We start from the raw sequence: 69340 nt of genomic DNA, 5'->3' as shown, positions 1-69340 counted from the left end.
GAATTTTTTGCACTAACTTGACCTGGCTCATAATAATATATATGTTCTATACGCAACAATGTGCATTGTTCTTTTCTGAGTGTTCCAAAATAAGGACTCATACATACTGATTAACTTTCTGGATGTAGGCATTGGACCTTGACCCTGAAGATGCAACCTTGTTCTCGAATAGGAGCCTTTACTGGCTTCACATGGGCAAGCCTTTGCTCAGTTTACTGGATGCTATTGAATGTAGAAAAAAGCGACCTGATTGGCCAAAGGCCTGCTATAGGCAAGGCATAGCTCTAATGTCACTGAAGGTTGGATTGAAACTCAGATTACTTGCCTTCTGATTTGCTCTGCCAATTATTTCTGATCATTACCTTGTCTTGTACTTGTATTATCAGGACTACAAGGGCGCATGTGAGTCGCTTTTAGACGCACTCAAGTTGGACCCAGGGAGTTCTGAACTAAAGGATGCGTTGCGGTATCTTCTCTCATCCTTAATTCCTTAGTTCCATTCTATGAAATATCGCACTTCCATTGCATATAATTTAATTATACCTAGAAAACCTCCGAATTAGGCAGGATGTGTTCCTCATCATGAAAAAATAGTTAGTACATGAATTATTTAACTCGTGCCTCTTTTGAGTTTTTCTTTCCTCCCCTGCCGTGCCATTTGATCCTATGGTACCCTTGAATGGGGACTTAGTTGTTGAAAAATAGGCATGTCAATTTGCATTAATGGATGTGTGGCCCGCACTGGCACCTAACAGACGCTTTCAGAAACCACTTGGTAACTCCATTAGTTGTTGAAATGCGCAGGAAAGCTATGGAATCCTTGAAGCTGACTTGAAGCGCCAAGGCTAGGTGAACCTTATGGGTGTCACGGAAGATAGCTCAAAACACGTTCACGTTTTTGTGGGAAAAAGCTACATGGGTTCGATACACTCCGTTTTGTAAGTTAAACCAGTGGGTGCTGTAGGATTTTTAAGCTCCTTGCGTCCATGCAGTGGAGCTGCTACTCAGCTAGTAGTCCGTGGGTGGGAACGGCTGAAGTTAATTAGTTGTCAGGCTTTCTTTCGGAGGGGCAGCTGGCAAGCGTGCGTGTAGCCTCCGCTTTCTTTTCGAATTATTATTACCAGTCATGTCACAAGTTGAAACCGCGCTTGTACGGGCCACGTTTATGTTTGCACTTTTGTCACAGGAGCACTATATATATATATATATATATATATATATATATATATATATATATTCTAATTTCTCAAACTAGCTTATGTGTTTGGTGGTGCTAAATAACAGCTAGCAGCGCTGTATGTCATCAGTATGTGCGACAATGCGTAATTAGCTAGCTCCACAAGTCACTTTCCCCTCTCATCTCTAATTCTCTAGAGCAGTGCGCCGACGAGGGCGTCTGCTGCCAGATGATGTCGGCGCCTCGCCCGGCTCCGCTGCCGGGAGATCTCACTGTCTTGGTATCCCTCATCTTGGGGGTTGGTGGACTGGGCACGCGCGTCTTGCTCGGTGGCCGCGCTGGGCTCGCCTTCGCCATCAGGATTCAGGATGCCCTTGGGCACCGACCACCGCGGGCGACATGGAGGACATGGTCACCGGGACTGCCGTTGTACAGCGGCACAGGCGGCCAAGCGCCCAACGGCCCAGCGCATCCAAGAGGACTTTTGCTTAAGCGCCGCGAGTGGAGAGGGACGGCGCGAGTCCGGAGGGGGCGCACCGCGAACGACGAGATGGAATAGGAAAACAACTGATCCACTCTGTTTGCCACCAAGACACGCTGCCGCCCTACCTGAGGAATTCACCCTTGCCGATCCTTAGGTGGGCACTGTGCTGCTTGTGGAAAATTTCCATCGTTTAACATGCAAGAACATCAAGCAATCTCAAAGTAGCTCCAAGTCGGTGGAAGCAGTAGGCTGCCTCCGGCAGTGTTGACGAAGTTGTCAGCTGATCTGGAAGTGCGACACAATAAAGAAAAAAAACGATTTCCTGACCTCCTCAATTTGCCTGCTCAGTGCGGTCTCATTCAGGCTATTCACACTCATGATCCTCTAAATTTATTCTCTAAAAAAAATATTTATGTTTTGTTTATCCATATTCTCTCCTCTATACTCAATTTTTTTTCCACTCATCCACCATTTAAATCTCCCCCCTATACCAACTACTCGCTGCGGGACTCACGCGTCAGTTTTTCTCTCTTTTAATTTTACCCGACGCCCTCCCCTCCCTGGCTCCTATCCCGCTCGCTCTGCCTGCCTCCCTCCCTCCCCGCGTCAGCCTCTCTCTCTCTCTCACGGTGGGCCTCCATGGCGGCGGAGGAGCAGGCGGGCCTTCACGGCCGGCCTCCATGGCGGCCTCCCTCCCTCCGCCGCCTCGCCCCCATCTCTCCATCCGCGCACGCGGCGAGATCCGCACCTCGCCCGACGGCGCGAGCCAGGGGAGGTCAGGCCGCCAGCGCCGCCGCAACCAGGACAGGAAGGCCGCGGGATGGTTCGTCGGTTGCGGATGGAGGACGGGAGGAGGATACGGGATTGCTGGAAATTCAGAGGAACGGAGGTGATGCTGAATGACAGAGTATGCTTTAGAGAACCCCGATGCAGCTGATTTTACTCTATCTCCATACTTCAGTATCCTTTAGAGTGTGTCAGTGCGAACAGCCTCATCGCTTCGGAAAGCGTACCAGGAGCTAGCGACGAGTTCCTAGCTGAGAGATTTCTGGTGCTTCTCTCTCCGCCAGCTCTGACAAAGCCGACGAGTCTCTCCGGCCATTGGACGATGGTTTACAATTTACTGTGGTAGATGACAAATAAATAAATTAAGGCTACACTGCACATGACCCTGCTATGGTGATTGTACAAGGGTAGATCAACCTTTGGTTGCTCCATTTGCGTGCGTGTTTTTGCACATTTATGAATAATGTGAGGTACGTATATAAGGCATAAAATTCTTTTAGTTTATTAAAAAAACTCGAGTTGGGAAAAGATAGTCACATCATTTCTATGCATACATCTTTGCTATAAATATAAAATTAGTGTTACTTTTTTCATAAACATAAAAACAAAAACCTGTTCACAATATTTTTGAAAAGTAGTAAAAGAGTGAAAAAAAATTGGGGACCAACGGTTTGAAAAGTTGTGGTGTCGCATTTCACATCTGATATCTCATCTCAACCTAAATTCAGGAAGTATGCATAAGAAATGCGCACAGGTCGACGCTAGGTAATTCACGGATAAAACATGAACGAACCAATATTATTTTTGTAACTCAACGTAAACAACAAAGTAACCACGTGCAGCTATTGGGGTTTTTTCCCCAAACAAATAAAAGATGAGATAGAGTGAGGAGAGAGCAAAACAAGAGAGCAGGAGGCCAAAAAGTCCCCACTTCCATCTCATATGGGGTGCTATTTATAGAAAGAAGGAGGTGGTTGTTTACATTTATTTATTATATTGGTGGGGTCAAATATTACAAGAGAATATCTAGAATTTACAAATAAGTCACTGAATGCTGCAACTAAGTATCTCGACCTCACAAACAAACCCTTATATCACTATTTCAGACCTTTTTTTACACAAAGATGTGCTTATCCCCTGCAAACTTAACGCGCTTCCTCCCGAGTCCCAGGCTCCCAGCTCAGTTCGGCCATGGTTTCGTGCTATTTGGGGGTCTTTTAACTGGTCGGGTCCGCAGGTGTGGCGACGATGCTGGCCGGCGAGCGGGGCAACGTCATGGAGGCCGTGGAGGCCGTGGTGGATTGCACCGCGGGGGCACTGCACCTCGCCGCGGGCCAAGGGCAATTGGCGGTGTGCAGGTACCTGGTTGAGGACCTTAGGGTGGACATCAACGCCATCCACGATGGAGGTAAACCCGTACACGATGCAAAACCCTGTTAATTTTTGTATCCCGGTCGTTAGTGGTGGCTGTGCTTGTAGATTGGGGGCTTGTCGAATTGCGCGAGAGGATAGCTTGATTTTGTGGTGCTGGTGGGTTGTTGTGGACTTGTTGACTCAATTTGCCTGTAGGGATGCATGCCTATAATTTTGTATCGATTTTTATTTTTTAAAGGTACTTCATAGGCTGCTTTTGTGTGAGACTCTGAGTATCTGGCCGCCTAATTGTATCAGGAATGGCATTCAGTAGCAATGAATGAATGCCTCAAAGTTTTAATGTATTACTGGACACAGTGCGTTACACATTCTTTGCAGTTTGTTTGCCCTCGTTAGTACATTATTGTTAGGATGTAGGGCAGCTTCACTCCTTTCTTTCTTGGTTACATGAATTCATTACTTAGCAATAGTTAAAACAACCATTTCTTTGGACTGATTTTCTGTCGATACTATGTGTTACTAATTTTACAAACTATACTTGATTGAATACCACTTATTTCATTGCAACTCTACTGGAGATCGTTTCTGCCTTTGCTTGGAATAGCTACACCAGATTAATGGACTCAGCTCAAACACTAACTTTTGATTTGTTGGGGTTTTCTGGCCAAGCAATGTTCCGATGTTTCATTTTTTTATTATTCAGTTGTTTTTTATTATGAATTGTTGAGTATTGTCTAATGGTTCACTATACAGTCAATGTTCTTAAGGCGTCGCCTAGGCGACGCCAAGGCGTCAAGGCGCTTAGGGAGGCCAAGGCGTCGCCGACGCCCAGCTAGAAGAGAGGAAGAGCAAGGGGAAGGAGCGACCGGGAGATGAAAGGAGGAGCAAGAAGGTTACCAGAACTAGCAGGCGACGACCTCCGCCTTCCTCATCCTCGACGGCACCGGCGCCGGCGAGATCTGGCCCCCAAGAAACTGGGGAGGTGCGAGGACTTGAAGGGGGAGCGGCTGCGGTGCTCCATTTGAGCAGCTGGAGGGGACGCGGGGGTTCATTGCTGCATGGGTCTGCTACGGCTGCAGTCGATGTGCAGGGGAGCGCCGGCAGAAGGAGAGGCATGCGGGGCGGAAGGGAGGAGCGGCGGCACTGCTGCGAGGGAGGAAGAGAGGAGCGGCGCTGCTGCGAGGGAGAAGCGGCGGCAGTTTTGGACGTAGGGTTACGGGGAGGATGGGGTAAACACAGATAAGGTGGTCATGGGCTTGTTAGTGGGCCGGGCCTTACCTTCTCCTTGCCCTTTTCTCCCTTTTCTTTTTCTTTTCTCATTTGTTTTCCATGACTATGGTGTCGCCTAGGCGTTGTGGCGGGGGTAGAGCGCCACAGCTCGCCTCAACGCCTTAAGAACATTGTATACAGTTTAAAACAGTTGCACCACACTCTGTTATGTCATAATTTTGCATCCAACCATTGCATTAATAGTAGCTGTGTGCAATGCCTTGTTATGGTTTCTGAAGACTGTTATGGTTTTTATTGAGATAGTTTGGTCATGTTCAGAGCTTATAGAATATACATTTGAAATTGTACCAATTGTGTCGTCAATTACTGTAGCTGTCATATGCGAAATGAGAAAACTAACTGGCCTAAATGTACCACAATCCAAAGGTCAATGTGTGTGTCTGTATGTTCTCTGATACAGCATTTTATCTTTTGAGATATGGTATACAGTGGGGATTAAATGATGCCCACACTATATTCAATTTGTACAACTCATATGTGTTTCTCTTTCTCATACAAACAAGTACATTTTCAAGGCAATACCCAACACCCTTTATCTTTGCAAACTTTTATCATGCAGTTCTTGTGCAAATCTGTTTGTACTTCATTCCTCATTATATTAGGCTATTAGATAGTTTTTGAAGTCTGCCACATGCTCAGTATTTCTTTGCGTATGCACCTTTTGTACCATAGGAACTTGATTGGCCGTTGTACAGCTAACCTTCCTCATAATTAATAGATTCAATTGATTTTTCATATTGTGAGGCTGGTCCAAGTGAAAACCAAAGACATGCCAGTTATATCATTGTCTGATATCAGTGTGTTTGTATTGAGGGAAGTGATGAATTCCATGGTTGGCATTCCTAAGCAGAGTGCCATTGATTATTCCTGTTGTATGTTTCAGGATTATGCACGTCCATAACTTATACATTTGGTGGCTGTAAAAATACTTTACTTCCTTTGATAAGAATGTTTGTTTGTGATTCTTCTTATAGGTGAATCGCCTCTGGCTTATGCAATCAATGGTGTACATATTGCTACTGTGAGATATCTTCTGGACCATGGTGCTGATCCAAACAAAGCTGATGATAAAGGATTTACCTCTCTCCCTATTGCAGCTGAAGATGGTCTCATTTTCTGACAATAACTATATCTCTTTTTTTTTTGTGTATCGCATTGAAATTGCATCTATGTGCATTGGAGACACAAACATAATGGTAGCAATAACAAAAGTGCTATAAAACGGCAATCCTATAAATAGTTAACGACCAATTGGAATTTTTTTTTCATCCAGGATATTGCAAAATAGTGGAGATCTTACTTTCTAAAGGGGCTTCTGTTGATGCATTATCTAATCGTGGTACACCACTGCACCTTGCTGCTACCAATGGGCACCATAAAACTGTGAAGATTTTGTCGGACCACAACGCTGATGTATGTGATTTTATGCCTTTCAATTCCTCGAACATTATGGCCCTGTTTAGTTGGTGAAAAGTTGTTGGTTTTGGTATTGTAGCACATTTCGTTGTTACTTGACAAATAATGTCCAATCATGGACTAATTAGGCTTAAAAGATTCATCTCGTGCTAATCAGTTAGACTGTGTAATTCGTTATTTTTTTCAACTGCATTTAATGCTCCATGCATGTGTCCGAACATTCGATGTGATGGGTACTGTAGAAATTTTTTTGGGAACTAAATAGGGCCTATGTGATTGGAGGAAACTAATGGATTTAGGATGTTCCTTTGCTTATTATCTTGCTCATGTTCTTTTTAATTTGTTATTGCTGGGCCTTTTGCAGTTTTGCTTCCTTTGTGTTATATTCTTTACCTTTTAGATTCATATAGAAGTTGAAAAATTTGAGCATTCTAGTTCGTATGCATAACATCCTATTTTATTCTCTGAACTGTCAAAGTCTATTTATATATATACTTACATAATATTATAATTAACTTTTGTCATCCCCTAATTATTGTCATATATGATCATAGCTACTCATTTGTTTATGTTTCTTTTCAGTGCAATAAGATCGACATGGTATCTACACTCCTCTCCTTGTTTCTATATATGCTCCATCACTAAAATGTGTGAAGATACTGATTAAGGTATTTTGGGCTCTTAGCTTTGTCAGGGTTCAGAATCACTTTTAGTATGTGGGTATTGTTGTTAATAGTTCTTTCATGTTTTGGGTTATGTCTGTGTCACTTTGCTCAAGTTAACTGTTACTCATAAGTTCTGAAAATCCAGTGTAGTATAATTCTTTCTGCATGCATCGTTGTTGTTGGTTCCGTATTAAATAAAGCTAATTGATGCTGTGCTGCCACAATCCATTCTGCCAACAACCATCAGTAGCAAAGAAATGATCTAGAAAAATGCAATCTGCTGGAGCCTGCTAACTTTCCTCCTGGCAATAATTACATTTTACTTGGTCAATTGCCCTGAGTCCATGCTTCAGCCTCAGCTATGAAACTTTTCAATTGCCATCCTTCAGTACTTAAACACACAGCTAATAATGCTTTTATTAAAGACCATTCTGTATGTTCCACTGGTGTTCTTTTTGTTGAATATTCTGATGTGGCTATGGATATCTAGTTATCTAGCAATAGTTTTATAAATTGCCTCTCACATCCTAATCATTAAAATTTTGTGATCCGTAGACTTAGTGATATGAGCCCAAGAAAAATGTATCTATCAGTTCATAAAAAGAGAAACTACTGTAGGTCGTTTGAGTTTTTTGACATCAAGCTTGACCTCTCATCTTATTCAAAAAAAATGTGCAAATATAGTCAAATTTAAATCATTCTTGAATAACTTGTATTGATAAAGTAAGCCACAACAAAATAAGTGATACAACAACACAACAACAACATAGCCTTTTTTCCCAAGCAAGTTGGGGTAGGCTAGAGATGAAACCCGAAAGAAATAAGTTCAGGGTTCAGGCACATTGATAGCTAGTCTCCAAGTGCTCCTATCCAAAGCTATCTCTTTAGAAATATTCCAATCCTTAAGGTCTCTCTTAACCGACTCATCCCACGTCAGTTTAGGTCTACCTCTACCCCTCTTTACATTATCGACCCGCTCAAGAACCCCATTACGCAAGCGTCTCAGGAGGCCTTCGTTGGACATGTCCAAACCATCTCAGCCGATGCTGGGTAAGTTTCTCCTCAATTGGTGCCACCCCGACTCTATCCCGAATAACTTCGTTCCGGACTCTATCCCTCCTTGTGTGCCCGCAAAACCACTGCAACATCCGCATCTCTGCTACACTCAGTTGCTGGACATGTCGCTTTTTTAGGCCAACATTCAGCACCGTATAACATCGCCGGACGAATTGCTGTCCTATAGAATTTGCCTTTTAGCTTTTGTGGCACCCTTTTGTCACAAAGGATGTCAGAAGCTTGCCGCCATTTCAACCAGCCAGCTGAAATTCTATGCCTAACATCTTCATCAATGTCGCCATCCTTTTGTAGCACCGATCCTAAATACCGAAAAGTATCCTTCTGGCACAAATTAGTGATATTTTGCACAAATTTTTTAATAAGACGAATGGTCAAATTTGGTGTCAAAAATGTCAAACGATCTATAATTTGGAATAGAGGGAGTAGATGTTTATAAATTATTGCATGTTTACCACATTGTTCTTTCAATGTAGGCTGGTGCTGATGTGAATGGTGTGGGTAATATAACCCCCTTAATAGCTGCTGTAAGTGGTGGTTTAACTGAGTGCATGAAGTGCTTATTGAAGGCTGGTGCTGACCCAAATGTTCCCGATGAAGTATGATTTTATACAATGTACATTATTCCTCCATTTCCACTGTTTTCTTCAGCACCTTGCTTTTATCTCAATTACTTGAACAAGAGCTTTTTTTACTCGGTCATGTATTCAGTATTCGTAAAAATTCCTCCAACATTTAAATGCATTGATGTGTAAGATGCAGAATTGCTTTATTACCTGGTTAATATCTTAGCGTACAGTGGTGGATAATAATTCCTTACATTCGGATTGTTATGAAGCACATTCTTTTCTAAGCTCATCTTTTCTTCATCATGAGCAGTTTGGAAGAATGCCAATAGAATTTGCTGCTATATGTGGTCCACGGCAAGATGTTGAGATACTATTTCCTTTAACGACTCGTATTCTGTTTGTCAAAGATTGGAGTGTCAATGGAATAATGCTTCATGCTTGCTTATTGCCAGGACAAGAGCTATGATTGTTGCATCATTGCCAGACTTGACTTTAGAGTAATAAGTTAACTTATGATTTAATTTCAAAGTCTCCTATTCAGTATTTTGTTCAAGTTAACTTATGGTTTGATTTCAGAAGTCTCCTGTTCTAGATTGTCATTCGTTCATCCTTTAAATGCACGTTGCAAATAAAGTATGTTCACATGTTTTTTCAGAAAGGAAGTTTTGAAATGGGGGTTGAGAGATAATTGTGTGCCGTTGAAATGAATGTTTCTGCAACCATATAAATCATGTGCAGTTGTATTTAGATGCATAATTAGTTTTATTTCTTACTATTTTTAGTTCTTACTATTTAACTCCATCTTAGACATTTTCTTTGTGATTATCTTTTTCCATGAATCTTTTGTTCATTATCTGTCTTGATTGTTCAGTTCTACGAGAGTGGTCTTGAACAGGAAACAGCTAGGTTGAAATTGCAAGGAAAAAAGGCACTTGAGGATAAGGATTACCATTCTGCAATTAAACTATACACTAAGGTGTGTTATTAAATATTTTTTTCCATAGTAGTTATTTTCCTTGCATTTTGTTCCAAAAAAACCTATCTCATGATCTCATCAATTTTACTGAGACCCACATTGATCTGGCATGTTCCCAGCTGGTAGCTTACATAGTTTAGCTAGGTGGTTCTGAACTAAGAGCCTGTGTTGGGTGTTTAATGAATGGTGTGTATGTACTTTGACCCATTGGTCCATTGCAATGTCCAATTCGTGAGCATGGTACTATGGTATCATGAGCACTGGTTAGGAGTTAAGTTTTCCTCTTCTCTCCTACCAACCCCCCTTCGCCTATCACCACTCCATAGACATACTGTCCATATTACCAGTGACTAGGTAAATTTCAGCTTATACCTGGCTTGAAATTCAAAAATTCAGTTGGTACACAATCAGATGTTGCCTGGTTCTTAATAACGGCCAAGGTCTGGTATATTGTTCATTTCTTTATTTCAATCCTTGCTCATTGGTAATGTTGAAATTGGCTTTCACATTTAGGAGTGTTAATTACTATTTTAATTTTGTTGAGTGTAGGCAATGGGCCTTGAAATTGATGATGCAACCCTGTACTCAAATAGGAGTCTCTGTTTTCTCCAAATTGGTGATGGAGACAAAGCTTTTGCGGATGCTTATACTTGTAGAATGAAGCGTCCAGATTGGCCAAAGGCCTGGTATCGGCTAGGGGCAGCTCAAATGTTTCTGAAGGTGAGATCACTGTAATTGTTTCGTTGTCACTTTCATAAACAAATCATATTTATGCATTATCTGATTTTTTTTTTGTTCAAGAGTATGAAAAGGCATGTGATGCATTCCTTGGTGGTTTCAAAATAGATCCGGGAAGTGCTGAGATTGAGAATGCTTTACGGTATGTTACATATATCCATGGCTACAATTTCTCTACACATAATCTTTACTTGCGACATGAAACCACATTTATTTTCCTTTTAAACATCCTGTAAATTTTCAACCTATAACACCATTCAATTAGCAAGTATTGTTCAACACAAACAACAAAAGAAAAGCTCCAAATGCATACTTTTTTGACAATTTTATATTTTTGTCTCCAGTACCAAACAATGATTATAGTAATGGGTCGTAATCTAGGGTCTGCAGGGCCCGACCCTGTTTGCCACTAGTTTCAACAAATTTTAGCGGTACCATGTTCACAACCAAGGATGCCATACATAGCTTCACATCGTAGCCAACTGATTGTTCTTCCATGTGCAGGGAGGCTTTGAATGCCTTGAGGATATCCCGTGGTGCCAAGAAGACTTGATTGAAGTGCCCGTAGGAGCCTATGTGCAGCTGCAGGATTTTCCGAGTATTGTCAATGAGTTTTTTTTTCCTTGCTGCGTACCATATCGAATGGTCAAATCATTCGATATTTGGGAGACAGCGTGTGTAAACTTCGGAGAACTATAGACGTATATTCAAACTTGTTTGAGGAAACTGCATTTTTTTTCGACACTGCTGTCACGAAACGACACATACTTTGTTGATAAGCGCTTCTCTTTTGAGTCGGGAATGCCATGACCACAGCTTTACATAGCTAGGATGATAATACCTCATGACTCAGTACCCTCGAGACTGGCGTCCTGCTAGGATGATAATACCTCATGACTTAGTACCCTCGAGACTGGCGTCCATCGACGTACTGCCATCGATGGTGACGGTGGCACCATCGGCTGTTACTACCGCCTCCTGCGCCTGATTCCTGAGGAGATCCTTGTGCATCCGATGAGGCCCCGTGACCGTGAGGCGTGCACCATGCGGGCGACTATGCGTGCGGCGGTTATGGGGATGATTAGTTGGCTGGTTTTACCGTAGCCAGGCTCCCGAGATGCAACATCATCGTGTTTGGTTAGCTGAAGCAGCACCAGAGCCTGGTCCCCGCCATGCAAAGTGCGCCTCCGAGCCAGGCTCCGTGGATACGGCAAAAATGCGTTTCTAGCGGGCCTGGCTTGCCGCATGCCAAGACTCTTTCGTTGCTGCACTAAAATAGAGACGAGCGGTGCAGCCAGGAGGCCAACCAATCAATTTCCCTGCATATCCTACCAACATGCAAACGAGCAACCAATCACGATGAGGTTGCATGCACTGAGCCTGGCTCCGTGGAACCAGGCTCTTGAGTGCGAGACAGGCTCCGCTCAGACGAGAACCAATCAGGCCCTATGTGTTCATCATCGATGCGTGCATAGCGAGCGTGGCGGCCAAGCCGACGGGCAGCGCACGACGTCGGCGACCCTGCGTGCGGCGGCGATGTCGGCCTTGTGTGGGTTTCGTCGTCTCGGTGCTGGGCGTCGGTTGGAGGAGCGCGTAGGGGCGGCGGCCATGGCTAGGGCGAGGATACCTGGCCGCGGCGGCGAGGACGGATGGCAGGATCGGTGGAGGTGCGGCTCCGGGTCCGTGCGGCGGGGTCGCGGCGCGCGCAGCGGCGGCGGCGGCGCCGTGGATCGGGACGGCGGCGGTGATTTGGGGTAGAGGCGAGCCGAGTTTGGGGGAGCGACGGGGTTGGGCTCCGGGTCCTCCCGGCGACGGCGCGACTGGGATTCGGGAGGGCGGCGGTGTTTTGGGGCGGGAGCGAGTGGGGATTTTGGGGCGGGGGCGAGGCGGGATCGGGGGAGCGACGCGGATGGGCGACGCGGGCGCCGAATCGAGGGGGCGGTACGAAGGGGTGGGATGACGAGAAAAAAAAAAGTGACTTTAGCCTCTTTTTAGTAGTATAGAGATATAGAGATTATTACTGTGCTTGGGAGCAAACTGAGGTTCCTTCCACCGTAACTTATCGCCAGCCGTTTAAATAGAGGGTTTTTGTTAAATAAAGGTAGTGTAGTAATTAAATCTCAGTCAGTTAATTTACTCTTCTCCGTCCAGTTTAGCTAAGAGATCGAACAAATCCCTCCGTGTGGCATGCAAAGGAGCCCTAGCCTGGGGCTAGACATATGCATGGCCTCCCCAAGGCAGCCTAGTGCAAGCCTTTGTGGTTGTGATTGGTTGAGTGCATTGCTACTTTTGGCCTGGTTAAGATTGTGATTGGATGTCTGCGTTAGAACCTGTCCCGCACTATGCAATACAAGATGGGCTTGATTGGTTGCTAGCATCGGGTCTGATGAGAGCACCGCGTGCCTCTCCTTGGCAGGGTTAACAATTTCGGCGAAATTTCGGAAAATTTTCCGTTTCCGCTAGTTACCGGGATTCGAAATTTCGGTATTTTTCGGAAAATTTCGTTTTCAAATTCAAAATTCAACAAATTTCGACCGAAATTCACCGAGATTCGCCGAAATTTACCGAAATTTCGGAACGAAATTTCGTTTCCGGTAAACACCGGGATTTGACCGGAAAACGAAATGGTTAACCCTGCTCCTTGGTGTCGTTACCCCTTCGACCCATAAGGGCTACCGTTCCGCTGTTGGTTCCCCTCCTCCCAAACCCTACCGTTCACCTCCCGTCGCCGCCTCCTTCTTCTCCCCATAACCCAGCCTCGAGCTCTCCCCCCTCCCCGCCCCGTTGCCTTCTCCGCCGGAGCGCCATGAGTGGTGGGGGGCCTGCATCCAAGAGCGGTGCCGCGAAGCTTACCCCGGCGGCGGCCTCTGCTCCCTCCAAGTCGCCGGAGGTGACCTCCCCGGTGGCGGTTCTCATCGACTACTCCCCGTTTGTCTGTCAAGCGGGGAGGGTGTGCCAAGGGTGCCGAGACTACCACGAGGCCAAGCGCAAGGCAGAGCCGGGTGCTGCTGCTGATGCGACGGCCAAGAAGAAGGCTCGCAGCGGTGCGGAGTCTGGCTGCAGGGAGTCCTTGCAGTCGGAATCGTCAGCGGAGGAAGATGGGAGGAGGACGATTCAAAGGACAACAGTTTAGATTCGTCGCCGTTAACCCTGGTTTGAGACCTCGATACACCCACTTTGTAGAGTAATCTAGCAATTCCTAGATCCATCCCTAGTTATGATGTTCGTTAGGGTTTAGTACTGTGCAGTTCGATTTGCTTGACTAAATGTAGGATTGATTCGGTATTGGGTGAACACGATACTTTGTTTCAATTTCGTCCGATTTGGGATGAATGCAGTCCGATTCAGTTAGCGTGATCCCGAAGGCATGTAGGTGGACAAATGGGGTGGAATTGACAGTGTGACTCAGTACAAATGCCGCAATGGGAAGTGCCCTAGGCGTATGCTTTGCTGGGATGGCCCCAACACTGGACGTCGCTACCCTAGGTTGCCCACTGCTGGTATGTAATGGTTGTTCAATCTGGTAGCATGAGATTGTGATGAGTTAGTATCAGTAATTGCATTGCAGCACTGATAGACCTGATTTTGCCTATGCTTGTTATGCAGGGAAGATCAACGATGTTCCGCTTTGTGAAGTGGATTGATGATGAATGGCCAGGTAATTAAGTTCCAAGAAGTTGCATGCACTCTCTGGGATGTCGTAGCCCAGTTCAAGAGAGCAAATGATGCCCAAGCTGACCTCCTCGGAGCAATTCAACTTAGGAATGAGATGTTCAAGGAGAAGGAAGCTCTGCTGAATGAGAAGGAATATTGGGCCAGAGAGCGAGCTGTTCTCATTAGAGAGGAGGAATTCCAGAGAGTCCAGCATGAGGGCAAGGTTTGCCCAAATTGCCTGCAGCACTCTGCAGGCTAGGATTGCTAGCGAGGTTCATGATAAGAAGATGTTGTTTGCTGTGATCTTGGCCCTGTTTGGTGTGATGGTAGCACTGCTGTTTGGGTCATCTTGAAGCAGAAGTGAATAGCAGTAGATGGCGGTCTAGCTTGACTGGGCATGCAACCTTTTGTGATTGTTATAGCCGTGTGTTGGACTTGGTGGTTTGTAGGAATTGACACTAGTGGATGTTGTGCCCTTTGTGGATGCTGGCACTAGTTGATGCCTGATGTCTTAGGTTGATGGCCTGAGTTGTGCTTTTGTAACTGGTTGATGGCACTCGTTGATGCCAAAACATGCTCAGCCTGTGTAGTACTTTTGTAACTGGATCAGATCAGGTTATGTGTTGAACTTTGCTGCTATGTCTGTAATGCAATGATGACTAATGCTTTGCTACAATGGATTGATCCTTGAGCTTAATGTACTATTACATTTTATTTATTTCATTGTTTGGTAGACAATGGCGACGGCAGCGACGGAGATAACACAGAGGAAGTGGTTCCTAACCCACAAATCAAAGTACCAATTTGCTGAAACATTAAATTAAAGTACCAAAATACCCTTCATATTATTTTAGAAGTGGTTCCTTACTCACAAATTTGTAGGTTTCGGTCCACATTTATATTCTTTGTAATATAGGTTCCTTTTGACTTTTAACCATTGGATCTGGATTCTTCAACGGCTCTTAAAATTCACAAGCTTACTTTTATGATGAAAAACGCTCGGCTAAATTTGTTTCCCATCCCAATTTCATTTCCAGGTATACTAAACCGGCCGTGGGGCACGTACACGTAACCAAGCGTAGATAAGATAATCCTTCATCAGCTCGGCGATGAAACCATAAACAACAAAATCATTCTCTACGTTTGACTATGTTATTCTTGTGACTTGTCAGGCTGTTGAATATCCAACTCAGGCGTTGTCATAAAAGAGTAGCACAAACATTGGCACAAGATGGCAGCGCGCTACTTGCAGAATAAGCAGTCTCTTACTGAAACACTTTATGCTATTTATGTAACTCGAGGCCTCGCACCGAGATCAGGTGCAGTTGATACTGCAGCTGCAAGTTTGCAACTGCACACGATCCCACCATCCAGTTTTCCAAACCAGTTTGTTACAGTGATGAGAAATGCTGAACAGTGCCTACTGTGCTCCAGAATCAGAATGACGAGTACTCGCTCGTAGATCCAAAATTCAAGACAAGTCTGTTGTTCCATCTCACATCACCAAAAATCAGAATGATGTTCCAGAATAAGTCGATGTACACCCACAAGCAACATGCATTTTAACAAAGCTGGTTCCATTCCATCTCACATCACCAAACCCAAACGAAGATAACTCACCGATCGAGCACACAATCCATAACAAACCAACGAAGACCAACACAAGGTCTAGAACATCATGAGTTCATGACATAGCAATCTCGGATTACTTAGGACGATAGAAGACAACTAACACCACCACTAGTACTAATTAGCTAAAGGCCTGACGATTGGGGGAGATAACCAACTAGTCTGTTGTACGCGCGCAGCAGGCCATGGCCACCGGCGTGCCGGCCGGCCGTTCACGCCCTCCAGCGGCGCGGGCGGTGGTTGGCCTGGCTGACGGTGACGCTGCGGCCGCCGACCTGCTGGCCGTTCATGCCCTGGATGGCGTTGTCCATCGACTTCTGGTCCTCGAACTGCACCCACCCGAAGCCGCGGGACCTCCCCGTCTCAGGATCCACCGCGATCTGCAAGCAAAAGTGAAGGGGTTATTATATAGTCGCAGATAGTCGCAGATCTACAACCCACCGGGGTCCAGAAAATGAAAATAACTGCAGATCGACATGGCATAGAAAGAGAAAATGTGCAGCACACTAGATACATCTCATAAACTACAGATCTAGAAGTTCAGACACAAGATCAAATGAAAAAAAGGTATAGATGAATTTGTAGGGGGAAAAAAGACACGATCTGCAATAAAAGTTAGTGCCGGGGACAAGGAAACACGGATCTAATTAATTAAAGACCGGATCTGCAGTCAAAGTTAGTGTTGGGGATAAGGGAACACGCATCTAATAAAAGCGCACGACAGATCAGGCGCGTTAGGAATTGCACGGGAGGACCGGATCGACCGAGGGCACACGAGCGGAGCCACCATGGAGACCAGATCAGACCAGCTCACCTCGGAGTAGAGGGGGGCGTAACTGGAGAAAGCGTCCTTGAGGGAGCTCTCGCTGGTGCCGTAGGGGAGGTTGCCCACGAAGCAGCGGTACTCCGGGCCGGAGCGGTCCTTCCAGTCGGAGTCCCACCACGGCGCCGACATCGCCGAGGCCGCCGGTCCAACCCTAGCCACGAGCAACCAAACTGGAATCCGGGGATGCAAGGAGCGAGGAAGGCAGAGGCTTGGTGGAGGCGGAATGGAACGAGGCGGCGCCGGCACCCGGATATATAGGGAGAGGCATCGGCCACACCGCACCCGCCATTCTCGTGTTGGGCCCACCACGCAGTGGCCGAAGCCAGTCAGCTTTCCTCATTATTTTTTGTGACTTCGGGATGATTAGTGATCGGCAAAAGTTGAGGGGCAAAATGGAAAGCTGCCCGCCCCTACTCTCTCTCGCGCACCGCCGCCGCCGCCGCCCCACTCCTGCGGTGGCCGGTGAGCCACCTTCAAACCCTACCCCGTCAACGGCCTACTGGCGGGCTACCCCGTACCTGCTAATCCCTGGCCCTCTCCTCTACCTGCAGGTCCCAGCGCGCGCTCGAGGTACGTGCGCGCGCGCGGCGCTCTTCGCCCGCAATCCCCCCACTGCACTCCCTTATCGCATCTCGGTGATCGCGATCGCGTGCTTTTTTTTGGGGGGGGCGGGGGGGGGGGGGGGTGGCGCTTGTGTTGATCCGTGTTGCCCGCCGCGCGCAGACATTCGCGCGCTACACACCGGAAAAGAGCCGTCTCATGGGATGCGGTGGAGGCCGTGAAGAGCAGCGGCGCCGGGCGCTGCAGATCGCCGCGGGAGGCGGGAGGATGGCGGTATGCGCGTACCTGGTCAAGGAGCTGTGCTTGGACGTGAACGCATCCGACAGGTCAGGTGGTTTCTTGCTCTCGTCTCCCTCCCTTCCTCACGCAGAAGCAAAATCTTAACCTTTTTTAGGGATCTTGCCACATTGGTACCGTTGTTGTTCTGCGATGTGATTCTTGCTTCTGAGGTACAGGGGCACCACAGGTTCATCTGTAGGCTGTAGCTGTTTTCTTCTTTCTCTATTTGTCCATTGTGATTTCACGGTTCGGATGTTTGGTCGTCTGCTTCCTTGATGCCAATGAATATGATTGTTAACTTGCATGCATGAGCTTGAGACTGGGCTAACTCATTTATTTGAGTTTCGCATTGTTGTATGATATGGGCGATCATGTTCGACTATGCATCTATCGATGTGATTTCCAATGTTCCATATTCCTAATTTTGTCACACTATGCAGCTGTCATACAAAATTGTTTGCAGAAGGCTGTTTAAAGCTTTATGTAAGATTATATGCCCCTTTTAAGTTTTATATATAACATGCAAGTTTGCTATCCTCTAGTTACTTGGCATTTGTGTGGACGTGGCTAAGAGAACTTGAATTACTAATTCATGCAAAATGACATACACACTTGGTCCCGGATTAAGCTTACTATTTTGTGAGAAATCTGAGGCCACATTTGGCAATTGGCCCTTTTGAATTAATTTAATGAGGACCTGGATATGTATAAAAAGGACCTGTGATTTTTTGCAAGCAATATTTCTTCGATATTTCTTTGGTATAGTGGTATATAGATATAAGTGGGAATTTGTAAAGAGATGAGAACTTCCCTATTATTGTTTACTTGTTTACTGAATGGCTTGATAGTTCATCTTAAAAGTCATAAGCTGGCTTACTGGATTTGTAGACTAACATCTCCAGTCAACTTCTGACATACGGCAAAAAAACAAATGATCCCGTAAAGGAATAGTGGTGTTCTAGAATGTTTGTAATTGATAATCACAAAAATAATTAACAAATAAGGTCTAATCAATAAATTGCAATAAAACTGGTGTTCAAAAACATTACCACTTTTATATGGGTGATGTATATTCTTGTGAACTTCAGATAATATACATCATGATATGTTCGCTTATTCTTAAGATACTTCCATTATGCATTTCATCTTTTGGTCTGAAATTTTGTCAGAGAACCTCTTGTTATTAATTTGAGAGCAAAGTTATGCTTCCTATAATAATTCTTTAGTTGGACTCACGAAAGAATATGACTTTAAACTTTAGTGACTGTATAACTAGTACCATGAAAGTCCACGAATCCACGAGGTTCATTGGACTGATAAGTGATTTCTTATTCAATTTGTTTTTCCATTCTTTCCTAGTTGAGCTAAATTCGTATATCACATACCTTCTGTTCATATTTGCACCTGTCTGTCTGTAATTACCTTATTACCATCCAGTAAGTCTTAACCATTTGTTTTATTCCTTACAGTTTGGTGACCTAACAAAAAATTTACGTTTGTTTTATCCTTAACAAATTTGGTCACCTTCCAATATAAATTGTTGCATATATCAATAAATGAAAAGATGTTGAGATCCTACTCCCAGTAACTTGACATATTCCATTTGTGCGTGATTGGAGCGATGATGGGATAATCAGTTATGTGAAATCAATGCTATGGGTGGATGTATAACATGAGGAGTCACTGTCCATTTAAGTTCCCTTTTATTTCTGTGTTAACTTTGGCTATATATGGCAATACATAACTTCCTATCTATAGGTTCTTCAATGCATCCCCTTAAGCTTAAAGCGGGCACTAATAATTATGTACATCCATCCATTCTCCTGAAATGAATTGAAGAAGCATCATTAAGTTTAGTTTGTAAACTAAGTAATCAATTACGAAATCATGCTGATGATTGAAGTGAATCAATAGGATTTTTAGATTGGAGATTTTTTTTTTTAAAATGTTTTTGTGTCCTCAAGTAGCTCATGCAAGGGTAGAACTCATATCTCTTTTGTTTTCATGTTCTCATTCCTTGTGCCAAATGTTTCATTTTTATGTTTCAGGATAACTCAGTGAAACCTGCTGAAAGTTACAAGGATGCAGGGCATACAAGAGAAAAGATTATCTTATTGCACAATGGTATATTATTGCACCATCTCTCTTAGTCTACTTAATTTGCTGCTTTTGATATCAAAATGACAATTGGCATGGTTTGTATATTGTTTTCAGGTAGTTACTAGAAGCTGGGTTGTGCTTTTGTGAGCCATTCTATCAGGATATTTGATTATTCTGGGTCAAATGTCAGGGCATAGTTTTTTAACTTAATTGAATAGTATTGGACAAGGGAGGGAAGCAATTCAGGGACAGGGTTGTGCTTTCTTCTTAAACATTTGGCAAACAAATCAACTTTTCTATCAAGAAAATGACCCTGTCATCTGTGTCACAGCCTCACAGGAAAGTGGGAGTATGGTTCCGCAGTTTCGCTTCCGCTGTAAAAAATACAGTAGAAAAACGGTGTTAAGTTACAATTGGATGTGTAGTGGGGAAAATGAAGCCAGAGGAATATAGTTTACCATTTGTGTGAAGAAAAGATAATGGTTCCATCAAAAGCATTTCGAAAACAAAGAAGGATCTGAGATTTGTTTTTACTGAAATTCCTTTCGAGTAGATGATTTTTGTACAATGTGAATTAGACCCATTGAAATAGCATTGGTCCAGCAGCTACTTAACCACAAAATTGTCCTATCACAGAATTAGACTTCTGAAGAATATATGCTCCAAGGTGGAATAGGTGGTTTGTCAAGACTAACCGAACCACAAAAGGTAATGATCAAATTAGCCCTAAGTTTTCATGATTCTGTCAATTCCTAAAGATATGATTATGACTATGATTATTTCAAAGCCAATTAAAAACTAATGATTGGCGAGTGCCACATCATCTCCAATGTTGCAATTTGCCCAATAGTCATCTAATGAACAAGAATACAATCGCCGGCTATGCTAGAGTTTTATACTCCTGCAACAGCACAATTTTATGTGGCTTTTCTGCAGAACAATAGAGGCATAGAACAAACAAGTTTTCAGTTTGGAATCAATAGATATTTGTAGTATTACTGCTTGCGGTCACTTCCATACATGACAGCTCTTGTTTTTGGCAAAAATTGCATAAATAGCATATCAATAATTTGATCTCGGGTAATCAATGTCCAGTTTGATCTCAATAATTTGCATGCCAATTTCTTTTGCATGCATGTGCTTATCCCAGTGAAACACAATAGTAGATGTACGTGGTAGTAGTAAACAAGTTTAATTCGTTTCTTTATATAGGCATCAAAGTACTACTACGATGATACATCTTTGTACTCCAGTATGAAACTTTGCTCCCTTAAGATGGGTCAAGAAGAACAGGCTTTGATGGATGCTCAACATTGCAGGATGCAGCACGATGGTTGGGCAAAGGCCTGCTATCTGGAAGGAGCTGCCCAGATGTTACTCAAGGTGAGATAATGCATCATTTTCATGTTGTGTAAATCTGTTTTTAGTGATGCAGTGAGCCTTCTGTTTTCAGGCCTATGAAAAGCCATGCATGTGATGTGTTTCTTGATGCTCTTAAACTGGATCCAGCAGATGTTGGGATCAAGAAAGCATTATGGTAGTGAACTCATCCTTTTCTTTTCTGAAGACACAGTTCTCCAAATCTAACATTTTACTTGTATATCCATATTCTATTCGTAAATCTCATATATTTCATCATATTAAAACATACACATGGTGACTTATCTAGTGAATTAGATAATTGTGTCCTACTGTCCTATTTGAGTCAAGAGCATCTTCTACGTGTCCCATGTGCTTCTTCATTTAAAATGCTTTAGTAATTGCTGTTAGTGCTTGCAGGGATGCCGCATGAAGACATCGATCTCACGGCAACAGGAGTGTTATGACTTTTGCTAGTTCTCATCAGTGCGCAACAGGTCTGCTGGACTTGTAGGTTTTAAGTCATAACACATGACCTTAACTTAGTTTTGACGTGCGCGGAGTCTTAATGCTACCGAATATCGATAAATCAATTCGAATATCGATAAATCAATCAGTTTCTAGTAGTGGGATGTTGTATTGCAACTTGGGTACTCGTTGTGTTCATATGTGCAGTGTGGTTGATAACGGGGTGTTTGAGGCTCACCGGGGTGCTCCTCCTGTATGTGTCTGGATGGATGCCATCTTGGCAGGAAGCGTGCATGGTGGCGCGGTGCCGGTACTGCTGCGTTTGGGCTCGAGCTAGAGTTAAAAGCAGAGCAATGTGATATCAAGATCTCATCGTACTATACCCTTCTGCGTCTATCATCTGTATTGGACTAATGATGGTACATTGTCAGCTTTTTTGAGGACAAGGTTTTTTAATGACACGCAGATGAAACTCACTTGTGTAGCGCGTAAGTCTTGACCTACTACATAAACAAGAAAAAAAACATGCTACATAAGTTGCTATATGCTACATCCAGAGTGTCATCACGAGGTCGTGATCCAAGTATCAATTTTCTTGGATCGAACAACTTCTAGTGACAGTGCAGAAATTCAGTCTCAAACAGCTTGAATAATTTTTAAATATATATATTTATGGTAAACTTGTGAAATAGTTCCACCTTGTAAAAATGCTGCATCTTATCGCAAACTTTGGGTTGTTCGATTGTATTATGCCAACCTTCTCTCACTTGCCATTTAGTAGCGCGTCACTGCTTTCTGCTTAGCTAAGTAGTGGTCACCCGAAAAAAGGAATATATATATATATATATATATATATATATATATATATATATATATATATATATATATATATATATATATATTGCAAAATGTTGGCTTAGCTAAGTAGTGCTTTCTCCTTTACTTGTAAAATACAAGATCTCTTGAAATGTTGACTCGACAAATATATTGCAAAATTTGAGTCAATAATATACTAAAAAAACTATTGAGTTAATGAGAAAATATTGGTTCAACTTCTCTTATAAAAATAGTTGAATCAATATATTCACATGAAAATGTTAAGTCGATAATTTTCTAAAAAAAATTGAGTCAACAAAAACGATAGATATGGAAAGAAGCATCCTAAAATGGAAAAAAAGTTATATACTTTGTAAGCATAAGGTCAGATGACCACCCTAACTTTATAGCTATAGCAATAGAGGGCTGAGATTGAGTCACATCATATCAACCCTTATGTAACATGCATGGCTTAATCTCAATCCTCTGGTGTGATCATATATCTGTGATTGCGCCATATACACCATAGGGTGGGCAGTTGATCCCATAATCACAAAATCTAATTCCAATGAAAAGATATGAAAGGCATTAGGAAATTAACCACTGCCTATTTAAGTATTCATGCACCACCAAAATGCAAACTCTGCTTTGCCTGTCTCAACTATTGATTACCCAACCGTGTCCAAATGTTCTACTACCTCTTTTTTGGTGAATAATTGATATTTCCGACCACACATTTGTAATGGAAACACACTATTTTTTTGGAAACATCATCCAGATAAAATGGATAGAGTATGTCAACATGCTGCAAAAGGGTTACGCCAATATCAATGGGAGTGTCATAAGAGTGTCATGTACAATACATTTGCTAACATATACTAATAGTATGAGGAGAGAGAAGAGAACAGTGTCATGGAATGTGAGAGGAGTGTCATCATGATGACATTCCACTAGCACAGTTCTTAAGATTCTAGTTTAGATAACAATATCAATGACACTTCCAATGAGACTAGTCTTATAAAACTAAATAAACAAAGCGGAGACTTCCTTTCCTTACCCGAAAGAAAACCAAAACGGAGACTTCCCCGTGCTGTGGGAGTTCTTGGTGTCGTGTACGCTTACCATTTCCTCCCACCCCCGGTTTACGCGGCGCCGTCGCCGACCCGCTTCTTCTCTAGCTCCCAACCTGCACTGCACGTCCCCCCTGCTTCCCGTCATCGCTCCAAAACTCCGCTCCAAAACTCCACCAAGTACCAATCGCCGCCGATCACCGCCAGCCATGGCGCCGCCCCCTACCTTTGGTAAGAGGTCCTCAAACCCTAGCCCCCTCACCCGCCTAACGGGCCGCGGGCTACCCGTAACCCTAGTCCATCGCCTCCACCTGCCTGCAGGTCCCGGCTCGCCGCAGCGGCGGCTCTTCCAGGCGGCGGCCGACGGCGACCTCCATCTCTTCAAGAGTACGTGCACACGGCGCGCCCCGCATCTGGATTCCCGCCCTTCGCTGAGTTTTAGGGTCAGGCGCTGATTTTGGGGGATTTTGGCCCGCGCCGGACGCAGGGACCGCGAGCGCTCTGGACGCCGGGAGGGGCCGCCTGAGGGAGGCGGTCGAGGCCGTGAGGAGCCGCGGTGCCGGGGCGCTGCACGTCGCCGCGGGCCACGGGAGGATGCCGGTGTGCGTGTACCTCGTCGAGGAGCTCCTCGTGGACGTCAACGCGTCCGACGATTCAGGTCGTCTCTTCGTCTCGTCTCACTTCCCATCCTCGCGCAAAAGCAGAATCGTAGCTTCTTGTGGCAATATGATCTCGTTTCTAGACCGGAGATTGTTGGCTCTGTTGGCTTGTGATGTGAAGTTTGCTGAGGTGCTATTGCAAAGGCACCATATATATTGTCACTAGAAGTTGGTTTCATTCATCGTATATGTAATGTGATATTGTGATTTGACGTGATGAATCAGGTCTTTGGTCGTTTGCTTCCTTAATGCCAAGAAATGTGATTGTACACTTTTATGACCTTGAGACTGGCTATCAGAATTGGTTGAGTAGTTGAGTTTTGCCTGGTCTACTTGATGCAAGTTCAAGCGAAATTATGCTTCTACCGGTGTGGTGTCCATACGTTTAGTTTTTGGCACTCATAGGCCTAGACCTAAGGAACGAGCTTTATGTAAATTTATATTATCTGCCCCTTTTAACCCATAAATTTGGTATCTTCTGGTGCCTTTGCATTTGGTGTCAAAGTCGGGGAAGTAATATCAATTCATTCCAAAAATAGTATGCATGTTTACTTCTAAATTTAGCTTATTCGTTTGGATAGATTTAAGGCTTGATTTTGGCATTTGCCCACTCTCTGAAATATATATCAAATTACCATGTTTAAGTTAACTTTATGAAGTTCGTTTGTTCCTTATGCAGCATATATACCATTCTGATAGAATTGCATCAGTAAAAGAGTGCCGATGCACACAACTTCTGTCGACTTTGAACCTTGAAATTTGAAAATTCTGTCAACTTGGTTTTCAGTGAATCAGTTTTAGGCTTTTAGCTTCTATTCTTTTATATACTACCCATATAAATAGCTATCCTCTCTTCAGTTTGGTAGGAATCTGGATTTCTTTCATCATCACTGAACTCATCCACTCTACTAATTTTTGTAAACGTACGTTGGATTTGAACAAGCAGTAGTATCAGATTTTTTTTTGTATTCTAAGAGAAGCATCTTGCATTATGGTACTTCACATAAACATACACATACTGAGGTTGAGTCATGTATTCTTAGGAAAGCATCTCACATTATAGTACTTGACACAAACAAACACATATTGAAGCTAAATCATACAACACTTGTCTGATTATCTAATCAGATTAGTTTTCTTATTTCTCATTAATATTTTGTATTGATCTTTTGGTACTGTCTAGCTGAAACTGACAGTTCATTCGGTTCTCCTGAATCCTGAGGCTCAATAAAACGGAAAATGTTAGTGCCACGTGCCAACACGTGTTCATGAATGATACTTTCAAAGGCAACCTAAATGCTATCCTCTTTAGCTTTGAATGTGCCATGGATTTTCATTTGTTACGTGTATGAATTTCTATTTCAAATCATAGTAATTTTTGTTATTCTTGTATTTTTATCTTATTTAATATGCTACTACTTTTGATCTTTCCTGTAGGAGATACACCTCTGGCCTATGCAGTTCGTAGTGGCACTTTGGACACTGTGCAATATCTTCTTCATCATGATGCTAATCCAGATAAGCCTAATGGAAAAGGGTCTACCCCTCTCCATTTAGCTGCTGCAGGAGGTCTCTCGCAATGCAACTTATCTTTTTCCTCCACGTGCAGGGCATAGTCTTAAAATTCTTTGTTTATGTGTACATCATGTCATACATTATAGAAACCAAGAAAATGGCCAACATCTTTGTGTCATGCTTGTGGATGTTATTAGTTATTATATTGCTTCATTTATCAAAACTAGGCAGGTTGACGCGCGATGCGCGTCTATTCGAAAGATATTAACTTGAAAAAAATGATGAAACATAAATTTATATTTTGTTGTACTCAATCCAATATTAAATTTAGATATTTTATGCTATCATAATGGTCATCTAAGCACAGTATAACTTTTTTTCTTAGAAATCCGTTGACTTTTAGGTGTGAGTAAAAATAGCTGACAGACTAACGTATAAAATTAGTGATGAAAGAATAATTCGATCCTATTTTTTGAATTTATGTATGGGAAACAAACTATAAAAAAGTATTAGAGCTATCATAGATGAACGTGGTGTACAAAGTTATTATTTTCATATATAAGAAAAGATAAATTTATTTTATATTTTCTATACGAAATCACCATCAATGATTTTTTTCAAATGATAGAGGCACCTAATAGTACCGTGGGTCCATTAAGTGGGCCACACTAAATGTGCATGGGTCCCAAATGGTGTGGGCCCCCACTAAGTGGGCCCCCAAAGTGTGGGTCCCACTAAATGTGTGTGGGTCCCACTTAACATTGCGTGGGTCCCACGTGAATAGCACACGGGTCCCATATGGGGCCCACCTAAACAGCACATGGGTCCCACGTGGGGCCTCAATTCATGAGGGAGCTCCAATTCTTGGAGCTTTTAGATATAGTATAGATGTGAGCCACACTGTGTTGGATCAGATATTGTAAAATTCAGTTATTAACTTCTTTGTCCTGTTAGTGCAGAAGAGCTATGTTTTTAAAGCGGTAAGACGAGGCGAGGCGATCCACCACCGCCTTATCGCCTAGGCGACGCCTAGGCGGGCTAAGGCGGACTAAGGCGAGACCTTAAGCAAGGCGAGCCGCCACCGCCTTGTCGCCCAGGCGACACCTTGAAAACAGAGCAGAAGAGTTATTTCTTTAGTTCGTTCCTAGGGTATCTGGATACATTTCTAAATCTGATGTTGAGCTTGAAAAAAACTATATGTATATATCCTTTTTCATGTATAACTGTGGGGAGCAGTACATGAAAACATATCAACGCGAACCTCTTAACCTTGGGGTTAGACTCACCCAGTTTAAATGTTTAGATGTAGACAAGAAGCATGAGCCACCAGTTCTCAGGACGACTTGAGGCGATGCGATTTGTTAATTATTTAAATACAAATTTTGCTGTAGATTCTCTCTCTAGTCTCTACCCATTCTACTTATTGCAATAGTACGATCCATGTAAGTAACTAATGAAATGTTATATTATATTTTTTGTGATTTAGGAAATTGTGAAATGTTAAAAGCCTTACTCTCAAAAGGGGCCAATGTTGATTCATTTTGTAATACTGGGACACCATTGCATGTGGCTGCTTACCTTAAGCAGGATGGTGCTATGAAGATTTTGTTGGACCACAATGCAGATGTACGTAATATGCCTCTCTACCTTCTTAGATTAACAAGATCCACTTTACTTATTATAATTTTACAAGAATTTTTCTCTGTCCTACTTTTCTCTCTGTCTCTTATTTATTGCAGTTAATGACATTTGGTAATGCTCTGCACTAACTGATTTTCCAACGAAAATGATTCCTATTGAAGATCATATATTTATGTCAAATTATCATGTAAGGGCACTGATTTTCTCAATCTTTCTTATCAGTGTAACAAGGTAGTTAACACAGTCTGCACTCCTCTTTTCATGGCACTCTCTGCTGGCTCACTTAAATGTGTGAAGCTTCTGATTAAGGTATGGTCCATTAATCTCATGTCAAATTGAAATCTTTTGGACGCTTGATACGACTACTGAGATGAATTTTCATTTCAAAACTTGGCATTGCCTCATTTCTTTCTTGATATTTGAGCACTTTGCATGTGAATTAATGAAAATCATAGAATAAACTCATGCCCTTAAGTTCTCTCTTGCTACCTTGGTGATTTTTTTTGTCTTCTAAACCATTGATCTTTAATATTAATGACGAGTGAGCGAAGATGTATAGTGATGACTCTTCTGTTCCCTATTACCTCAAATAATCATAAGAAACGTTCACTCCTTAAATATACCTCATAGAAAAAAAAAGGAGTACAAACATATATACATATGCTTATTGCCACCTTATCTGTGTTAGGCTGGTGCTGATGTGAAGGGCGTTGGCACTGTAACTCCCTTAATAATTGCTGCCAACGAGGGCTTAACTGACTTCTACAATTGCTTACTGGAGGCTGGTGCAGATCCTGATGTTCGTGATGATGTAAGTTTTTTGCTTTTCACTTTTCCACCACATGTTTTTCCCACCATGAAGTGACTTTTCACACATGGGAAATTATATAAACCGACCTCTGAAGCTAGGATTTTGGTAATGCTAAGAAGTAAAACTTTGTAATATAGCCCCCCCCGGTCGAAGCCAATTCATGAAATCCTTGAATGGTTCCAAATTGTTCATGTTTCTATGACTAAGATTTTTCTGATGTGTGTGAAGTCTAGAAATTCTTGCATTTGAATAATCACATATATGACTGTCAGCAGCTTTACGATTATCTTTTATGGCATATTTGTAAGGTTTGACGAATAAAATGCAGCAAATTTGGTGTTTTTTTGTTACAGTACATTGCTGGTGTCCACAAACCACAAAAAATGGTACATTTTATCTGGGGTGAGGCATGTTGCTGTTGTTTAGTATAGATAATTTACATTTTCGTATTTGGCTTATTCTGGAGAACCTTTATGTTATGTATTTAATCCTTGTGGCCTGAACTTTTACCAGATAACCATTGCTTTTCAATCTGAGAGCAAGGTTTTGTTCTAGCATTATGATTGACTTAGCTGTGCTTCCCATCATAACATAGAATTCATTGGCTGTGGTCTATTGATAGAAGACAACTAACACCACCACTAGTACTAATTAGCTAAAGGCCTAACGATTGGGGGAGATAACCAACTAGTCTGTTGTCCGCGCGCAGCAGGCCATGGCCACCGGCGTGCCGGCCGGCCGTTCACGCCCTCCAGCGGCGCGGGCGGTGGTTGGCCTGGCTGACGGTGACGCTGCGGCCGCCGACCTGCTGGCCGTTCATGCCCTGGATGGCGTTGTCCATCGACTTCTGGTCCTCGAACTGCACCCACCCGAAGCCGCGGGACCTCCCCGTCTCAGGATCCACCGCGATCTGCAAGCAGAAGTGAAGGGGTTATATAGTCTCGCGTGTATCCAATCAAATGAAGGCGCTTGCTAGGAACAGTTGCAGATCTACAAACCACCAGGGTCTAGAAATCGTTTGAGCCCGAACTGATCGATCAAAACAACTTCAGATCGGCATAGAACATATAGAAAGGGAAAATGTGCATCTCATAAACTGCAGATCTAGAAGTTCAGACACCAGTACCAAATGGAAGAAAAAAAAGCATAGATGGATCAGAAGAAATCTGTCCGAGTGCCACTGCCATCTACTGGAACATCTATTGAACTAAATCCTACTAGAAAACACACGATAAAAAGATCGGATCTGCAATTAAAGTTAGTGCCGGGGACCAGGAAACACGGATCTAATTAAATAAAGACCGGATCTGCAGTTAAAGTTAGTGTTGGGGATAAGGGAACACGGATCAAATAAAAGCGCACGACAGATCAGACGCATTAGGAATTGCACGGGGACCAGATCGACCGAGCGGAGCCACCATGGAGACGAGACCAGACCAGCTCACCTCGGAGTAGAGGGGGGCGTAGTTGGAGAAAGCGTCCTTGAGGGAGCTCTCGCTGGTGCCGTACGGAAGGTTGCCCACGAAGCAGCGGTACTCCGGGCCGGAGCGGTCCTTCCAGTCGGAGTCCCACCACGGCGCCGACATCGCCGAGGCCGCCGGTCCAACCCTAGCCACGAGCAACCAAACTGGAATCCGGGGATGCAAGGAGCGAGGAAGGCAGAGGCTTGGTGGAGGCGGAAGGGAACGAGGCGGCGCCGGCACCCGGATATATAGGGAGAGGCATCGGCCGCACCGCCATTCTCGTGTTGGGCCCACCACGCAGTGGCCGAAGCCAGTCAGCTTTCCTCATTATTTTTTGTGACTTCGGGATGATTAGTGATCAGCAAAAGTTGAGGGGCAAAATGGAAAGCTGCCCGCCCCTACTCTCTCGCGCGCCGCCGCCGCCGCCGCCCCACTCCTGCGGTGGCCGGTGAGCCACCTTCAAACCCTACCCCGTCAACGGCCTAATGGCGGGCTACCCCGTACCTGCTAATCCCTGGCCCTCTCCTCTACCTGCAGGTCCCAGCGCGCGCTGGAGGTGCGGCTGCTCCAGGCAGAGGCGCGGCCGACGACGGCCTCCATCTCTTCAATCGTACGTGCGCGCGCGCGGCGCTCTTCGCCCGCAACCCCCCCACTGCACTCCCTTATCGCATCTCGGTGATCGCGATCGCGTGCTTTTTTTTTTGGGGGGGGGGGGCGGGGTGGCTCTTGTGTTGATCCGTGTTGCCCGCCGCGCGCAGACATTCGCGCGCTACACACCGGAAAAGAGCCGTCTCATGGGATGCGGTGGAGGCCGTGAAGAGCAGCGGCGCCGGGCGCTGCAGATCGCCGCGGGAAGCGGGAGGATGGCGGTATGCGCGTACCTGGTCAAGGAGCTGTGCTTGGACGTGAACGCATCCGACAGGTCAGGTGGTTTCTTGCTCTCGTCTCCCTCCCTTCCTCACGCAGAAGCAAAATCTTATCCTTTTTTAGGGATCTTGCCACATTGGTACCGTTGTTGTTCTGCGATGTGATTCTTGCTTCTGAGGTACAGGGGCACCACAGGTTCATCTGTAGGCTGTAGCTGTTTTCTTCTTTCTCTATTTGTCCATTGTGATTTCACGGTTCGGATGTTTGGTCGTCTGCTTCCTTGATGCCAATGAATATGGTTGTTAACTTGCATGCATGAGCTTGAGACTGGGCTAACTCATTTATTTGAGTTTCACATTTTTGTATGATATGCGCGATCATGTTCGACTATGCATCTATCGATGTGATTTCCAATGTTCCATATTCCTAATTTTGTCACACTATGCAGCTGTCATACAAAATTGTTTGCAGAAGGCTGTTTAAAGCTTTATGTAAGATTATATGCCCCTTTTAAGTTTTATATATAACATGCAAGTTTGCTATCCTCTAGTTACTTGGCATTTGTGTGGACGTGGCTAAGAGAACTTGAATTACTAATTCATGCAAAATGACATACACACTTGGTCCCGGATTAAGCTTACTATTTTGTGAGAAATCTGATGCCACATTTGGCAATTGGCCCTTTTGAATTAATTTAATGAGGACCTGGATATGTATAAAAAGGACCTGTGATTTTTTGCAAGCAATATTTCTTCGATATTTCTTTGGTATAGTGGTATATAGATATAAGTGGGAATTTGTAAAGAGATGAGAACTTCCCTATTATTGTTTACTTGTTTACTGAATGGCTTGATAGTTCATCTTAAAAGTCATAAGCTGGCTTACTGGATTTGTAGACTAACATCTCCAGTCAACTTCTGACATACGGCAAAAAAACAAATGATCCCGTAAAGGAATAGTGGTGTTCTAGAATGTTTGTAATTGATAATCACAAAAATAATTAACAAATAAGGTCTAATCAATAAATTGCAATAAAACTGGTGTTAAAAAACATTACCACTTTTATATGGGTGATGTATATTCTTGTGAACTTCAGATAATATACATCATGATATGTTCGCTTATTCTTAAGATACTTCCATTATGCATTTCATCTTTTGGTCTGAAATTTTGTCAGAGAACCTCTTGTTATTAATTTGAGAGCAAAGTTATGCTTCCTATAATAATTCTTTAGTTGGACTCACGAAAGAATATGACTTTAAACTTTAGTGACTGTATAACTAGTACCATGAAAGTCCATGAATCCACGAGGTTCATTGGACTGATAAGTGATTTCTTATTCAATTTTTTTTCCATTCTTTCCTAGTTGAGCTAAATTTGTATATCACATACCTTCTGTTCATATTTGCACCTGTCTGTCTGTAATTACCTTATTACCATCCAGTAAGTCTTAACCATTTGTTTTATTCCTTACAGTTTGGTGACCTAACAAAAAATTTACGTTTGTTTTATCCTTAACAAATTTGGTCACCTTCCAATATAAATTGTTGCATATATCAATAAATGAAAAGATGTTGAGATCCTACTCCCAGTAACTTGACATATTCCATTTGTGCGTGATTGGAGCGATGATGGGATAATCAGTTATGTGAAATCAATGCTATGGGTGGACGTATAACATGAGGAGTCACTGTCCATTTAAGTTCCCTTTTATTTCTGCGTTAACTTTGGCTATATATGGCAATACATAACTTCTATCTATAGGTTCTTCAATGCATCCCCTTAAGCTTAAAGCGGGCACTAATAATTATGTACATCCATCCATTCTCCTGAAATGAATTGAAGAAGCATCATTAAGTTTAGTTTGTAAACTAAGTAATCAATTACGAAATCATGCTGATGATTGAAGTGAATCAATAGGATTTTTAGATTGGAGATTTTTAAAAAAAATGTTTTTGTGTCCTTCTCAAGTAGCTCATGCAAGGGTAGAACTCATATCTCTTTTGCTTTCATGTTCTCATTCCTTGTGCCAAATGTTTCATTTTTATGTTTCAGGATAACTCAGTGAAACCTGCTGAAAGTTACAAGGATGCAGGGCATACAAGAGAAAAGATTATCTTATTGCACAATGGCATATTATTGCACCATCTCTCTTAGTCTACTTAATTTGCTGCTTTTGATATCAAAATGACAATTGGCATGGTTTGTATATTGTTTTCAGGTAGTTACTACAAGCTGGGTTGTGCTTTTGTGAGCCATTCTATCAGGATATTTTGATTATTCTGGGTCAAATGTCAGGGCATAGTTTTTTAACTTAATTGAATTGTATTGGACAAGGGAGGGAAGCAATTCAGGGACAGGGTTGTGCTTTCTTCTTAAACATTTGGCAAACAAATCAACTTTTCTATCAAGAAAATGACCCTGTCATCTGTGTCACAGCCTCACAGGAAAGTGGGAGTATGGTTCCGCAGTAAAAAATACAGTAGAAAAACGGTGTTAAGTTACAATTGGATGTGTAGTGGGGAAAATGAAGCCAGAGGAATATAGTTTACCATTTGTGTGAAGAAAAGATAATGGTTCCATCAAAAGCATTTCGAAAACAAAGAAGGATCTGAGATTTGTTTTTACTGAAATTCCTTTTGAGTAGATGATTTTTGTACAATGTGAATTAGACCCATTGAAATAGCATTGGTCCAGCAGCTACTTGACCACAAAATTGTCCTATCACAGAATTAGACTTCTGAAGAATATATGCTCCAAGGTGGAATAGGTGGTTTGTCAAGACTAACCGAACCACAAAAGGTAATGATCAAATTAGCCCTAAGTTTTCATGATTCTGTCAATTCCTAAAGATATGATTATGACTATGATTATTTCAAAGCCAATTAAAAACTAATGATTGGCGAGTGCCACATTATCTCCAATGTTGCAATTTGCCCAATAGTCATCTAATGAACAATAATACAATCGCCGGCTATGCTAGAGTTTTATACTCCTGCAACAGCACAATTTTATGTGGCTTTTCTGCAGAACAATAGAGGCATAGAACAAACAAGTTTTCAGTTTGGAATCAATAGATATTTGTAGTATTACTGCTTGCGGTCACTTCCATACATGACAGCTCTTGTTTTTGGCAAAAATTGCATAAATAGCATATCAATAATTTGATCTCGGGTAATCAATGTCCAGTTTGATCTCAATAATTTGCATGCCAATTTCTTTTGCATGCATGTGCTTATCCCAGTGAAACACAATAGTAGATGTACGTGGTAGTAGTAAACAAGTTTAATTCGTTTCTTTATATAGGCATCAAAGTACTACTACGATGATACATCTTTGTACTCCAGTATGAAACTTTGCTCCCTTAAGATGGGTCAAGAAGAACAGGCTTTGATGGATGCTCAACATTGCAGGATGCAGCACGATGGTTGGGCAAAGGCCTGCTATCTGGAAGGAGCTGCCCAGATGTTACTCAAGGTGAGATAATGCATCATTTTCATGTTGTGTAAATCTGTTTTTAGGGATGCAGTGAGCCTTCTGTTTTCAGGCCTATGAAAAGCCATGCATGTGATGTGTTTCTTGATGCTCTTAAACTGGATCCAGCAGATGTTGGGATCAAGAAAGCATTATGGTAGTGAACTCATCCTTTTCTTTTCTGAAGACTAAGTTCTCCAAAGCTAACATTTTACTTGTATATCCATATTCTATTCGTAAATCTCATATATTTCATCATATTAAAACATACACATGGTGACTTATCTAGTGAATTAGATAATTGTGTCCTACTGTCCTATTTGAGTCAAGAGCATCTTCTACGTGTCCCATGTGCTTCTTCATTTAAAATGCTTTAGTAATTGCTGTTATTGCTTGCAGGGATGCCGCATGAAGACATCGATCTCACGGCATCTAGTCAGAATTGCCTTTTGCCAAGGAGAGACACATTTGCCCAGGAGTGTTATGACTTTTGCTAGTTCTCATCAGTGCGCAACAGGGCTGCTGGACTTGTAGGTTTTAAGTCATAACACATGGCCTTAACTTAGTTTTGACGTGCGCGGAGTCTTAATGCTACCGAATATCGATAAATCAATTCGAATATCGATAAATCAATCAGTTTCTAGTAGTGGGATGTTGTATTGCAACTTGGGTACTCGTTGTGTTCATATGTGCAGTGTGGTTGATAACGGGGTGTTTGAGGCTCACCGGGGTGCTCCTCCTATATGTGTCTGGATGGATGCCATGTTGGCAGGAAGCGTGCATGGTGGCACGGTGCCGGTACTGCTGCGTTTGGGCTCGAGCTAGAGTTAAAAGCAGAGCAATGTGATATCAAGATCTCATCGTACTATACCCTTCTGCGTCTATCATCTGTATTGGACTAATGATGGTACATTGTCAGCTTTTTTGAGGACAAGGTTTTTTAATGACACGCAGATGAAACTCACTTGTGTAGCGCGTAAGTCTTGACCTACTACATAAACAAGAAAAAAAAACATGCTACATAAGTTGCTATATGCTACATCCACAGGGTCATCACGAGGTCGTGATCCAAGTATCAATTTTCTTGGATCGAATAACTTCTAGTGACAGTGCAGAAATTCAGTCTCAAACAGCTTGAATAATTTTTAAATATATATATTTATGGTAAACTTGTGAAATAGTTCCACCTTGTAAAAATGCTGCATCTTATCGCAAACTTTGGGTTGTTCGATTGTATTATGCCAACCTTCTCTCACTTGCCATTTAGTAGCGCGTCACTGCTTTCTGCTTAGCTAAGTAGTGGTCACCCGAAAAAAGGAATATATATATATATATATATATATATATATATATATATATATATATATATATATATATATATATATATATATATATATATATTACTTGCATGCACCACCAAAAAGCAAACTCTGCTTTGCCTGTCTCAACTATTGATTACCCAACCGCGTCCAAATGTTCTACTACCTCTTTTCGTGAATAATTGATATTTCCGACCACACATTTGTAATGGAAACACACTATTTTTTTGGAAATATCATCCAGATAAAATGGGAGTATGTCAACATGCTACAAAAGGGTTACGCCAATCTCAATGGGAGTGTCATAAGAGTGTTATGGACAATACATTTGCTAACATATACTAATAGTATGAGGAGAGAGAAGAGAACAGTGTCATGGAATATGAGAGGAGTGTCATCACGATGACATTCCACTGGCACAGTTCTTAAGATTCTAGTTTAGATAACTGTATCAATGACACTTCCACTGAGACTAACCTTGTAAAACTGAAATAAACAAAGCGGAGACTTCCTTGGGGGAGACTAATTTACGGTCGACCGTACGGAGAGGGTCGATTTCCGACAGCTATATTTTTTTTCCATTTTTAGTAATTTTTTTGTCGTTTTCTAAAAAAAATTCAAGAAAAATTTTTGGAGATCGAAAAAAATAAAAAAAGTTCAAGAAAAATTTTTGGAGAGCGAAAAAAATAAAAAAGTTTGAGAAACTTTTTTGGAGAGCGAAAAAAATTTTCAAGGGAAAATGGAGAGCAGCAGAAAAAATTTTCAAGAAAAATTTGGCGACCACAAAGATTTTTTCAAAAAAAAAATTAGGGGAGAGGGGAAACTTTCAAAGAAAAAATTTGGAAGGTTGTACGAAAACAAATTAAAAAATCTCATGAGAAAAATTTTTACATCAAAAAAACAATATCAGGTAAAAATTTTGAAAAAAAGAAAAAAAACATGTCGGTGCGCGGGAGGCGGCGCTGCCCGTCGTCGCCGCCTCCCCGCCGCCGCCACCCTGCCGCCAGGGGCGAGCTCACGGGCGGAGCTCCCCGCCCCGCCGCCGCCGCCGACGCGCTGCGGGCGGATCTCCCCGCGGCCGCCGCCGCCGCGCCGCGCCCTGGACTCGTGGCCGCCGCCGCCGCGCCGAGGATGCAGGAGGAAGGAGAAGGGCGGCCGCCGCCGTGGATCTGAGAGGGAAGGAGGAAGGAGAGCTGCGGGAGGAAGGAGGGGTGCAGGATCCACTGAGAGGGAAGGAGGAAGGAGAGCTGCGGACTGCCTGTGGGAGGAAGGAGGGGTGCGGGATTCAGAAGGTGGGAGTGGGTGGTGGGTCCCACTATGTGGGAGACAGAAGTCACGGTTGACCGCAGATTCAACTTCGCGGACTTCCTTTCCTTACCCCCAAAGAAAACCAAAACGGAGACTTCCCCGTGCTGTGGGAGTTCTTGGTGTCGTGTACGCTTACCATTTCCTCCCACCACCGGTTTACGCGGCGCCGTCGCCGACCCACTTCTTCTCTAGCTCCCAACCTGCACTGCACCTGCACGTCCCCCTGCTTCCCGTCATCGCTCCAAAACTCCACCAAGTACCAATCGCCGCCGATCACCGCCAGCTATGGCGCCGCCCCCTACCTTTGGTAAGAGGTCCTCAAACCCTAGCCCCCTCACCCGCCTAACGGGCCGCGGGCTACCCGTAACCCTAGTCCATCGCCTCCACCTGCCTGCAGGTCCCGGCTCGCCGCAGCGGCGGCTCTTCCAGGCGGCGGCCGACGGCGACCTCCATCTCTTCAAGAGTACGTGCACACGGCGCGCCCCGCATCTGGATTCCCGCCCTTCGCTGAGTTTTAGGGTCAGGCGCTGATTTTGGGGGATTTTGGCCCGCGCCGGACGCAGGGACCGCGAGCGCTCTGGACGCCGGGAGGGGCCGCCTGAGGGAGGCGGTCGAGGCCGTGAGGAGCCGCGGTGCCGGGGCGCTGCACGTCGCCGCGGGCCACGGGAGGATGCCGGTGTGCGTGTACCTCGTCGAGGAGCTCCTCGTGGACGTCAACGCGTCCGACGATTCAGGTCGTCTCTTCGTCTCGTCTCACTTCCCATCCTCGCGCAAAAGCAGAATCGTAGCTTCTTGTGGCAATATGATCTCGTTTCTAGACCGGAGATTGTTGGCTCTGTTGGCTTGTGATGTGAAGTTTGCTGAGGTGCTATTGCAAAGGCACCATATATATTGTCACTAGAAGTTGGTTTCATTCATCGTATATGTAATGTGATATTGTGATTTGACGTGATGAATCAGGTCTTTGGTCGTTTGCTTCCTTAATGCCAAGAAATGTGATTGTACACTTTTATGACCTTGAGACTGGCTATCAGAATTGGTTGAGTAGTTGAGTTTTGCCTGGTCTACTTGATGCAAGTTCAAGCGAAATTATGCTTCTACCGGTGTGGTGTCCATACGTTTAGTTTTTGGCACTCATAGGCCTAGACCTAAGGAACGAGCTTTATGTAAATTTATATTATCTGCCCCTTTTAACCCATAAATTTGGTATCTTCTGGTGCCTTTGCATTTGGTGTCAAAGTCGGGGAAGTAATATCAATTCATTCCAAAAATAGTATGCATGTTTACTTCTAAATTTAGCTTATTCGTTTGGATAGATTTAAGGCTTGATTTTGGCATTTGCCCACTCTCTGAAATATATATCAAATTACCATGTTTAAGTTAACTTTATGAAGTTCGTTTGTTCCTTATGCAGCATATATACCATTCTGATAGAATTGCATCAGTAAAAGAGTGCCGATGCACACAACTTCTGTCGACTTTGAACCTTGAAATTTGAAAATTCTGTCAACTTAGTTTTCAGTGAATCAGTTTTAGGCTTTTAGCTTCTATTCTTTTATATACTACCCATATAAATAGCTATCCTCTCTTCAGTTTGGTAGGAATCTGGATTTCTTTCATCATCACTGAACTCATCCACTCTACTAATTTTTGTAAACGTACCTTGGATTTGAACAAGCAGTAGTATCAGATTTTTTTTGTATTCTAAGAGAAGCATCTTGCATTATGGTACTTCACATAAACATACACATACTGAGGTTGAGTCATGTATTCTTAGGAAAGCATCTCACATTATAGTACTTGACACAAACAAACACATATTGAAGCTAAATCATACAACACTTGTCTGATTATCTAATCAGATTAGTTTTCTTATTTCTCATTACTATTTTGTATTGATCTTTTGGTACTGTCTAGCTGAAACTGACAGTTCATTCGGTTCTCCTGAATCCTGAGGCTCAATAAAACGGAAAATGTTAGTGCCACGTGCCAATACGTGTTCATGAATGATACTTTCAAAGGCAACCTAAATGCTATCCTCTTTAGCTTTGAATGTGCCATGGATTTTCATTTGTTACGTGTATGAATTTCTATTTCAAATCATAGTAATTTTTGTTATTCTTGTATTTTTATCTTATTTAATATGCTACTACTTTTGATCTTTCCTGTAGGAGATACACCTCTGGCCTATGCAGTTCGTAGTGGCACTTTGGACACTGTGCAATATCTTCTTCATCATGATGCTAATCCAGATAAGCCTAATGGAAAAGGGTCTACCCCTCTCCATTTAGCTGCTGCAGGAGGTCTCTCGCAATGCAACTTATCTTTTTCCTCCACGTGCAGGGCATAGTCTTAAAATTCTTTGTTTATGTGTACATCATGTCATACATTATAGAAACCAAGAAAATGGCCAACATCTTTGTGTCATGCTTGTGGATGTTCAACATCAACATCAACATCAACATATCCTTTTTTCCCAAGCAAGTTGGGGTAGGCTAGAGATGAAACCCGAAAGAAATTAGTTCAAGGTTCAGGCACATTGATAGCTATTCTCCAAGCGCTCCTATCCAAAGCTATCTCTTTAGAGATATTCCAGTCCTTAAGGTCTCTCTTAACCGACTCATCCCACGTCAGTTTAGGTCTACCTCTACCCCTCTTTACATTATCGACCCGCTCAAGAACCCCATTACGCACCGGCGCTTCAGGAGGCCTTCGTTGGACATGTCCAAACCATCTCAGCCGATGCTGGGTAAGTTTCTCCTCAATTGGTGCTACTCCGACCCTATCCCGAATAACTTCGTTCCGGACTCTATCCCTCCTTGTGTGCCCGCAAAACGACCGCAACATCCGCATCTCTGCTACACTCAGTTGCTGGACATGTCGCCTTTTTGTAGGCCAATATTCAGCACCGTATAGCATCGCCGGACGAATTGCTGTCCTATAGAATTTGCCATTTAGCTTTTGTGGATGTTATTAGTTATTATATTGCTTCATTTATCAAAACTAGGCAGGTTGACGCGCGATGCGCGTCTATTCGAAAGATATTAACTTGAAAAAAATGATGAAACATAAATTTATATTTTGTTGTACTCAATCCAATATTAAATTTAGATATTTTATGCTATCATAATGGTCATCTAAGCACAGTATAGCTTTTTTTCTTAGAAATCCGTTGACTTTTAGGTGTGAGTAAAAATAGTTGACAGACTAACGTATAAAATTAGTGATGAAAGAATAATTCGATCCTATTTTTTGAATTTATGTATGGGAAACAAACTATAAAAAAGTATTAGAGCTATCATAGATGAACGTGGTGTACAAAGTTATTATTTTCATATATAGGAAAAGATAAATTTATTTTATATTTTCTATACGAAATCACCATCGATGATTTTTTTCAAATGATAGAGGCACCTAATATTACCGTGGGTCCATTAAGTGGGCCACACTAAATGTGCATGGGTCCCAAATGGTGTGGGCCCCCAAAGTGTGGGTCCCACTAAATGTGTGTGGGTCCCACTTAACATTGCGTGGGTCCCACGTGGGTCCCATGTGAATAGCACACGGGTCCCATATGGGGCCCACCTAAACAGCACATGGGTCCCACGTGGGGCCTCAATTCATGAGGGAGCTCCAATTCTTGGAGCTTTTAGATATAGTATAGATATAGATGTGAGCCACACTGTGTTGGATCAGATATTGTAAAATTCAGTTATTAACTTCTTTGTCCTGTTAGTGCAGAAGAGCTATGTTTTTAAAGTGGTAAGGCGAGGCGAGGCGATCCACCACCGCTTTATCGCCTAGGCGACGCCTAGGCGGGCTAAGGCGGGCTAAGGCGAGACCTTAATCAAGGCGAGCCGCCACCGCCTTGTCGCCTAGGCGACGCCTTGAAAACAGAGCAGAAGAGTTATTTCTTTAGTTCGTTCCTAGGGTATCTGGATACATTTCTGAATCTGATGTTGAGCTTGAAAAAAACTATATGTATATATCCTTTTTCATGTATAACTGTGGGGAGCAGTACATGAAAACATATCAACGCGAACCTCTTAACCTTGGGGTTAGACTCACCCAGTTTAAATGTTTAGATGTAGACAAGAAGCATGAGCCACCAGTTCTCAGGACGACTTGAGGCGATGCGATTTGTTAATTATTTAAATACAAATTTTGCTGTAGATTCTCTCTCTAGTCTCTACCCATTCTACTTATTGCAATAGTACGATCCATGTAAGTAACTAATGAAATGTTATATTATATTTTTTGTGATTTAGGAAATTGTGAAATGTTGAAAGCCTTACTCTCAAAAGGGGCCAATGTTGATTCATTTTGTAATACTGGGACACCATTGCATATGGCTGCTTACCTTAAGCAGGATGGTGCTATGAAGATTTTGTTGGACCACAATGCAGATGTACGTAATATGCCTCTCTACCTTCTTAGATTAACAAGATCCACTTTACTTATTATAATTTTACAAGAATTTTTCTCTGTCCTACTTTTCTCTCTGTCTCTTATTTATTGCAGTTAATGACATTTGGTAATGCTCTGCACTAACTGATTTTCCAACGAAAATGATTCCTATTGAAGATCATATATTTATGTCAAATTATCATGTAAGGGCACTGATTTTTCTCAATCTTTCTTATCAGTGTAACAAGGTAGTTAACACAGTCTGCACTCCTCTTTTCATGGCACTCTCTGCTGGCTCACTTAAATGTGTGAAGCTTCTGATTAAGGTATGGTCCATTAATCTCATGTCAAATTGAAATCTTTTGGACGCTTGATACGACTACTGAGATGAATTTTCATTTCAAAACTTGGCATTGCCTCATTTCTTTCTTGATATTTGAGCACTTTGCATGTGAATTAATGAAAATCATAGAATAAACACATGCCCTTAAGTTCTCTCTTGCTACCTTGGTGATTTTTTTTTGTCTTCTAAACCATTGATCTTTAATATTAATGATGAGTGAGCGAAAATGTATAGTGATGACTCTTCTGTTCCCTATTACCTCAAATAATCATAAGAAACGTTCACTCCTTAAATATACCTCATAGAAAAAAAGGAGTACAAACATATATACATATGCTTATTGCCACCTTATCTGTGTTAGGCTGGTGCTGATGTGAAGGGCGTTGGCACTGTAACTCCCTTAATAATGGCTGCCAACGAGGGCTTAACTGACTTCTACAATTGCTTACTGGAGGCTGGTGCAGATCCTGATGTTCGTGATGATGTAAGTTTTTTGCTTTTCACTTTTCCACCACATGTTTTTCCCACCATGAAGTGACTTTTCACACATGGGAAATTTTATAAACCGACCTCTGTGAAGCTAGGATTTTGGTAATGCTAAGAAGTAAAACTTTGTAATATAGCACCCCCCCCCCCGGGTCGAAGCCAATTCATGAAATCCTTGAATGGTTCCAAATTGTTCATGTTTCTATGACTAAGATTTTTCTGATGTGGGTGAAGTCTAGAAATTCTTGCATTTGAATAATCACATATATGACTGCCAGCAGCTTTACGATTATCTTTTATGGCATATTTGTAAGGTTTGACGAATAAAATGCAGCAAATTTGGTGTTTTTTTGTTACAGTACATTGCTGGTGTCCACAAACCACAAAAAATGGTACATTTTATCTGGGGTGAGGCATGTTGCTGTTGTTTAGTATAGATAATTTACATTTTCGTATTTGGCTTATTCTGGAGAACCTTTATGTTATGTATTTAATCCTTGTGGTCTGAACTTTTACCAGATAACCATTGCTTTTCAATCTGAGAGCAAGGTTTTGTTCTAGCATTATGATTGACTTAGCTGTGCTTCCCATCATAACATAGAATTCATTGGCTGTGGTCTATTGATAGAATTTTTTTTGTAATTGTTACTACTGTAAGATATAGCTGTATTCAAACTGTATGTGTTCTTTTCCTTTTTTTTTTCTGTTCTTGTTCAAACTAGTGCTAAATTTCTAAATTCACTATGATCGCAAACCTTGTGTTCATGCTACCTGGCTGTAGTTTTGCATTTTTTGTGAATGGTTCTGTAACTTTTACCTTCGCTTTGCACTTAACAGTTTGGTCACCTTCCAATTGAACTTGCTGCATATAACAACAGAAGGAAAGATGTTGAGATTCTACTTCCAGTAACTTCACGTGTTCCATATGTGCATGATTGGAGCGTCGATGGGATAATCAATTTTGTGAAATCAATGCCATCCGTGGAGGTATTGGCAATTTAAGTCCTTTTTGTTATTCTGTGTTATCGTTAGCTTAGTGGTAGAGTGCTTTCTATTCTATTGTTTCTCCCATGCATGTCCCAAATATAAAATTGGTACTCAGAACATGTCTATCCATTAATCCCTCTGAAAGGAAGAAATGCAAAGTTTAGTGACGTGTGTAAAATAGGTAATTTACTATGTGGAGTGAGTCAACAAGGTGTAGGTGTTAGAGTATATTTGGTAGTTTAGATATTGTATCCGGATTGCCATACATATCCGGTGGGGTTGCCTTACACCCCAAGTCTTGTACTCTTATATATACCGGCCGAGGCCTCAAGCTAATACAATACATCAATTATACCAATTCTATCCTTCCTACATGGTATCATGAGATTAGGGTTTGAGATCCTAGGATATCTTCCGCTGCCCTAACCCTAGCGCCACCAGCGCCACTCCTGCCTCCTGCGCGCCGCCGGCCATCCCCCACGGCTGCCATCCAGGGCGCCCCCTCGACGGCTTCCTAGCGCGCCCTCGGGGAGGTCCCCATGACCTCCGCCGGGGGCAGCGCCCTCCATCGCGGCGGATCGAGTTAATCTGCCGCCGTCCTCGCGTATAGCAGCAGCAAATCGTGACGTACCTCGCCACCGCCGCCATGAAAGCTGTCGTCGACGATCCCGATCTGCGCTGCCGTGGTGGCGGCCGCAGTCTCCTCCGGCGTCCGTGCCCTACCCCGTGCTGCCGTGGTGGTAGCTGGGGCCCCGACACAGCTCGTCGACCTCGTCGCCGGTAGCATGCATGACGGCGCCGCCCCTCACCGCGCGGGCTCCAGCCGCCTCTTCCCGCGCGGGCTCCAGCCGCCGCAAGGGAGGGAGCCGCCCGGCTTCAACCGCCCCTCCGCGGCCCCTCCCGCCGCAGGGAGCCGGCCGCCCGCCTCCCTCATCGCCGTCCGCCGTCCCTCTCTCACTCTGTTTCTTCCGCTCCAGATGCGGTCGTTGACTGTGATGGGAGAGAAGGAAAAAGAGGAGATTGAGAGGATTGCGCTACGCGCACCCAGAGGTGCTACACGAGCTGCTGCTGATTTGTTTTTTTTGGTAATTTCTCTATTTTTTACTCGAGCACTGCTCGAGATTGAGTCGCCCACCGCCCGTCGACCGCACGGCTACTTCGACATCAGCATCGACTTCACCGGCCTCTTCTTCGTCTTCGACTGTGCGGCATAGCGACATGGACGGTGCCCTAGGGGACGCCTATCAGTGTCGCCCACCTCGTCACCTCGTCCGCACGTCGATCTTCGCCGGCTCGTCGTCGCCTCCACCAATCGGGACGCCTCCACCGACTTCGCCCATCGTCGTCTCGCCCCGTGCATACTCGGTCTGATCAGCCGACGTGCACGATCCACCTGGCACCCGTGACGTCTGTCATCGTATTGCGCGCCTCTTCCCTGAGTATGGAGGGTGGTCGCTGCTTCGCCTCTTCGGGCAGTAGCGGTACCGTCCGTGGTGTTCCTCTTAGTTGCATCTTCACCGCCGCTGACTACGTCCTCGACTTCGTCTACGCCGGCCACTTCGACCGCATCTTCGACATCGTCTACGACTACGTCAGTGCACGCCTTGCGCGCACATGGTCTTCACCGAGCTGTTCGAGTTCTTCGTCGCCTTCTTCGAGCTCCACCTCCGCGTCCTCCGGATCATCAGGCCTTGCGCCAGATCGTCCGGGGATACCTCGTCACTTCGTCCAGCACCACCTCGTCGCCATCCACTTCTACCCCTTCGTCTACTCCAGCAACTGCGGGCTGCATCGGCATCTTCTTCCTCGCCGTTCTTTTGCGCCTGCGACCGTTGCGGAGGCCTTCTCTGCTGGTCCCTCAGACAACGACGTCTTGGTGGTGCACTCTCCCTCGCACGTCCGGTCTTGGCAACACCGGTGCGGGCCATCGTCCCCGATGCATTCACGGGTCTGGCAAACCCGGGGATGTGTCGCTCGATGGCGTGTCTGCGTCGACTGCGGCATCGACTCTCTCTTCGACTGCCTCGACGCGTCGCCGTCTTCGTCTCCGTTACGCCTCCACCATGGCGCTTCCTCGTGCGCCCGCGGCTTCCTGTGCGGCTCCTTACCATCGGCGACCTCGACAGCTCACCATCGACCACGGCTACCCTACGCACGACTTCCTCGACCACGGCTACGTGCTCCAGTTCGGCTTCTTTGACATCGGCACAAAGGGCTACCATCCGCATGAGTTTCTCGCCGGTTCTCTCCAGTCGCAGTATCCGCATTGCGCCGACGCTACAACTGCGGGGGGATGTCATTCCGTCGGTTCCTACCTTCGGCTTCTCCTCCAGTCTCACCGTCTGCAGTGCTCCCGCTGTGACTGCGGGGGGATGTTAGAGTATATTTGGTAGTTTAGATATTGTATCCGGACTGCCATACATATCCGGTGGGGTTGCCTTGCACCCCATGTTTTGTACTCTTATATATACCGCCCGAGGCCTCAAGCTAATACAATCCATCAATTATACCAATTCTATCCTTCCTACAGTAGGATTAGAAATACATATTATATTCATAAAATATTCTAGTGTCCTTATGCACTAGTAGCTAACATGATTCTTTTCTCCTCTGTACACATCCTCGTTCGTTGCACCAAATGATTTATTTTGCTGTTTCAGGATGACCCCATGTACAGAATGAAACCAAATGATCTCAAGTTAGAAGGAAGCAAGGCTTACAAGAGAAAGGATTATGCTACTGCTGTAAAACTCTACTCTATGGTATTATTGTGCCATCTCTCTACATTTAATTTGCTGTTTTGAAATATCTAAATTGACACTCGGTATGGTTCGTATTAGTTTTGGTCTACGAAATTTGTGCGATTCATCTTGTTTGATCTTTTGCTATTTAAATTTTTATATCTGGTCATTTCATATTTATGTGTAGGAAGTTAATGATGCTGCTTCCTGCATTTGTTGTTAATGTAAGCAATTGTTGTTGTTATAAATCAACAACGCTACTAAGTTTTCTGCAATTGCATTATGGGATTTTTCATGCTAATCTTAATGCTTCTACAAAACTTCACTATATATCACTCTGTAGGTTGACTGCAAAAATACCAACTATAACAGTTGCATCAAAGACTATATATGTTAAGAGAACAGACTAACATGTATCTCATTTATTGGATTAGATACAAGGAGAAAAGCTATTTGTTTATGTATGTCTTTAACTTTTGTATCCTAATTTGATGCCTCAGGCAATGAAGGTCCAGTTATACCACCTTAGCTCTAGTAAACGAACTGTCATACCAAATTTGTGTGCTTGATAGAGAGAAATGCAGTACTCTCTTTCTCTCTCTCTCTCTCTCTCTCTCTCTCTCTCTCTCTCTGCGTGTGTGTGTGTGTGGCAACAAGAACTAAATGCAGTAATTCAATTTTTTTAATGCAGGCAGCAGATCAGCACCCTGATGACTCAACCTTGTACTCAAATAGGTGCCTTTGCTGGCTTAAGATGGGTGAAGGTGACCGAGCGTTGAGTGATTCTGGAATTTGCAGGATGCAGCGCCCTGGCTGGGCAAAGGCTTGCTACCTGCAAGGAGCTGCTCAGATGTTACTTAAGGTGAGATGAAATGTTTCATTTTCAGTTACTCTTTCATTTTATTACACCAAATCCCTATTATAGTGAAGCAGCGACGCTTCTGTCTTCAGGACTATGAAAAGGCATGCGATGCATTTCTTGATGGTCTCAAATTGGACCCAGCAAATGTTGAGATTGAGAAAGCATTATGGTATTGTACTCATCCCTTCCTCTGTCATAAAACATAGTTTTCAAGGATAACACCAATCCATACCCCATATTGTATTTATAGATCTCATATTTCTCATCATATCGAAACCCATACCCTGGTGATTCATCCAGCGAATTAGATAATTGTGTTCTATTTAAATTCTGGAGCATCATCCACGTATGTTCTGTGCTCGCTTTAGTAATTGCTGTGATTTGTTATGCAGGGAGGCCATCAACTGCTTGAAGACATCTCACACAACCAAGTAATTTGTCAGATCTCTCTTTTGCCAAGGGGTTACTCCACAAGTTCCATGACTTCTGCTAGTTCCTCATCGTGTAAAGGGATGTTGAGTTTACAACCCCTCTGGTCTTGTTAATATGGTTGTTGGTTTCGTTCTGCTAACTCTCGATTAGGTCATGAAGAGTTATCTAGTCTCTTCTTTCTGCATGCGCTAGGTCGTACTAGGTAGTATTTGCTTGGAAATGCTGGCCTTGTAGGTCTCGTAATGTCATAACACAATGACCCTTATTTTTTATCAGCTCTCGACCCTACTATGTGCTGATAAAAAGTACACTATACTCCCTCCATTCTCTTTTGATAGTCCTATTCCATCTTGGTACAATGACCAAGAAGTACCTAGCTTATCATCATATTAATTATGACTCCTCGTTTTTTATGTTATCATATACATGCATCATATTTTTTCTAGAGAAGTTACTTTGCACAGGAATCGAAGGGGCATCCATACTATTTCTAAGATATCAACTCAAATAGGACTATCAAAAAAGAATAATTTGATTTTTAAAATATGACTATCAAAATTGCGACTTGCATGCTTGCTTTTGTGCTTTAGTCGCATTGTTTTTTTATTATAGATGCTCTAGGCTTATCGAAACCCAAATACCCAATGCTTCCCCGCCGCTGGATGGTATGCTGCTGGTATGCTGTGTGATGGGCATCAGCTATTGTTCAGCCATAGTTATGTGATGTGGAGATCCATTCTATCGTTCTAGAATGCATTAGTTAGTGATGCTATGACATCCAGATGAAATTCAGTTGTGAAGCAAAAAGATTATTAAAAGGCCCGGGAAAATGTTAGATCATGTCCTGAACACCTAAAATAAATGGACAAGGTGAGGATTCACGGATTGGTCATCTTGAAGACGTGATCCAAGGATCAATTGTCATGGATCAAACAGATTCGCACCTGCTAGTTTTGCCTGTTTTGGGCTGCAGTTTTTCAGTTCAGTAGTAATTTCACCTACTGAGTACTCACTACGGGAAATAGTGGGTTTGCCATGTGTCAAAGCATATGGCAAAGATCCAAAAACACTCGGCAAAGGATTTGCCGTGTGTTACACACGGTAAACAACGCACGGCAAAGCTCGGCCGACATACAGGGTGTTTGCCGTGGGCCCTTTTTCGGGCACACGGCAAAGATTTTGCCGTGTGTTTTATCGGGCCCACAGCAAAATAAAGTTGCCCCGTCGACCCGGCATGCCACGTGGGCAGTTTGCCGTGTGCCACGTGGTCAGACACACGGCAAACAATGCCACCTGGACATGCATACGACAAAGAATGACAGCTTTGCCGTGTGCCATGCAAAAAATGGTAGCACACGGCAAAATTAATCTTCAGATTCTTTTTTTTGTTTAATCGCAAATATTTCAGATTCCAATTAAATTATCATCACAGGCAATTCATATATATTGCATCAAATGTCACGATCACAATTTGCATCACATTCAATCCATAGAAGTCCAAATGCAAATATAGCAAATATCACAATGCATACAAGCCCAAATGTAGTCGATACAAGTCCATACAAACACTGGTAGTTCATACATGTCCATACAAGCACAAGTTCAAATGATAGTCTATACAAAAAGTGCATGTCCATACAAGCACAACTCACGCGCGGCGGCGGCGGGTGCTGCGACCACGAAGGGTTCTGCTGGAACTGCTGCAGGTAAGTCACCTATTGAGAAGGCGGCCACACATTCTGAGGCATCGGCGAAGGGGACATTTCTGTTGGCCCATCATTTGATGCCGCCGATTGAGGCTGCAAATTCAAAGTCATTAATTTGAAGTCTTTGTTTCTAAGACATTGTTTCTAAGTCTTTGTTTCTAAGGCATTGTTTCTAAGTCATGGTAGGGTTGTCTATTAGTCAAATAACGATAAATGAAATTAGAAGGTTGTGAAATTGCTCACAGGAGTAGGGGTAGCTGCACGCGCAGGGATAGTAGTCTGAGTGAATTGCGGTGGCAAAAGACCCATTTGCGAGCCCAGAGTCTGCATGAACTGAAAAGCCAGGGCCAGCTGCATCTGATTCTGCTGGGAGGCTTCTTGTGTCTGCCGAAGGTCTTGTTGCATCCTCTCCCGCTCGGCCGCCCACACCTGCTACTGTGCCGCCCACGCCTGCTGCTGTGCTAGGAGCTGTGCTTCAAAGTCCCGTTGCATCTGGGCCTACAAAATTAGATTTCATGGTTAGAGTACCAAGAAACATATGTCAAAATTAATAAACCTTTGCTGTAACAGAAATAACCTTCAGTGGCTCCATCTGGATCTCCGTAGTGCTTTGACGTGGGCGTATGGCCGGGCTAGAGCTGGTGCTCCTGGCTCGAATCTGCGCGAGAATGGGAGTACTGGCGGTGTCAATCAAGCTGTCTCCAATCCAGTACCGGACATGCTTCTTCCCTCCTCCCACCCTCATAAAGACTTCTGCATCAATGGCCTCCGTGCTCGGATCAAAGTCCGCCCCATTCACCTCCGTTGCCATCGAGTTGTACTCACTGAGGCGACTGTGGATAGTCGCTTTGCTGTACGCTTCTGGGGGGTCCGCCGGGTTGTAGTTGACATCCGATGTCGCCTTCCCTTTGTGGGCCAAAGCCCACTCCTTGATCGGGGGGCAAGGCTCGCCTCCATGTGACGCCGACTGTAAAAAAAGAAAGATGATTATAAATTGTGTACGGTTGAGCATTAAAATGAAGAAATAAATTCACGTACCCATCTGGCCGCGTACTGTCGTAGGTGACTGTTGCCCTGATGGTGCGGTGCACCTGGCATCATTAAACGCCGCTGCCGGCAAGACTCGTGCATCTCCACCCAACCTTCCGCATACCACCTGTTGATTATCATGTCCCAACACTATTCATTCCCGGCTAACCACTAAGGAATCACCTGCAGGTCATACATGACATATAAGATCAACTGTAGCGTACTTCATTTTAGTAAAAATCAATATTAATAATATTGTATATTTACCCTCATATATTGTTCCCGAGTCAGCCTGAGGTTTCGCACAGCCCCTTTGTTGGTCTTCATTTTTTCGATGCGACGTTTGTAATCACAGTTGGCCTGGATGCGCGCCTCGTAGAGCATATCCGCCACCAGCTTGTGACAGGCCGTGTTTGCCACCTCGCGCGCCACAGTCATCATTCCCTCCTCGCACCTGTAGAAATCCTGCACATGATGATGAACGAAGCCATTATATCAAGAATGTCCAATTAATGAGATGTATTGACAATTATAGCGCATACAAGACTTACCCACAGTTCCTGCAACACCTGCTCTGCCTTGCTCGCAAAGTACCTGCCTTCCCGGTCCGGTCTATCGATGGCTTGGATGTAGTGCTCCCAAGCCGACGCCGGCTAAAGACGGCCGTCAATCTCGATGCATCCAGGGCAGTGGTCCTTGCAAAGCAGGCCCAGAATGCCATTGGGGATGCGTTTGTGAACACCTGGAACGACGATTACAAAATTCTTGCCAAAAATATTTGTGTAAAATTGGAATTGAAATATATAAGTACGAAATGTAATGAAATAGGCTAAAGTTACTTACCTTTTACCATCCAGCCGAATAATCAGCCGTTGCTCGAGCGGTATAGGTCGGTTAGGGAGACGAGCGGGGCCTCGCATCCAGACAGCAGGTATGTCTCCTGCCACCCCTCCCTGGTCGTCGTCCTCCTCACTAGAGGCCTCCTCCTCCTCCTGGTTCTACTCCTGCTGCTGCTGGTCTTGCTCCTGGTCCTACTCCTGGTCCTGCTCCTGGTCCTCCTCCTCCTGCTGCGGCGGCTTCTCCTCGTCCTCAGGGGAGGGTGACCTCGCGCGAGGCCCCTTCGTCCTCCCGCTGCTCCTGCCGCTCCTCCTCATCGTCCGTGACGTGCCGACGTCCTCATCTGGTGGAGGCACCGACGAACTTGCCTCACCCCTCCTCCTCCTCGTCCTCCCTCCAGCCGTCTGGGTGGACTCACCTCTCCCAGCAACTCTGCGCAGCACGGCCTCCAACGACTGCATCATACCTCCGCCGTGCCCCACCATCTTTGATCTATCACCTGAAATTAAAAGGGGGGCAAACCAATCAGAACAATAATTAGAAATTAATTAATGCAAGTAGTAAAAAAATAAACATAATCCGAACATGTATTACAAATTAATTGTTGCAAGTAGTAAAAAACAAACATAATTAGAATAAGTGAAAAACTGATATAATTGTTGCAAATACGTATCTTACATATATTAGAAATACTCTTCAAGATCGGGATTAGCTGGATCGTAAGTCTCATCATCGCTATCACGTCCGTCGATATCATCAACGGCGTGCTCCAAAGGAGGAACGCTTTCATCATCACTGTCATTGCCTAAACGTAATCGCTCAAGTAATTCCAAGTCCTTCGCATTATGAACCTCATCCCCGGCATCCTCGTAAACAAAACTTTCATTGTCTACTTCCATTCCGATTGCTTCGGTTAAATCTATTTGGAAACTCCCTTGTAGCCCATCTTCTTGAAAGAACTCTCCTGTATATGTGTTTGGGTCTATGTTGTAATCTTCATTGTTCGGGACAGGTAGTTTACCGTGAGAGGACACCTTATACACAACATCCCAACCCTTAAGACGATTGTCGGTTTGGCACGGGTATGACATATAATAAATTTGTGTCGCCTGTTGAGCTACAACATACACATCGTCTCCTGGGTACACGGATGACCGCTGAATTTCGACTAGCCCAATATTCGGGGTACGTCTCACAGCTTGAGGATCAAGCCAATGACATTTGAATATGACAGGTTTCAGAGGTACGGACCCATGAAACGACAGTTCATATATTTCTTCAAGTGTTCTGTAGTACTCGAGCCCATCATCTCCTGGCGTGAAAACTCCGGTATTTATTGTTCTTCGATTGGGCCGAATTTGCTCGTGCTTTGTTGTATGAAAGCGATATCCATTCACGTCATAAGCTCCAAACGACTTGACCCTATAGGCACAGCCATTGGCAACCTGCCGCAACTCGGCACTCATCGACGTATCATTTTGTGACTGCAAGTTTGTCATATTATTCGCACGTACGAGCAACTTGTAATGCCATATACTACAAACGAGCAGAATTGGACATTACCTTTTGTTTGAACCAAGAAATGAAATCAGGACTTCCATTTCCCGCACCCTGTTTAAGTAGGGTCTCAGTTTCATGGAGGCTAGGCGCCCTTGATCGACGCCAGAATTGCATATGAAATTCTCTATACAAAAGACGAACGATAGGGTTGGATGCAGAAAAGGGAAATGACTTGAGAACTAAATGAATGCTGAGAACTTACTCTATGTAGGGCAAAACTTTGGAAAGGTTGGTCAACATATATAGCATGATAGCACGCCACTCTTGAATATCCAAGGTCTTGATGGTTGCAGCACTTGCACTTCCGAGTTGGCCTCAGAAAAGGCTCAGGGTGGAGTTAGATTTCGCAGTATTGTAACGAGGGAGTGGATTGTGGACGCTAGGAAGGTTGTCAGCATAGTATTTTGATGTGAAGTTTGATACCTCCTCCAAAATATATGTCTCTGCGATGGAAGCTTCAATTTTGCATTTATTTTTACATTTAGTTCTAAGTATCTTTTGACATCTCTCAATTGAATAGCACCAACTGTGCTGCACGGGCCCACCCATTCGTGCCTCGTACGGGAGGTGCAAAATTATATGCTGCATCGGATTGAAGAAGCCGGGTGGAAAAATCTTCTCCAGCTTACAGAGCAACATAGGCGCCATTCTTTCCATTTCTTCAACTACTTTTAGAGATAACTCCTTAGCACAAAGCTGGCGGAAGAAAAAGCTCAACTCTGCCAGCACTTGCCAGATTTGATCAGGGAGGTAGCCTAGAACCATAACTGGAAGTAGCCGCTTGTTCCATATGTGGTAGTCATGACTCTTGAGCCCGTTGATTCGCATAGTGGTCAAGTTCACTCCCCTCCTCAGATTCGCCGCGTACCCATCAGGGAACATCAAGGTTTGGAACCATTCTAGGACTTGTCTCCTCTGGGGCCTCGTCAGAACGAAATCGGCCTTAGGCTTTCTCCATGCCTTGCCTGATCCGGGAGGCCTCATTTCTAGTTTTGGTCTATCGCATAACGTTGCCTGATCCACTCTGGCCTTAACATTATCCTTTGTCTTATATGAAATGTCCATGATTGTTCCGAACAATGCCTCACCGACATTCTTTTCGGAGTGCATCATATCAATGTTATGTGGAAGAAGAAGGTCAGCCATATAGGGGAGCCTCCACAAGCCCAACTTCTACGCCCAAGCATGTTGCTTACCATATCCCACAAAACCCCCACCTTCAGCATTGATCACGAGACCATCTAATTGAGCACGAATGTCGGCACCCGTCATCATCTGTGGTGGATGGTCTTTAACTTCAACACCTTTTGTAAAGTTCTTCTTATCTCGTCTGAATGGATGGTCAAGAGGTAGGAATTGTCGATGTTTGTCGAACGAAGAATACTTGCCACCCTTCCGCAACCAAATGAACATCAATGCTGCCTTGCATACTGGACAAGGGAACTTTCCGTGGACACACCAGCCACAGAATATCCCATACGCCGGCAGATCATGTAGGGAATAGTGGTACCAAACATACATTCTGAAATTTGTCTTTGTAGCTCGATCGTATGTCCAAACCCCATCGTCCCAAGCACGGAGCAAATCGTCAATCAGGAGCTCCATGTACACACTCATATTATTTCTAGGGTGTCTAGGAATTATCAACGACAAGAATATGTTCTATCGTTGAAAAATAACGCTAGGTGGGAAATTCAGTGGGATAACGAACATGGGCCAACAAGTGTAAGGGGCAGCCGACATTCCATAGGGATTGAAGCCATCTGTCGCCAGCGCAACACGTACATTACGAGCCTCCAAAGCTTTGTGATGATGATGATGAATCCCGTCGAAATGGGTCCATGATTGAGCATCGGATGGATGCACAAGCTTATCAGGATTGTAATGAGTTCCCATTTTGTGCCATGTCATCTGCTTCGTGGATTCCTCGGTCATGAACAGACGTTGGATCCTTGGTATGGGCGGCAGGTACCGTAGGACTTTCATGGGGACCGCGAGCTGCCTCTTCTGACCATCACCAGAGTCTACCTCCACGAACCGAGAGGATTCGCACTTTGGACAGTACTTTGCTTCAGCGTGTTCTTTCCTAAATAAGATGCATCCCTTGGGACAGGCATGTATCTATTCATGTGGCATATTCAGTGCACGAAGGAGTTTCTGTGCCTCATACATGCTCTTTGGAAGAATGTGCCCTTCTGGAAGCATGCTGCCAATAACTTGTAACATAACATCAAAGGCATCTCAACTCAAGGTAAATTGGGACTTCACGGCAATTAGGCGGCCAATGGCATCTAATTGTGAAACCTTGGTATGACCGTGAAGGGGTTGCTGGGCTGCAGCCAACATGTCATAGTACGCCTTTGCGGTTGCCTCTGGCTCCTCCTCCTCCCTACGTCCTTCATCAAAATGTGCTTCATAAAAGTCATCTAACATGTCTGCAACCCCGGCATCAGCGTCATGTTCTTCGATGCGTTGCCTAACAACCTCGTCTCTCATACGATTGGCTTCGCCATGGTAGGTCCACCGGGTATAATTTCTCGTAAATCCATAATTGCAAAGATGATTCGTCATGACTTCGCGTGTTTGTCGACGCATGTTTCCACATTTGTTGCACGGACACCAGGTGGTATTGCCTCCTTTGAGCTTTGCAAATGCTCCGTCCAAGAAAGCATCGGTCTTGTCAATCCACTCCCCAGACAACTGACCCCCACATTTCCATCCAGTATACATCCACGCACGGTCATCCATCCTCTATCATATCAATGAGTAATATAATATAAAAGATCATCTTTGCATCTACACGATGTCTACAATTTCTAATAGGTTAGGATAGGTCCTAATCCCACCTGATATGATGCGTAGCTGGGCCCAGTTTCCATGCTCTACCCCGATTCGAGCCTAAATTTCGGCAGCATCTCCCCGCTGTTCTCCAAATACACGTCCCGACAGGGAGGTTGTGTATCCGGAGAACAACAGGGAGATGATGCCGAGACTCTATCTCAGATCGGCGTATACCATGGAAACTAACCCCATCTACGCATCCTCGGACTGTCCAAAAAATGTGGACAATTCGAAACAGATATGGTCATAAATATGCAAAGATCTGCATATTTCCAACCGTATCTCCTTCGAACGGGAGACGCCTAACTTGGTTGCAGGTCCTAGAACAAGAGAGGAGCCTTTCGCACGTGCTCACCTAGGGCTCGATGGCGGGCGAGGCGATGACGCGCATGTTGGTGCAGACGAATTCCGTCACGGTTCGACGACGGAGTGCTCGCCTGCAAAAATAATGACTAAAATTATGTCACTTCAAAATGTCCCAGCAACTTCGCTCTGCACCACTACAAGCAATTCGGCAACCAAATGACAATTTCTGTAATTCTACGCAGTAGAAACGAAGACCATGAAGTTAACCTGCTCGGGCGACTAGGCTAACCCCTTCTCCCGTTGGGAGGAGCACGATGGCGGCGGCCGGGGCGACCGGAGGCCGGCCGAGGCCCTCCTCAGGTCGGGGACGCTCCAGTGGCGGGCCACGCGGCGCGGCCGGGGCGGTGCGGCGCAGCCGGGTCGGCCTGCGCAGCCAGGGCACGGCCTGGGCGGGCCGGCGCGGCGTGGCCGGAGCGGCGGGGCGGCTCGGGCGGATGGCGGGTCGGCGGCACGGCGGGACGGTGGCGCGGCGGCGTGGGGGAGCGGCGGGTGAAGCGGCGTCGGCGCGTGTGACTGAGTGTGTGAGTGGTGTGTGTGTGTGACTGAGTGTGCGCGGGAGAAGGATAAGACAAGGGAAGAAAGGTTTGCCGTGTGCCCGATCCACGGCACACGGCAAAGACCTTATTTGCCGTGTGCCCAGATCCAGGGCACACGGCAAACCAAGTCTTTGCCATGTGTCCCGGGCAGGCACACGACAAACAAGTTTGATTTTAAAACATCAATTAATTCAAATTCAAAATTGATTTTTCAAATTTTTGTCCCATCAACATTGAAAATACATTGTCAGAGACCCTAAACAATTCATGTTTCATGATTCTATGCAAAAAATTCTATTATTTCATGTGTTTCTAAATTGTATCACATGATTTTATTTAACTGAAAAAAATTATAAATTACAAAACAAAGTTGAAAAATTACCAAATTTTGGAATCAAAGAATCTAAGTTGGGTATTGCATATACAAAAAGTTAGAAGCCAAAACACAATTCAACAATAAGTTTTCATTCTAAACCTGAACGGTTACTTCTCGACTCTACGGATCTTCTACGCGTATTCTTGGATTTTTAACAAGCATACGATAAAACTTCACCGGATCCTTCTCAAAATTTTTTCATGGCCTCCACACACGAAATTATGAAAACATGCCAAATTTTATAATTTTTTGAGTTCATATGTTATTTATATAATTTTAAAATGAGCCGGCCAAAAGATCCTAGTCATGGTTCGTGAAAAAGATCTTCAAAATTTTATTTGGTTTTACGCATATGTCCTCACATTGACCTCGTAAACTTGAATATCATTTTTTGGTTCATTATAATCCACCACTCAAAACTAAGGATGGATCTAGACATCCGAATTCTTAGAACAAATTTAATATTTTTAAATAGACATGCTTAAAATTTTATGCTAATCTTTTTTTATATTATCAAGCATATTATTACACATATGAATAAAATTTTGTATAGATTTTTTAATGTATTATTTGCTCCCTACAATTAAAAAGGTGAAAAAAGATTCGAATCCGTATCCGTATCCGATCCGTATTCGAATTTTTATATCTATTATTTGAGAATATATATGATAAATTTGAGGTTTAGTTTTTATGAATCTTTACAAGATCAATGTTAAATACAAGGCTATATCTTATTTGTCTATAATCGAAGAAAAATGACCAAAAATCTGACATTCAAATAAACATCCGAATCCATCCTTACTCAAAACACTTCTAGTTCAATCGCAAGAAATTTAATTAAACAAATAAATTCACTAAATATAGTAAAACTATAAAGAAAAGTACCAAAGTTTAGTACGAAGCAACATGTATTGTATGCACAAAATAGAAAAAGTTGGGATGGCAAAATCAAAAAAAATTTGAAGACTTTGCCGTGTGCCCCTTAGCGGCACACGGACAATGGAAATGGGAGACATGTTTGTCGTGTGCCAAACGGGTGGCACACGGCAAACAAAACGGGCCACAAGCTTCCAAACTCGTTACCACAACTTTGCCGTGTGCCCTACGTAAGGCACACGGCAAACATGGTCTTTGCCGTGTGCCCTATCTTTGCTGTGTGCTGTTTCTTTAGCACACGGCAAATAGTGGCTTTGTCGTGTGCCCGATAAACAGCACACGGCAAAGCATGTGGCACACGGCAACTATCACGTTTCCGGTAGTGACTACACGGTAAACAATTTATACAACACACACTGTAACAGTTTCTAGTGGGTGCCATGCAAGGAGGCAGCCTTTTCACAACAGTGGAAAGATAATTTAGGCCTTCAGCTGGGGATTAGAAAAGTTATCTACAACTCTAGCAGAAATCAAACTGTAGATAGAAAAAAATCAGTAGCACGATATATAGGTCAACACCGCAGTCCACCTTCTCGCCCATTATCACTAAGGGCTTATTCAATTAATCCTCTCCACAAAGGGATTGGAGGGGATTGAGGGGGATTTTGACTTGGGGATTTAATCCCTCCCAACCCCTTCCAATCCCCTCCAAACCAAACAAGCCAAAGGAAAAAAAAAAGTTTGGCAACCTATACAAGAGCCTTGAACACAGTAAATGAGTTTACCTGACACAACAAAGTGTAGAGATTTCTACCCCCTTGCTGCTGGCACAATGAGTTAAAATATTAGGCATAACTTGGCAAAACTTATTAGTAATAAGATTCCAAATGATCCATGATATTTCTGATTCAAAGATGCTGGAATCCACCCGATTCCTAGACCTTCATATTGGCCCATACCGTTTCAAGTTCCTGAGGAATTTTAAAACCCATGTTTGACTCAGGCAACCACCCAATAAAGTCTTGATCATCATCAAGTCTAGGATACCACAACTCTCTTAGCTTCCCATCAGAAAATTGATTTAACTTCGACTTATAAGGTAGCCCAGAATTGTTCACACGATACACATACAGAACATTTTCCTTGAATTCTTTGAATCGGCGCGCCATCTCATCACTGTCACGTTCTTCGTCGAAAACCTTGCACCAGCGCTCATACAAGGACCACATAGCTTCATCTGAAACCAAGTCGTCCTCATGTATCGGTAAATTCACCTTATGTTGCAATTTGGCTTCTTGTGCCACAAAATCCAGCTCACTTGTATCTTTGTTCATCCGATCCAGCTCACTTACATCTGAATTGATCATCCATAACAAAATGATGTGTGATTAAGTATAAAGAATTCGAATTTGATTGGTCGGTGAACTAGTATAACTTACTCGGCCTACTTTACCCAAAAGAAGAAAAGAAAATAAGGAAATCCAACTAACTAGCTATATAATCTGGCCTCCATGATAAATCCAATGAAAAAACCGAGTTTATTCAGATCGGAAAGAGATGGACATCAAAGCCCCAATTTGCACAGAGCTGCTCCCACCTATATCGACGGGCATCAGAGATTGATCTTCTCCTTTTTCCTTTCCATTTTTTCTTAATATAGGAGATTGATGTTGAAAAATCGACTTCAGCAGATTAATTTTCCATCTCATTTTTCCCTTTATTTTTTCTCAATCCCCAATAATTTTCCTCCAATCCCCAATAGAAAAGGGAGACATCACATCTCCCTTTCCATATAGAAACACTACTACAGAACAAGTCTTTGTTCCAGCCATTTGTCCCGGTTGTTTTTGGACCCGAGACAATAGGTGGCTTTTGTCCCGGGTTCAACAGCTAGCCAGGCCAGCGGGGGGGGGGGGGGGGGGACATGGGCCTTTTGTCCCGGTTGGAGGCACCAACCCGGACAAAAGGTCCCCCTTTTGTCCCGGTTGGTGGCTCCACCCGGGACAAAATGCCAACCTTTTTATCCCGGTTGGTAACACCAACCCGGACAAAAGGGTGACTATTTTATCCCGGTTGGTGGCACCAACCCGGACAAAAGGACCTTTTTGTCCCGGTTGGTGTTACCAACCCGGATAAAAGGCCACTCCACGTGACAGTTCAAAAGGAAGTTATTCTATACTGAGTCACATGTACTACTTAGGTGAGTTGGCAAGAAAACCATGCACTAGACAAGAGGTCTTGGGATCGAATCCGGCGGGGTGCAAAAATTTTAACCGGGACAAAAGGCTGTTTTTGTAATAGTGAAAGAGGGGAAAATCAATTTGTTGGAGCACATCTTCCATATATGTTGAAATTGAGAAATTTTTTTTCTTTATATGGTGAGAAAGGGGAAAGGAGAAGATCAATCTGTTGGAGTTGCTCTCATATCCGCTTTGATGAAGCAAAAAAACTGTTGCTGCTCTAACGTATGAAATAGAAAACGATGCTGTAGCAGTAAATCAACAACCAAGTATATCTAAATCCATTACTTTATATACCAAAAAAAAGGCAATTCAACTGGCTAGCTATAGTTAGCCTGGCCTCGAGTATCAATCGAAGTCCAAATAAAAAGTCTATTCAGATCGGAAAGAGATGGATAATCCAGGCCCTATTCTTCCTACTTATGCTGTAAAGGGGCATCAAATCCCCTTTGATGAAACAGAGAAAGATGCTGTTGCTGGTACCTGGCGAGGACACGCCGCTGAACTGATCAGGGGAAACCGGATCTGAGCAGGGATCGATGCCGCTGAAGGACGTCTGGTACGAGCAGGAATCGCCTCCTAGGACGTTGCAGTGCGGACCGAAGGAGGCCGCGGCAGGTGCACCAGGGCGAGCAGCTTGAGATGAGGCCGCCGCCGCAAAGCGGGCGGCTCGCGCAGCTGAGCGGGCGGCGCGAGCAGCGCGAGAGGCGTCGCGGGCAGCCCGCACGAGCAGGGACGCCACCGATGGCATGGCGAATGCGACAGGAGTAGGTTTCTGGCTAGGTTTTCCAACTCGAGTTTCGTGACCCTCAAATAGAGGGGAAAAAATGGGGTGCGCGCCATGCGACCCCCGTCCGTGATGCGAGGCAGAATCCATCTGACGGTCAGAACCCCATGCTCGTAAGATCTTTTTAACCCCATCCTCGTAAGATCTTTTTTATTGGTCATCACGGACAGGGTCGCACGGCAGTGACGGTGCGCCCGGGGCGCACCCCATTTGCTTCCCAAATGGAGGCCCAAATTCAGACGAGGTCTATTTCTTGAACGCGCGGTGGGAGGCGTCCATCGCATAGGCTTTATCCACCTCCGTCTCCACGCCTCCACCGCCCGCCTCGTCTCCATCTCCGCCGCCGCCTCCGCCCCCTCCGTCCCCTCTGCCGCCTCCGCCGCCATCCTTCACCGTCTCCCCTACCGCCTCCGAATTCCTCCGCCTCCGCCTCCTCCACCGCCGGAACCACTTCTGCTTTCCTCCGCCGCCGAAGTCCAGCCGCCATCGCAAGCTCAAGGAAGAAGATAAACAGTGCTCACGGACCCACCTGTAGGGACGGAGCAGCCCCTTCTGCGACGCGACGCCTCCCACCCGTGCGCGCGAGAAATAGACCGCCCCAAATTCACGACCCAAAGTAGCCCAAGCCATTTAAAAAAAGCGTAGGCCGGCTTGATTTCTTTGCAAATGCACTCACTGCTCCTTTCTTGTTAGTCCTCTATTTTCTTTTGGGATCACAACACAGAATTGGATCAGGATTTGAGAAAAGACAAACAGCACAAGTCAGGCAGACAAGGGTCAGATGGTGCGAGGAAGAGGAACTGAGGAAGTACTAGCTAGCTGTTCGATTGGAAGGTGCAGTGAGGCGCTGAGCTAGAGATGTGCCGCCGGTCACGAGCTCCTAGCTGATCAGGGACGACCACTCGGAGGTGGCGGCCGCTGCAGGAGAGCGCCCCCATGTGCCACCGGTCACGAGCTCTTTCGCACATTTTGGCCATGTTTAGTTTCCAAAAAATTTGCTACAGTACACATTATATTAAATTTTCGAACACATGCATAAAGCATTCAATGAGTTTACCTGGCACAACAAAGTGGAGGGATTTCTAATCCCTCGCACACTGGTGCCACATACAATACAAGCATATATATTAGTTGGTACAACTTACAAGCTAATAAAACAGATAAGCATAGCTCTGTTCACACCTGCATGCATTACACAAGTTGGTAAAGTTGGCATCATGCGCGCAAATTATTAGTAATAAGATTCCAAATGATCCATGATATTTCTGATTCAAAGATGCTGGAATCCACCCGGTTCTTAGACCTTCATATTGGCCCATGGCGTTTCAAGTTCCTGAGGAAATTCAAAACCTCTGTTTGACTCAGGCAGCCACCCAAAAAAGTCTTGATCATCAGCAAGTCTAGGATAGCAAAACTCTGTTAGCTTCCCATTATAAATTCATTTAACTCCAACTTATAGGGTAGCCCAGAATTGTTCACACGATACCCAAGCAGAACATTTTCCTTGAATTCTTTGAATCGGCGCGCCATCTCATCACTGTCACGTTCTTGGTTGAAAACCTTGCACCAGCGCTCATACAAGGACCACATAGCTTCATCTGAAACCAAGTCGTCCTCATGTATCGGTAAATCCACCTTATCTTGCAATTTGGCTTCTTGTGCCACAAAATCCAGTTCACTTGTATCTCTGTTCATCCGATCCAGCTCACTTACATCTGAATTGATCATCCATAACAAAATGATGTGTGATTAAGTATAAAGAATTCGAATTTGATTGGTCGGTGAACTAGTATAACTTACTCGGCCTACTTTACCCAAAAGAAGAAAAGAAAATAAGGAAATCAAACTAACTAGCTATATAATCTGGCCTCCATGATAAATCCAATGAAATAAAACCGAGTTTATTCAGATCGGAAAGAGATGGACATCAAAGCCACAATTTGCAGAGAGCTGCTCCCACCTATATCGACGGGTATCATATCCGCTTTGATGAAACAAAGAAAAGCTGTTGCTGCTCTAACGTATGAAATAGAGAACGATGCTGTAGCAGTAAACAAATAACCAAGTATATCTCAATCCATTACTTTATATACCGAAAAAAAGGCAATTCAATCGGTTAAAAAAAGGCAATTCAACTGGCTAGCTATAGTTAGCCTGGCCTCGAGGATCAATCCAAGTCCAAATAAAAAGTCTATTCAGATCGGAAAGAGATGGACAATCGAGGCCCTATTCTACCTACTATGCTGTAAAGGGGCATCAAATCCTCTTTGATGAAACAGAGAACGATGCTGTTGCTGGTACCTGGCGAGGACACGCCGCTGAACTGATCAGGGGAAACCGGATCTGAGCAGGGATCGATGCCGCTGAAGGACGTCTGGTACGAGCAGGAATCGCCTCCTAGACCGTCCCAGTGCGGACCGAAGGAGGCCGCAACAGGTGCACTAGGGCGAGCAGATCGAGATGAGGCCGCTGCCGCCGCCGCAGAGCGGACGGCCCGAGATGCGGCTCGCGCAGCTGAGCGGGCGGCGCGAGCAGCGCGAGAGGAGTGGCGGGCAGCCGTGAGCAGGGACGCCGCCGATGGCATGGCGAAAGCGAGAGGAGTCGGTTTCGGCAGAAGTCCTATTTACCGGACATATGGCCTCCTAGTGGTTTCGTTTTTTTTACTCATTTTTGATATTACTAATATATTAACTGTGTGTTGCTACGGGTAATATATATATCTATATAATTCATATAAAGACCGTGTTGTGATTGTACGAGATATTGATTGTCCGTATTTCGATTGGATTCTAATTGATTTGTTCGAGTTGCGATTAGGATTCAGATTGATTTGTCCTGACTCCGATTAAAATTTCGATTGACAGACCAAGAAAATATTGATTGCTTTAGAAATAGTAGTGTGCCCATGTGTTGCTAAGTCTTATAAATATATTGATTAAGAGTAGTATGTGTCCGTTGAGGACTTTAGTTTTTTTCTATTTTACTCGCCAAACGCTAATTCTAAGCAGTCCGGAAACCTTAACTCAACAAATGGTCACCTAGATTTTGATTAAAACTTCGATTGACGGACTAAAGAAACAATTCTTCATCAGCTCCTATATATGTTGTATAAAGGATCAAGCACACCTACAAATTAGGAATGATTTAAAATTTTACTTTGAAAATCCATTTATTTCCGGAATGCTAAAACGGGACGGAAACCTTGGAATACATGGAGATGAAAGCTGCATTACAAAGATAGTGAGAAACTATCTAAAGCATGAAATGGTAACTTTATCTCTTTACAATGGACATGTTCTAGGTTTGATAGATTTTTGGTATGTAGTTGTATATGTCTGCGACTAACTTAATGTCTTGATTGTTAGGTTTTAATTCCAATAAATATCAAAGACACACATTGGTATTTAGCTGTTGTTAATGCACAAAAGCGTGAGATACAAGTACTCGACTCGTTGTGTTGGGAGTTCAACCGAGCTGATCTCACTGCTACGGTTAGTTACTATATATAGCATCATAACCCTTTATGTAAGATGTTCTAAATTGATCCTCACCTATATCTTTACTGCATTGTTACTAATATCAATAATTTATAGTTGCAAGGACTACAATACCATTTGGACATTATTGAAAAACAGCCAAACTTGATTAGCCACAAATGGAAAGACCTCCAGGTTACTACATGGACAATCACGGAACAACTACAAGCACCAATGCAAAAGGATAGGTATGTTACAATAACTATGTTGACATACAAAGATTATTATTTGTTATATATATTATTTGGAGTACTCACCATTCTATAACAACACAGCTCATCTTGTGGTCTATTTATGCTCAAGTTTATGGAATACTGGACTGGAGAGACTCTATCTCATCCTATTACACAGGTTTATATGCTTCTTATATTATGGGAAATAATATGGAGTTAATGAAATGTTAATGTTTTATGTGTCCTAATGCTGACAACTATGATGCAGGAAGATATCATTCAATTTAGGTACAAATTACCCGGAATACTATTATGTTGGAAAACAAATACAGGAGTAATTACTCAGCATTTTGATCAAATTCATGGTACTGAAGCTAATTTGAGAAGTCAAGATTGTAAAAAAGAACCCAAAACATCAGAATCAATATCAGAGGAAACAAAATACAAGTCACTGCCTTTGCGTGATCATGTTGACCAGCTTTCTGGCCGAATCCTACTCCATCTGGCCCAATTCTACTCCAACACCGAACGGGGTCTTTATTAAACAAAGCACCGAACGGGCCAAAAACATAAGAGGGCAGCAAGCTCTAGGCGCCGCCCCCGAGCCAGTCCCGGTCCTGACGTGCCCGCCGCGGTCGCCGTGAGCTGCGAGTAATACAAATTTGACTCAGACCATATGAGACCGTTATTTTTTTTTTGCTCTTTCACTATGTATACAAATTGTGTCATGACCACGTGAGGTATTGATTGTCCGGATTCCGACTGAGATTTAGATTGATTTGTTCGGTTCCGAATAGAATTCCAATTGATCTGCAGATTGAGCGAGGGCAGGCCTATCACACCAATCATCCGCAATTGCGATGAACAGGACCACCGTGTTCCTTTTTATCTTCATAGCAAACAAAATCTGACGACAACAGCCTGGATGAAAGCCTAGTCGCCGCAATGCTTGGCGGAGTACCTGTACGCACGGGAGAAGCCTGTCAGAGTAATAGGAGAGATTTTTTCATTGGCATTTTTATAGCCCCAGCCTTTCCCAAAGATATTTCTCACAAAAGGTCCTTTCAGTAGGCAATAAGGATGTGAAATAAAATACAAAATTACAATGCAGTCATTCCGATAGGGTTATACTCTATACACAATGTATCTTTCTGAAAAAAGCTCAAAATAGCATACAAAGATTAAATTTGTGATTGATCCATGCGTATTTTTATATGTGCTTGGTTTAACCTAAAAGTCCTGCTAATAAGATAGCTTCTTATTTGTATTTTGCATCCATCGGTTCACATATTGGGTCCCTATATGGAATTTCCAAATAACTTTGCGACATGAATCTATTCACACTTTTGTGGTGCATCCTTGGGTATCTCATTTCATTATCACATCTAAATTTGAACTAGAACTGACACATATTTCTTGCAGATGGCTTCTTCGAACGGATATGAGAAACACACTCAAATGAATGACCAAAGCACCACCACCAACACAAGTAATATTAATCAATTATCTTCTATAAATGTTTATTCCACCTCATATTGCAACTAAAAATGAATAATACTATTTTTCAGATGACGACAACATTAGCAATGATAGTGGGCCCATGATATCCGGTGACCAACCATCACTCACAGATCCTAAAGAACGTAAGAGGATGCGAGAAAGAGATCGGTATGCAAAACTATCTGACCATGAAACAAAAAGTTAATAGTATTATATAGGTATATTATATTATTATCCGTAGCAACGCACGGACACTAATATAAGAAGCATATAAACCTGTGTAATAGGATGAGATAGAGTCTCTCCAGTCCAGTATTCCATAAACTTGAGCATAAATAGACCACAAGATGAACTCAGCTTTATTGCCATGCGGGCTAAGCATCTTGACGTGAGCACCAAGAGCTCGGTGCGGCGGCCATATTCGAGTCTGACTCAGCCAAGTCTCAGCGCGAGGACGGACGAAAAATTGGAGTAGGCAGAAGGCGTGAAGGATTCGAAGGATTCCTTCCTATTGCGGGGAGGTGTTTTTTTTTTTGCCCACATGTCATTGAGAGATGATGGACCAAAAGTCAACATACCGCAGAAACGGTCCGCTCTTTATAGATATACTAGTATAATGCCCGTGTGTTGCCATGGTTAATATTTTTATTTAAATATAGTTGCTGTAAATTTGTTGCTTGTCTCGAAGAGTTAGAAAAAGTAATGATAGACATACATAATATTTCATCCTAAAACTAAATTTGTATATGAACTTATGGTCACTTAGGTTTATCTGTAACCCATAAGTACTTGCCTCAGTCTAGTAAATTTTGACACTAAACGGACATATGAAAATATCCTAGAAAAAACTTTTAAATACGTTGTCATTTACTTCAAGGACAAATCCATATGCTATGTGAATTAATTTTATAGCTCTCTGTTTTTTTTAAAATAGTCTAATACCTGCATACCACAAATTTGAAAGAAAAGACATCGATTACTGGTAACTCGTGGCGTTGAAAACTTTGCCTCCAAGAAAAAATAACACTTGAAAACCTGAGGGTTATATATATAAGACAGAGGCAAAAAAATAAAGAAAATGATAACTACCGTTTTGGCTTTAGGCCGAGATAATACTGTATTTAATCTAGACTTTCTATGGGCATCGTTTCCATACCTTGTCATGTTCTGCTGCCGGTGGATTAAAAGCTGGACAAGCAGTAACCACGGTGAACTCCGCCGCAACCAACGAGCTGAGAGCCAATTGCCAGTTGCCATAGGCCCATCTGCTCTCGCCACCGCGCCGGAGGGCACTGTCACGCAGTGAGGAAAAGAGAGGGGTATGCGTTCAAGGTGTCAAGCACTCAAGCGACGATAATGCGAGGGGCGCCGCGCCTAGGTGCCCAGTTGCCAGCGAGGGCGCGAGCCCGATTCACGAGGTTGAGGACTCGTATCCAGCTACGTCTCATGGTTTTACCAAAGCATATAAACGCTTTTGTACCATTATATTCTGATGATTTTAAGATTCGGATCACAACGTACACCGGTCCCAATTCTACCAGGGAGCAATTGCGATCGGATTGTGATAGCCTGAAAAATCAATGGGGCGGAAAACGGACGACGGACGAAACCACGGACGGCAGAACACACGAAGGATTGGTTTTTCTTCCTTTAGAAATAGGTATAGATATAGATAAGCAATTATGTCCGTGCGTTACTACGGACAAAGTTACTATAACTATCGGATACGTATTGGTGTCACTGTGTTAATTTGTATGAATCTATGTGATCGAGTCGTGAACGGAGAGGGGTGGTCCGACTCGCATACGGGATGGACTAAGACCCCACCTGTCAATAACACAGGCGGACCAAACCAACTGATGAGGACATCACTCCTATGGATATACAAGAGGTTCCTCCGCTGGACATTCAAACCATTCAAGGTCTAATCACAAGAGCTCGCGCGCGACAATTAAATTTAGAGGTGAGCTCGCTCCTAAGCGTTTCTATTAATAATTGTGAGAATTGTTTGCTACCTAATTTTTACAATGTGATTAGGAACCAAGGAGAGGGCCAGAGAACACATGGAGAGGAGCATGGAGGCGTGGAGGAACAGCAAGAGCCGCCAAGCCACATGGAGGCCCAATACAATTTAATTTCGAGTCCACATCGGAGTCCAGGAGCAGCCTGACGTAAATTGGACGCCCAAGCCACATCCGAAGTCCGATTTCGACGATCCACATATGGATGGAAAGCTAATTTCATGGAGCTTCTATTGGCGTTGGTTTCAGGCCCAAACTCATTCTGAGTCGTCGGGAATTGTCCGAGGAAGTTGGCGTCCAGAATCTATTCCGGTGCTGCGACATCGTAATTTGGCCTTTGGACCGTGTATCTTCGTTGAGCCCATTAGGGGCGCGTCCAGGGGGGAGCCACGCCCCTAACCCCTATATTTCAGTAGCCGCCGCCCTCATTAGGGTTCGGGTTTTGCTTAGATTCATTCTGTCAAGAACAGTTGTCGCCGTTCATCGGTTTGTGAAACCTCAACTCGTGAGATTAATCATTCATCTGCAGAGTCACTTCATTTGAGCTGCGTTTCTTTCGAGTTCTTGCTTGTTTTTTTTTCATTGTGCCTGTTTTGCCGCTGCAATTTTTCTTTTCAGATTGTTTTTCTGAATTTTGGTCCCTCGCCGTGTCGTTGTGTTTGCCGTGTCTAGATCTTGTTCTAGGATCTTAGTGTCGATTGCCTGCTTGCTGATTTGCTGGTGCATGTATTTTGGTGCAAGCGGTAAGTTGTAAAAGAAGTTGGCAAGTTTAGTCATCGTGGAAGAGAAAGAGTCGTCTTGTAGTTCTGTTCCTAATTTTAGGTGAGTAAAAAAAGAAAAGGAAAGACTGCTGCGTGGGAAAAAAGGAAAAGAAAATTTGGCATGTGACGAATGAAATATTAGTTTCCTTGTATCTCTAGTAGTCGCCTGGTCCTTTTTGTGTTCAGATTAGAAAACATGCAGGTGTATCGCCTCGAATTCCTTTGACTGCGATCAAGTTTGAGTTGATCTCTGTATTGCGGCACTTTCTGAGAGAAAAGAGTAAAAGGCAGAGGTGCTGAAAAAAAAGTCGCACAAAAAAAGAAGGAAAGAAAAAAGGAATAGAAAAAAAGCAAGGAAAAAGAAAGAGAAAAAAAATTCAGAAGTGCTTGCATCCTTTGAGTCTTGGTGCTGAGTTATATTATTGCTTGCTTGAACTAGGTCCGAGACAAGTTTAGGCCGGCGACATAGACTAGCTTGGGACTAATTTTCAGCTTTGCAATTTCTGAATTGAATTATTGCTATTCCTTGCTACCATATTTTAAGCCTCCCAAGCTCCACATATATACTTCAGATTGGTACAGCAAAAAGATCCATGCAATCCTGGTACCCTCTTCTCACAGGTTTTCACCATCTACCGGTTGTACCATCCCACTGCTTGTGTTGGTAAGAACTTGGTAAGACGCGTGTGAGGGTGTGATTCCACCAACAAACCCACCTATTTCATAGGGTCTTTTTGTTTCACTAACCATGCCGGACGACAAGCCTGTTTTGTCTGGTGAATTGCAGGCCATGAAGGACGAACTCAAGGAGTTTTTTGCTAAGGAGATAAACAAGGTGGCGCAAGACGTCCAAGCGGCCAATCATACGATTGAGGGTGTGAACAAACGCCTCTCTACACTGACCGACAGGGTTCAACATCTTGAAGTCAACCCTTCCAAGAACAAAGACGATGATGATGACTGGCTAGAGGACGATGATGAAATCATTTTTAGGTCTGATGGCGAGCCTGATATGGCTAAGACTCGTGCGGAGAAGGTCCGTCGTCAATATCTTCGCAAGAATAAAACAGGTATGGGAGGAACCAAACATCGGCGCACTAGAAGTAATGATGATCTTTATGCCAAAGTCAAATTTACCATACCTTCTTTCCATGGTCGTTATGATGCAGAGGAATACTTAGATTGGGAGATGACTGTTGAACAAAAATTTGCTTCCCATCTTGTTCCTGACCAACATAGGGTTAGACAAGCCACTATTGAATTTAAAGATTTTGCTATAATCTGGTGGCAAGACTGTGCTCAATTAAATATACAACCTGATTCATGGGACGCGCTTAAGATAGCAATGCGTGATCGTTTTGTTCCTGCATCTTATAAGCGTGATATGCGTAAGAAATTACAACGTTTAGATCAGAGTGATATGTCTGTTCAGGAGTATTATGCAGAGCTTCAAAAGGGCATGGTTCGATGTGGTGTAGTTGAGGATGCTGAGGATAAAGTGTATCGCTTTTATGGTGGTTTGAAACGTGAAATTCATGACATTGTTGACTATAAATCTTTTACTACCAC

At 43.7% G+C, this 69340-nt stretch overlaps 7 protein-coding genes, 2 long non-coding RNA genes and 1 pseudogene across 13 annotated transcripts in view; 6 read left to right on the top strand and 4 right to left on the bottom strand.

Moving 5' to 3' along the window:
- LOC120702194 overlaps window positions 1–11356 on the top strand; it is a 21545-nt pseudogene extending 10189 nt beyond the window's left edge.
- A 4317-nt stretch (window positions 11357–15673) lies between these two features.
- On the bottom strand, window positions 15674–16893 carry LOC120702176 (glycine-rich RNA-binding protein GRP2A-like). Its single transcript, XM_039985921.1, has 2 exons — window positions 16647–16893; window positions 15674–16212 (listed from the first exon to the last, which is right to left on the bottom strand). The coding sequence occupies exons 1-2, from the start codon at window positions 16785–16787 to the stop codon at window positions 16045–16047; spliced, it is 309 nt and encodes a 102-aa protein (XP_039841855.1). The 5' UTR covers window positions 16788–16893; the 3' UTR covers window positions 15674–16044.
- A 431-nt stretch (window positions 16894–17324) lies between these two features.
- LOC120702205 lies at window positions 17325–21396 on the top strand. Of its 2 annotated transcripts, none has more exons than XR_005686306.1 (5): window positions 17325–17545; window positions 19547–19622; window positions 19713–20306; window positions 20918–20981; window positions 21052–21396. It is a non-coding gene; the product is annotated as an uncharacterized LOC120702205 (long non-coding RNA). The 2 variants fall into 2 exon arrangements; XR_005686307.1 differs by having other exon boundaries at window positions 17325–17550.
- Window positions 21397–23360: 1964 nt separating this feature from the next.
- LOC120654456 (putative ankyrin repeat protein RF_0381) lies at window positions 23361–31810 on the top strand. The gene is made up of 8 exons (XM_039931995.1): window positions 23361–23542; window positions 23633–23698; window positions 23799–23969; window positions 25408–25539; window positions 26972–27111; window positions 27349–27435; window positions 27815–27937; window positions 31790–31810. Exons 1-8 carry the CDS (start codon window positions 23521–23523, stop codon window positions 31808–31810), a joined length of 762 nt encoding a protein of 253 aa, XP_039787929.1. The 5' UTR covers window positions 23361–23520.
- On the bottom strand, window positions 28561–29618 carry LOC120702185 (glycine-rich RNA-binding protein GRP2A-like). The gene is made up of 2 exons (XM_039985927.1): window positions 29383–29618; window positions 28561–28847 (listed from the first exon to the last, which is right to left on the bottom strand). Exons 1-2 carry the CDS (start codon window positions 29521–29523, stop codon window positions 28680–28682), a joined length of 309 nt encoding a protein of 102 aa, XP_039841861.1. The 5' UTR covers window positions 29524–29618; the 3' UTR covers window positions 28561–28679.
- Window positions 31811–32928: 1118 nt separating the features above from the next.
- Window positions 32929–34408, top strand: LOC120702160. 3 transcript variants are annotated; one of them, XR_005686304.1, is made up of 4 exons: window positions 32958–33069; window positions 33681–33744; window positions 33815–33898; window positions 34141–34408. XR_005686304.1 is itself a non-coding variant. In XM_039985912.1 (3 exons), the coding sequence occupies exons 1-3, from the start codon at window positions 33019–33021 to the stop codon at window positions 34273–34275; spliced, it is 357 nt and encodes a 118-aa protein (XP_039841846.1). In that variant the 5' UTR covers window positions 32929–33018; the 3' UTR covers window positions 34276–34408. The 3 variants fall into 3 exon arrangements, 1 of the variants encoding a protein (XP_039841846.1); XR_005686305.1 differs by having other exon boundaries at window positions 32966–33069; window positions 33574–33744; XM_039985912.1 differs by lacking the exon at window positions 33815–33898 and having other exon boundaries at window positions 32929–33069; window positions 33574–33744.
- A 2171-nt stretch (window positions 34409–36579) lies between these two features.
- LOC120702145 (ankyrin repeat, PH and SEC7 domain containing protein secG-like) lies at window positions 36580–47039 on the top strand. 2 transcript variants are annotated; one of them, XM_039985903.1, is made up of 12 exons: window positions 36580–36675; window positions 36766–36831; window positions 36932–37102; window positions 38540–38671; window positions 40637–40776; window positions 41015–41101; window positions 41480–41602; window positions 42442–42591; window positions 45252–45353; window positions 46024–46194; window positions 46266–46363; window positions 46587–47039. In XM_039985903.1, exons 1-12 carry the CDS (start codon window positions 36654–36656, stop codon window positions 46627–46629), a joined length of 1305 nt encoding a protein of 434 aa, XP_039841837.1. In that variant the 5' UTR covers window positions 36580–36653; the 3' UTR covers window positions 46630–47039. The 2 variants fall into 2 exon arrangements, with proteins under 2 accessions (XP_039841837.1, XP_039841840.1); XM_039985906.1 differs by having other exon boundaries at window positions 36582–36675; window positions 46284–46363.
- A 1087-nt stretch (window positions 47040–48126) lies between these two features.
- LOC120653821 lies at window positions 48127–48815 on the bottom strand. The gene is made up of 2 exons (XR_005666864.1): window positions 48576–48815; window positions 48127–48425 (listed from the first exon to the last, which is right to left on the bottom strand). It is a non-coding gene; the product is annotated as an uncharacterized LOC120653821 (long non-coding RNA).
- An 8394-nt stretch (window positions 48816–57209) lies between these two features.
- LOC120654446 lies at window positions 57210–62391 on the bottom strand. Its single transcript, XM_039931985.1, has 4 exons — window positions 62082–62391; window positions 61203–61495; window positions 59477–59768; window positions 57210–58107 (listed from the first exon to the last, which is right to left on the bottom strand). Exons 1-4 carry the CDS (start codon window positions 62362–62364, stop codon window positions 57689–57691), a joined length of 1287 nt encoding a protein of 428 aa, XP_039787919.1. The 5' UTR covers window positions 62365–62391; the 3' UTR covers window positions 57210–57688.
- Window positions 62392–68519: 6128 nt separating this feature from the next.
- Window positions 68520–69340, top strand: part of LOC120654436 — a 4566-nt gene continuing 3745 nt past the window's right edge. Inside the window, exon 1 of the mRNA XM_039931973.1 lies at window positions 68520–69340. This exon is cut by the window's right edge and continues 2522 nt beyond it. Within this exon, the coding sequence (XP_039787907.1) occupies window positions 68520–69340 (821 nt within the window).

This window comes from Panicum virgatum, chromosome 1K (genome assembly GCF_016808335.1).
Source record: "Panicum virgatum strain AP13 chromosome 1K, P.virgatum_v5, whole genome shotgun sequence".
NCBI classification, from domain to species: Eukaryota; Viridiplantae; Streptophyta; class Magnoliopsida; order Poales; family Poaceae; genus Panicum; species Panicum virgatum.
This window is presented reverse-complemented; position numbering and strand designations above follow the sequence as displayed.

What these genes read in the sequence shown, in the direction of transcription:
- LOC120702160 (XM_039985912.1), top strand. Translation starts at nt 33,019, where the DNA reads ATGCTCCAAGGTGGAATAGGTGGTTTGTCAAGACTAACCGAACCACAA. An exon ending in GACTAACCGAACCACAAAAG is followed by an intron (nt 33,070 to 33,573) that starts GTAATGATCAAA and finishes TTCTTTATATAG; the next exon opens with GCATCAAAGTACTACTACGA. An exon ending in CTGCCCAGATGTTACTCAAG is followed by an intron (nt 33,745 to 34,140) that starts GTGAGATAATGC and finishes TATTGCTTGCAG; the next exon opens with GGATGCCGCATGAAGACATC.
- LOC120702145 (XM_039985903.1), top strand. Translation starts at nt 36,654, where the DNA reads ATGGCGCCGCCCCCTACCTTTG. An exon ending in CAACGCGTCCGACGATTCAG is followed by an intron (nt 37,103 to 38,539) that starts GTCGTCTCTTCG and finishes TCTTTCCTGTAG; the next exon opens with GAGATACACCTCTGGCCTAT. An exon ending in ATCCTGATGTTCGTGATGAT is followed by an intron (nt 41,603 to 42,441) that starts GTAAGTTTTTTG and finishes TGCACTTAACAG; the next exon opens with TTTGGTCACCTTCCAATTGA.
- LOC120702185 (XM_039985927.1), bottom strand. Translation starts at nt 29,523, where the DNA reads ATGTCGGCGCCGTGGTGGGACTCCGACTGGAAGGACCGCTCCGGCCCG. An exon ending in ACGCCCCCCTCTACTCCGAG is followed by an intron (nt 28,848 to 29,382) that starts GTGAGCTGGTCT and finishes TTCTGCTTGCAG; the next exon opens with ATCGCGGTGGATCCTGAGAC.
- LOC120654446 (XM_039931985.1), bottom strand. Translation starts at nt 62,364, where the DNA reads ATGCCATCGGCGGCGTCCCTGCTCACGGCTGCCCGCCACTCCTCTCGC. An exon ending in CAGCGGCGTGTCCTCGCCAG is followed by an intron (nt 61,496 to 62,081) that starts GTACCAGCAACA and finishes TGATCAATTCAG; the next exon opens with ATGTAAGTGAGCTGGATCGG. An exon ending in ATGAATTTATAATGGGAAGC is followed by an intron (nt 59,769 to 61,202) that starts TAACAGAGTTTT and finishes AAACCTAGCCAG; the next exon opens with AAACCTACTCCTGTCGCATT.
- LOC120654456 (XM_039931995.1), top strand. Translation starts at nt 23,521, where the DNA reads ATGGCGCCGCCCCCTACCTTTG. An exon ending in CGACCTCCATCTCTTCAAGA is followed by an intron (nt 23,699 to 23,798) that starts GTACGTGCACAC and finishes CGCCGGACGCAG; the next exon opens with GGACCGCGAGCGCTCTGGAC. An exon ending in CAACGCGTCCGACGATTCAG is followed by an intron (nt 23,970 to 25,407) that starts GTCGTCTCTTCG and finishes TCTTTCCTGTAG; the next exon opens with GAGATACACCTCTGGCCTAT.
- LOC120702176 (XM_039985921.1), bottom strand. Translation starts at nt 16,787, where the DNA reads ATGTCGGCGCCGTGGTGGGACTCCGACTGGAAGGACCGCTCCGGCCCG. An exon ending in ACGCCCCCCTCTACTCCGAG is followed by an intron (nt 16,213 to 16,646) that starts GTGAGCTGGTCT and finishes TTTTGCTTGCAG; the next exon opens with ATCGCGGTGGATCCTGAGAC.